Genomic DNA, 72,089 nt, shown 5'->3' on the forward strand with positions numbered 1-72,089 from the left:
TGACACCTCTACCCTTTGGTATGTGAAGTTGGTAGGTGGTATGTGAAGTTAGGCTCATTCCTGTACCTGCTTCCTCATATGTAAGATGGGTAACAATAATTTCATAAGATTCTTGAATGCATAAGTACAAAGTATTATTAAGCTATTTACTTACAGCACAGTATCATAAATAAGTAAACATATATAACATTGATTATACATATATCTACTACAGTTCATCTCCTTTCAGAAGAACCTTGTTTGATACCAATCTGAAAGTAATCCCAAAGCTAAAGTCTTGATTCAGCTACCTATACAATTAGAGTATTCTCTTTCTATTGCCTTCAGACAATCCCTAGAGGTACAGGAGCATTTCTCTGACTTTGTATCTATAACTGTATTATCCAGCTGTGCTTCCCACAAGAGCTCTGGCAACAGCAGATGCCCAGGCCTGTGGGACAAGCCTCCCACCACATCTGTAGAAGCCAATGGAGAAGATCAGCTGTGGCAGGACACATCCTGGAGCAGCTGATTCCACTCCAAAGATGACATCTTTTTATATATCACTTATATAGATGTGAAACTACTATTTTTATTTTAGATTTTGTTTCTACCAGTAGCAAAATAGAATTGCCCAGGTATGTGTATGACTTCCAGAAATTAAATGGAGGGGAAGGTAACCTATTTGCGCAGGCTCCTTGCACCCAGTTGAGGTTTAAACCTGCATCTTCAGGCTGGACATAAGGAAGAATTTCTTTACTGTCTGAGCCCCCAAAGTCTGGAACAGCCTGCCACTGGAGGTTGTTCAAGCGCCTTCATTGAACACCTTCAAGATGAAACTGGATGCTTATCTTGCTGGGATCCTATGACCCCAGCTGACTTCCTACCCTTTGGGCGGGGGGCTGGACTCGATGATCTTCCGAGGTCCCTTCCAGCCCTAATGTCTATGAAATCTCCCTCTTTCTAGCAAAGTACCCTAACCATCAGTCCTCCACCAGGGAGGACTATACCTCAGTTGCTCGAGGCTGCAGGGGGCGGTGAGGAAGGCCAAGGCAGAGATGGAACTGGGACTAGCTACTCGGATAAAGGACAACAAGAAGTCCTTTTTTAAATTCATAGGGGGCAAAAATAAGGTACCGGGTAACGTGGGACCTCTGCAAGACACACTAGGAAATCTGGTTGTTGCACCAGATGACAAGGCTAACCTATTTCACGATTTCTTTGCCTCTATTTTCCTGAGCAGGGACCAGATCAGCCCGTCCACCGGGACCCCCTCAGGCCCCGGGGGAGGTGCACCCAGGCCTAGGGTCAGTGAGGATCTAGTCAGGGAACTTCTGGAGGGACTGGACATATTTAAATTAGCTGGTCCTGATGATCTCCACCCCAGAGTGCTGAGGGAATTAGCAGAGGTCATTGTGGGACCCCTGGCATGGCTTTATGAGCACTCGTGGTGCTCTGGTGTGGTGTCAGAGGACTGGAAAAGGGCCAATGTGGTTCCCATTTTCAAAAAAGGGAGGAAGAAGAACCTGGGGAACTATAGGCCAGTTAGTCTTACCTTGATCCTGGGTAAGCTTTTTGAGAGAATTATCCTGGCACATGTCTGCGAGGGGCCAGCAGGGGAGGTTATGCTTAGGGGCAACCAACATGGGTTCATTAGAGGTAGGTCCTATCAGACCAATCTGGTGGCCTTCTATGGCCAGGTCACAAAATCCTTAGATGCATGGGTAGCAGTAGACGTAGTCTTTCTGGACTTCAGGAAGGCCTTCAACACTCTCTCACCCCATTCTCATTAAAAAACTAGGGGACTGTGGCGTCGACACCTACACAGTCAAATGGGTCGCTAACTGGCTGGAGGGCCGCACCCAGAGAGTGGTGGTAGATGGGTCTTTTTTCACCTGGAGGGATGTGGACAGTGGGGTCCCCCAGGGCTCGGTCCTCGGACCCACGCTGTTCAACATCTTCATCAGTGACTTGGACGAGGGAGTAAAAAGCACCCTATTCAAATTTGCTGATGACACTAAGATATGGGGGGATGTGGGCATGCTAGAAGGGAGGAATAGGCTGCAATTGGACCTAGACAGGTTACAGGGGTGAGCAGATGAGAACAGGATGGGTTTCAACGCTGACAAGTGCAAGGTGCTGCACCTGGGGAGGAAGAACCAGCAGCATACCTACATGCTGGGGAACTCCCTTCTTGTCAGTGCAGAGGCAGAAAAGGATCTTGGAGTCATCATTGATGCCAAAATGAACATGGGCCGACAGTGTGGGGATGTGGTCAGGAAGGCCAACCACACCTTGTCATGCATCCACAGATGCATCTCAAGCAGGTCCAAGGAGATGATCCTCCCCCTCTATGCAGCACTGGTCAGGCCGCAGTTGGAGTACTGCATCCAGTTCTGGGCACCGCACTTCAGGAGGGATGTGGACAGCGTTGAGAGGGTTCAGAGGAGGGCCACTTGCATGATCAAGGAGCAGCAGGGCAGGCCCTACAAGGAGAGGCTACGGGACCTGAACCTGTTCAGCCTCCACAAGAGAAGGCTGAGGGGGGATCTAGTGGCCTGTTACAAACTAGTCAGAGGGGACCAGCAGGCAATGGGAGAGTCCCTGTTACCCCAAACACTATCAGGAGTGACTAGAAATAACAGCCACAAGCTGGCAGAGGGTAGATTTAGACTAGACATCAGGAGACGCTTCTTCACAGTCAGGGTGGCTAGGACCTGGAACCAACTTCCAAGCGAAGTGGTGCTGGCTCCTACCCTGGGGGTCTTTAACAGGAGGTTAGATGAACACCTTGCTGGGGTCGTTTGACCCCAGTACTTTTTCCTGCCATGGCAGGGGGTCGGACTTGATGATCTGCAAAGGTCCCTTCCGACCCTACCAACTATGAAACTATGAGCCAGGAACTACACAAAGGTCCATCATGCCCTGCTCTTGAAGGAGAAGACAGTGGAGCCAGGAAGAGGTAAACAAGCCAGAGAAAAGTTTGCTTAGTGAGTTGGAGTCTGCCTTGGAAAGAAGGAGGCCCTAGATTCTGGCCTCTAGCTCTCAATGGTCCTTCTGCTCCTATCACCAAATATCCATTGGTGGAACCATAAACATAGCAATGGGATTGTTTCTGGCCCATGGGGAGCAGCAGCCAGGATCAGGATCAGAGTCCCCTCTGGGTTGGATGGGGTGGTCCTAGTACCTTCACCCCTTATTCTCTGGGCAACTGCCCAAACTACTTGGGTCATGGGATAAAAAATGGGAAAACTCCATCCTTCCCCTTCTGGAGTGAAACCTTTACATTGTTTCTCAGTGACTAAAACGTTAGGACTTACCTGGAGTTAGACACATACTTGGGCAATTCTATCCCACCCTAGAGCCTAGCTGGACATAGTGCAGCCTTCTAAGCACATTCCCAAAGCAAGGTAAAGCTGAGTATATTTACTCAAAGTATATTTATTCAGGGGGTATAATCCAAACTTTAAATAAAGTGCCAAAATTGCATTTTTCCTTCTATGCAAGTGCCATTCAGGGGCATAAAGATGGAATGGGGTTTAGCTCATGCTCTTCATACACTGTGGAGCAGCTGATGTTATATTCATTAGCAAGAATGCAACCTGTTATTTTAATTTTGTCCTGCTGCTGCCTATTTGCAGACCATGTATTAGCTATTCCTGTTTATTTGACCTGCAGACCTGAATCTCAATTTATGCAAATCTGTAAGTATATGATCTGCAATGTATAGTAAAAGAGATGAAATATTCTATCAATTCATCCCCTGAAGAATTTGAAAAAAAAAACAAAAAACTTTAAATATAAAAAAAACCAAAAAAAAAACAAACAAACAAACTAAAAACACCACCAACAGAAAAAACAAACAAACACAAACTCTCTGCTTGTTTCTTGGTAACCTTGGAAATAGTCTGGCATGCAAAGACATCGTCAAATTATTTTCTAAGGCTGAGCTACGTTTTTATTTAATCTTCCAGTCTCCCAAGAGAGCCGTCACTGCCACCCTGTCCCGTTTGCTTTATTTACTGGACACTCCATTGCAATGACAAGGACTTTCCTAGGCAGATGGAGAAAAAAAAGATGCAGTGCAATGTCCCTTAAAAAAAAATAGACTGAGGAACTCAGGCTTGTAATTCACCTTCTCTGATGGTACCAACTGGTGAGCAGGGAAGACTAAATGAGTCGGCTCCATGATGTGTGAAAAAGGCACTCTTCTGCAGACTACAGTGACTCTGGCCATTTGTACTAGCGAGAGATCTGGCATTTGATGCTCGATCTTTAGTGACAGAGGTTCCAAATGTGTAAGTGTAGTCAGAGCCCAGAGGTATTAGTTAGCATATGGAGTGAGAAATGATAATACACAGAGGCCACCTAAAGAAAGGAAGAAAAATCTGATCAGACCAGAAGCTTGTTCTGCACATTCATGATACACATGGTGCAAATCCTATTTCTCAGAATCCTGCTCCAGCTCAATGTTTTTATATGGCTGGGTTTTCCAGGGGGGAACTGCGGTTATTGAAGACAGCAGCTCATAGTCATTTTTTTTTCTCTATACAATGTTTCTCCCTGAAAAATGCCGATTCATTCAAACTGAACTCTTTTGTGGGAAAAGGACAGCTCTAATGAATTTCCTGCTTCAGGAAACAATAAATAAATATAAATAAAAAAGGAAGAAACAGACTGCTTCAACATTTTCAAACAAAAAAGTTACTTTTTTTTAGTTTGGAACTATACTGTCTCTCAAATTTTAAGTTAATTTGCAGTAAACTATATACAAATAAAAGTTAAAATAGAAATGAATCGTTGGATTCACTCTTTCCTGCCCAGAGCAAGGGAGCTGGACCTGATGATCTCACAAGCTTCTGTGAATCTGTGAACCATATATATATATATAGTGTGTGTGTGTGTGTATACACACACATACAGAGGGAGAGAGAGAGAGAGAGTATATATATCATATTTATATAGATAGAGAGGAAGTATATATAATATATAATATATATAGAGAGAGAGAGAGTGTGTGTGTGTGTGTACACACACACACACACACACACACACACATACATATATATATGAATTCTGTTAATATTTTAGCACAATTTGGATTGGGAAGAGATATTAAAATTATGACTTTTCTGTTGGGGAGGGGAAAAATATTGTCCACCCAGTTCCACTGGGAGTCTCAAGGAATCTCATATCCTCAGCATCACACGATCCAAACCAGAAGACGTTATTTATACAGCTAAAAAGACACAGCTTTTCATGAAGTTTCATGGCTCATGGAACCATCATGAATATGCAAAGGCTTCACTCCCAAAGAAGCACTGCTCCCAGTGATTAATCTTTCTTGATCTCTACAGTAAGTCACCCTGGTGTCATGAGGATTAATTAATCAATGATAGTAAAGTGTTTTGAGGATGAAACATGGTAAGTATTATTAGATGGCTTTAGTATATTTGTTTCATTGCCAGGTCTGACTTTTTCAAATGTTCTTTGTAAATAACATTATTCACTTTGTACTATATTAAGAAAAAACAAAAAAACCCGAGAAGGTGAAATCCTTGCCCTTATAAAAGTCAATGGAGAAAAAGAAGTCATTGCAAAAGGACTGCACCCTTGATGCTTACATTAAAGAATATCTAGTTGCATTATATAGGATCAAAATATCTGAGGGATACAAAATACAGATGCTTCAAGTTATAAGATGTCCTTGAATGGGGTTAAGGAAAAATCTGCCCCAGAGCCATGTTGCTGCCAATTATTCTGATTTTACAGGAACAGTAAACCTGCTGTGGTGGATATGAACCTTGGTCTGTCTACTCTAATATTATATGTTCTACCATGGCCAGTCCCACCAGTTTCAAATGAGGGTATACGCTCCCAGAGAAGGCAGATATATCCCCTTCCCTAGGCCTCATACTGAAATATAAATGCTCACAGACTGTTTTAAAGACAGAAACACATGAAGTAGTCTGTTGCCTATGAAAGCTTATGAACAAGCCTTTCTGAACAAGCTAGTGTCTAAGGCGATGCTTCTCAGTCAGGCTGCTGTGGTAGCCTGGGGTACCTACAGATCCTTTCAAGGCTACCACACAATGTTAGCACTGTCAGATGTGCAAACACGATTCACAGGACAAACCCAGAGGTTTCAAATAGGAAGCCATAGTGTTAAAAACATGCTGACCTTGTTGTGATTTTTTTGAGTTCTTTGCAACAGAAAAAATTGTCTATTTTCTGTAATCAAAAAAACAAGTGAAACCTAAGAGCTGACATTTTTGGAGGGAGGCCTTGAATCTTCTGAAGGATGCCTCAAGCTTAAAGAAGTTGAGAACCACTACTCAAAGAAACTATCCTGCCCAACTTTCTGCCCCACACGTTTACAGTACACCTTACTGTGAGATTTCTGATATTGGTCACTATTGAATATAGATTACTGAACAAGTTGGAGACATTAGTCGAAATCAGTGTGGTCAAAATACTATCTGGTTATTTTAACAGGATCTCTGCAAAGATAATTTTATAGTCTTCATTCATTGAATTAAAAAATACAAAATTAAGACTAAAGGTTATGGTTCAGATATGATGTGTGCTTTTAAAGTTGTATGTTGTGCTGAAGTTTCATCTCCTAGAGGTTGAACCTTTCCACCAGCATCAACTTCTTGGTTGGACATGTCCCTTAATCATTAGTTGACCTTAGTTAGGATTTACAGTTTGTTTTGTGGAGTGGTTTTGATTCAATACTTGCTTTTAACCAGAAACAAGCAACAAGGAAAGATATACAGAATTATTTGATCATTTTCAGAAGAAAAAAAAAATCACTGGAGGTCATATCTATAGAATGACTTTAGTGTGGATTGTATCATTGTCACCTTTTTTGGTTGAGGAAAGAGTTTTCACTATAAATAAATACAAAGCAAAAAGGTCAACCAAACCACTGTGTCCTTCATATGACTGTATTTGTACTGCTGACCTGGTGAATATTTCTTTGGCGTGAAGAGTAGGGACGGTATCATATACCTGGACTAATTAGATGATAAGATTTTCATATTGCGTATCTCCAAGCTGATCTCATGTCAACCCACGGTCAGAACTTTCCTGACAAGCATTGTAGAACCAAAAAAACCCCCAAAAATGACTCTACAAAGATTCAAACTTCTATGCAAAATGAGACCCTAAAGTGAAACAAGCAAACAAACAAACAAACAAAATGGTCATTTAAAGAAGCAGGACAGATGACCAGTTACCTGCCATTTTATATCTTCCCAGAAATAGTGCAAAATTTAGAGAGAAGCAGCTGTACCACAATATAGATTGTCAAGTATTACATTTTTGTTTGGTCTTAACTTGAGCAAAGTTGCTTTTGACTTCAATGAGAATTTTGCCTGAATCAGGACCAAGGAATCCTGTTCTTGTAAGATTTGGTTATACGTCAACAGTGAATGAAAACTATGGACCACATACTATTTTGCTTCTGAGGCCCCTGGCAGATATTCAGTTAAAAGCATGATGGGAGCCAATACATGATTTCAACACAATTATACTTCCAAGACATCCAAATGGTAGACACTTTAGATGCTTAAGTCACTGAAAGCAATCCTATTTCACCCTATGCTGCAACCTGAATTCCTCCAAGAGGTTTAGAGTCTTTATGAATGTCCATCTTAACCTGAAAAGTTCCCTATGTGTCTAGACATGGGCTTGTGTGCATGCTTAGAAGGAATCCAAGGAAGATACTTAGGGACTAAATCCTATTTAACATTTGCATGCCTAAAGGGCACTTAAGTAGCCAGGTAAGTGCAATTTTTGACACTTAACAGAGAGTTTGGGTGCTCAGGAGATTCCACTTATCTGTGGAGGTTCCTGCATGGAATATATATAGTTACCAAGTGTTATGTTTATGCTGGAGCAAGTCCCCAAACTTCAAAACTTTAGTCTCAGAAAACCCATAATAAACAAGTATTGTGAAGAGGGCCCTTTTAATGTGTACTGCTTAAGGTGCTTGCCTAGAGAGAACAAGATCCAAGTCAAGGCCACCTACCATGAGAAGGATATGAGTCTGTATCTCCCTATAGCCGAGTTGGGGTCATCACTTAGCTCACAGTCTTTAAACATGATGCAAACCATATTCCTAGGGCACACCAGTCTTACAGACCCTAGGTCTCTTCCCAAACCCTGAGAGCCCCTAGTCTAGTATGGTAGCAACTGGCCTAGCCGAGTCATCACCTTCTGTCCGACCCCCCAGCTTTTCCTCCATGGGAGCCTTTTGACTTCCTGTGGCCACTAATTATTTCCCTCAGCTGGTCCACTCCTCCTGAGTAGCCTGCACTTAGTGTTACTGCCTGCAGCTGGGATGTAACCTTTGGCTCCAACAGTTTGCTACACTCCCATTTCCAAGCAAAGCATTGCAACCAGTGAGGGATGAGCTTGGCATTGCCTGGGGAATTGTCGAGCACTCGTTTAGGAGCTGGCCCACTGAGCAGCCAGAAGGAGAGATTCATAGATTCATAAATTGTAGAGTTGGAAGGGACCACAATGGATCATCGTGTCTGACCCCCTACCCCTGGCAGGAAAGAGGACCGAGGTCAGATGACCCCAGCCAGATGACTATCTAGCCTCCTCTTGAAGACCTCCAAGCTAGGTGATAGCACCACCTCTCTTGGAAGCCCATTCCAGATCCTCGCCATCCTTACTGTGAAAAATTTCTTCCTATTATCTAACCTAAATCCACTCTCAACTAGTTTACACCCATTATTCCTAGTCACTCCCTGGGGCGCCTTAATAAACAGCGCTTCCCCTATTCCCCGTTGACCTCCCCTAATAAAGAGAGGTGGGTGCTTCTCTGGAAAAGAAGAACTCTTGCCCCCAGTGAGGCAAAAAGTATCCCCTTGTATATTAAACTGAAGAAACCATTTCAGGCAGGAGCCAGAACCAGGGCCCCCTTCCTCCAAAGACAGCATCAAGATACCCTTCTTCTAGTTCCCCCACTTCTGCTCAAGTTTGCTTGGCTTTTGGCCTTTTGGTTTGGGCACTTTGCTGTAATGTGACAGAAGGGTTAGATGCCCAAGAGAAGTCTAAAATCCTCATATCTCTAGGACACAGTTAGAGGACAGTCCTGCTACTTTATGGTGCATTCAGTGTTGCTGTCTGCCAGGTAGTTTCAGGTTTCAGGTAGATTTCTCCCTGTTGAGGCCATGAAGTCCAGTAAGATGGCTAAGATGCCCTTAGATGTCAGAATTAAGATAAGTTGTGACATATTGCAGGCATCTTATGCTGTGCTAATGCTCCTGATGGAGTGAAGGGAGATGTATGCACCTCCCAGACAGAATAAGATCCTCTTCTTAAGGCTTCCCAAGACAAGCGCACTAGACTACCTTTTGAAAGAACAGGAGAGATGTATGTCTTCACTGACTAAATAAGATCGCCCTGAACCTGGTTGTGTTCATTTGAGACCAGTGGCAGCTAAGTACTGCACCTCTCAGAGAAGAGGCAGGTTTTGGAAACATCTGCTTGTGGTGTTTATTCACCAGAGCAGGTGAAAAAAAAAAACAAAAAACTGTTCTGATTCATAGATTCATAGATGTTAGGGTCAGAAGGGACCTCAATAGATCATCAAGTCCGACCCCCTGCATAAGCAGGAAAGAGTGCTGGGTCTAGATGACCCCAGCTAGATACTCGTCTAACCTCCTCTTGAAGACCCCCAGGGTAGGGGAGAGCACCACCTCCCTTGGGAGCCCGTTCCAGACCTTGGCCACTCTAACTGTGAAGAAGTTCTTCCTAATGTCCAGTCTAAATCTGCTCTCTGCTAGCTTGTGGCCATTGTTTCTTGTAACCCCCGGGGGCGCCTTGGTGAATAAATCCTCACCAATTCCCTTCTGTGCCCCCGTGATGAACTTAAAGGCAGCCACAAGGTCGCCTCTCAACCTTCTCTTGCGGAGGCTGAAAAGGTCCAGTTTCTCTAGTCTCTCCTCGTAGGGCTTGGTCTGCAGGCCCTTGACCATAGGAGTTGCCCTTCTCTGGACCCTCTCCAGGTTATCCGCATCCTTCTTGAAGTGTGGCGCCCAGAATTGCACGCAGTACTCCAACTGCGGTCTGACCAACGCCCTATAGAGGGGAAGTATCACCTCCCTGGACCTATTCATCATGCATCTGCTGATGCACGATAAAGTGCCATTGGCTTTTCTGATGGCTTCGTCACATTGCCGGCTCATGTTCATCTTGGAGTCCACTAGGACTCCAAGATCCCTTTCCACTTCCGTGCCACCCAGCAGGTCATTCCCTAGGCTGTAGGTGTGCTGGACATTTTTCCTCCCTAGGTGCAGCACTTTGCATTTCTCCTTGTTGAACTGCATCCTGTTGTTTTCTGCCCACTTGTGCAACCTATCCAGGTCTGCCTGCAGCTGTTCCCTGCCCTCCGGTGTGTCCACTTCTCCCCATAGCTTTGTGTCGTCTGCAAACTTGGACAGAGTACATCTGACTCCCTCGTCCAAGTCGCTGATGAAGACATTAAAGAGTATCGGTCCAAGGACCGAGCCCTGTGGGACCCCACTGCCCACACCCTTCCAGGTTGAGACTGACCCATCCACCACGACTCTTTGGGTGCGACCCTCTAGCCAATTCGCCACCCACCAGACCGTGCAGTCATCCACATCACAGCCTCTTAACTTGTTCACCAGTATGGGGTGGGATACCGTATCGAAGGCCTTCCTGAAGTCTAAGTATACGACATCCACCCCTCCTCCTGTGTCCAGGCGTTTCGTAACCTGGTCATAGAAAGAGACTAGGTTGGTCAGGCATGATCTGCCCGCCACAAACCCATGCTGGTTTCCCCTCAGCATAATTTGCCCTGCCGGGCTCTCACAAATGTGAGCCTTGATAATTTTTTCAAATACTTTACCAAGGATGGAGGTGAGACTGACCGGCCTATAATTGCCTGGGTCCTCCTTCCTCCCCTTTTTGAAAATGGGGACCACGTTAGCCCTTTTCCAGTCTTCTGGGATTTGGCCCGTGCGCCACGAACGTTCGAATATTCCCGCCAGTGGCTCTGCAATGACGTCGGCCAGTGCCTTCAGCACCCTCGGATGGAGCCCATCCAGGCCAGCCGACTTAAAGGCATCCAGTTCTTCCAAGTGACTCTGCACCACCTCAGGATCTACGTATGGAAGTCTGGCGCCTTGCTGCTGCCTCTCTACAACCCCAGTGAGAGACTTGTCGTGCCCCTCGCTTAGGAACACTGAGGCAAAGAACTCGTTGAGGAGTTCAGCCTTGTCCCCCGTCTGTCACCAATTGTTTCTGCCCATTTAGCAGCGGTCCTATTCCTCCCTGGGCCTTCCTTTTACTCCCAATATATCTAAAAAACAATTTCTTGTTGTCCTTTACTTGGGTTGCCATCCTCAGCTCCATGGTAGCCTTGGCCCGCCTAACTGCCTCCCTACAAGCACGAGCAGAGGAGGTATATTCATCTTTAGTGATCTCACCCTGTTTCCACTTTTTATGTGCTCCCCTTTTGGCCCTTAGGCTGCCCTGGATTTCTCTGGTGAGGCTTGTTTTGGTTTTTTTGTTTTTTTTTTAATTAATGGTTCAAAAGGGAAAAGCAAAGAAAGAGCAGTTAAGAAAGAGGTCTGAGGAGTTGGAATAGGGTCAATAATTTCAAAGCAATGGGAAGAAATGTGATTTTGATAGAAAAGAAAGGTCCAAATACTGGTGAAGTGGTTAAATATATTAGTTCTGTCCTCTCTGTGTTTGTTAATGCACTTCACGCTACAGAGCAGAGCTGGAAATCTGGGCCTATCTCAACTCTTTTGTCCCCATTAAAAAGCTGTTACAGTACACCAGGCTATTCTGCAGCGTAAAGCCTTGATACATTTGTTGGTCGTTTTTATTTTTCATTGTGTACAATTCCAGACAAAACTCAAGCAAGGGCCATTTCTTCTGAGCAGCCTATTTTATTGTTTTTACTACCTATTATTTACATAGCACCATAAATGTCCCTGGTGCTTAACAGATGTATAAAAGATGGTCCCTGCGTCAAAGTGCTCAGATGTGCAGGGTAAATCGAAGGTTAGCATGGCGGTCTGGGCAGGACAGTAGAAAAGGGAGGGGGCTCTGTGGGGTTGTTATGCACCCCTGTTCATGCTGGAAGGAGGGAGGGGAGGAAAATGAATGAAGCCTTGCCTTTGCCTATCTTATACACTGACTGGGGCTGCTAAACTGGTGTGTGACAAAATGCACACTGTTCTGAGCAGACACTCAGCTCCATTTCCCTTCTCTTTGGAGCAGCAGGGAAAATGTGGGGGTGATCTTGGCTTTACCGCACAGCCTCATTCCTGAGCTCTACTTTTTACTCTGGGTTCATATCAAGGGAGCAATTGATCCCCATGCAAATTAAATCACTCTGCTATAATTATCTTCCCTGAAAATGTTTCTCACAAGGAGCATAAGAAAGTAAAGTTTATCACAAACAGCGGTAAGCAAAGCCTTCAGATGCCTCTGGCTCCAACATTTCTCCATTCTCTTTTGAAGAGAGTCACCCTTCCAGACTTCCAAGCATGTTTGGAGTGACTTTTTCTGAACTAGACATTAATAATACATTTTATGCATGCATCTACTATCTTGATGCTTTCTGCTGCTGCTCTATGTGACCAAAATTCAAAAGCCTTTTTTTAACATATTGCTTTTCCTTCTGAGGTGTTCTAATAGTTATTGGACTACAGCTTCGTCTTTAATCTGAGGCTAATCCATGTGGTTTTGGATATCATCTCATATAACTTTTTGACCTGGCTTCAGAGTCTTCAGAGAAGATTTAAATACAAGATTTGAGCCTTAAAAAAATATTTTTAAAGAAAATGAGAGTGGACACAGATTCAATGTCCAGTGCTATCTACAAAAGCTTCCTGTCTTCTTTATAAGAATACACACATCTCCAAACACAAATTGAGGGCTATACCCTATATGCTTGGTGTTTTATAAACATTTAGGAAGAAAAAGTCCAAGCCAATACAGAGTTTAGAGTCCAAATAGACAAGGGAGAAAAAAAATGTGGAAAATGGGCTGATGATTTTACATGTGCGAGACTGAGATTGAAAGAAGTTAAGGGTGTGATCCAGAAAGGCTCTTTAAGTGACTAAATGGGATCTATGTTAAATTTAGATGGCCAAAAAAACAAAAGATCCAGAACCCCTACCCCGACTTCAAAGTGTAACGAGGTACCGCAGGTACCATTAGGTACCTCGATTTGTTTGATACCTTCATCCTTATCCTTAAAGTTCTCTAAATAAACCTAAACATAAATGCAGGTTTCCCCATCTGCTCAGAGGAAGCTCCATCTAGCAGAAATTTCAAAATTTTCAGCAGAGGGACTTCTTTGTCAGAAATTAATTGGAATGGAAATTCCCAATCTGCTCTCCCAGAAGCCCTTCAGTCAGCTTTGCATCCATTCACTCAATTAAAAAGAAGTGATGAGATGATGCTCACAGTTCAGTGCTCAGGTGAGTCTCTGATTTCCTTCCTTCATTCACCTAGAAAGTGTTTGTATATGCTAAACAACATGGAAAGGATAGAAGTAGAAGAGATCTAGGGACCTTGTTATACATTAAGGTTAGGCCGCTTCTGGATCTTTTAACATCTGGATTGGCCATACATTAACACCTTTAAGTGGTTTAAAGCACTCATTTTTTGACTTAAAGTCATGCCACTCTAGGACACGATTATATCTAATCTGCCTAATTTTGCTCTTGTTCCATTAAGGTGTGGCCATTCCCTACAGATATTCTGCCCAAGTGCAAGTCCTCCAGCATCCCAGCATACAGTGGCCCTTCCTGAGCCAGGATGAGTGCAGACAGTGAAGCACAATGGGGCGAGGCACGGTGACTTGTTCCCCCACTGCCTGGTGGGAACAGTGAGCCAGTCCTACCTATTTATTGGCATTGCAGCCAATGTCAATAATACAACAGACTCACAAAGAAAGGAACATGAGCCACTAATACGGTGCCGTAGCTGGCAGAGCTAATCAAACATTGGCATGCATCTACTGAGGCATCTCAAGCAAGGCTAAGGATGTCATCCTTCCTCTCTACTCAGCATTGGTGAGACCTCAGCTGGAATACTGCATCCAGTTCTGGGTGGCGCACTTCAGGAAGGATGTGGAGAGGCTCGAGAGAGTCTAAAGGAGGGCCACATGCATGATTAAAAGCATAGAGACCAGGTCATATGAGGAGCGGCTAAAAGACTTGGGTCTGTTTAGCCTGGAGAAGAGAAGACTAAGAGGATTCTTGCTGGCAGCCTATAAATATATTGGGGCATACATCAGGGCCTGGGGAGCATCTGTTCAACAAGACCCCTCAGGGGAGGACAAGAAATAAAGGGCACAAACTGACTGAGGATCGCTTCAGGCTAGACATAAGGAAAAACTTCTTTACAAGTTGAGTGCCCAGGATTTGGAACTTGCTCCCCCCAGAGGTGGTAGTCACCCACCCTGGCAATCTTCAAAAAACATCTTCATGCCCATCTTGCTGGCCATCTAACCCCAGCAGTCTTTCCTACCCAAGTGCAAGGAGGCTGGACCCAGTGATCTGGGAGGTCCCTTCCAGCCCCTAACAACTATGAAACTATGAAACACACACAATGTGAAGACATTGTGGCTGGCAGCACTGACTTCATTTGCAGGAAGAAACATTTCATAAGCTCCTAGTCCTGCCCCCACTCACCAAGGGCATGTGTAGACGAAATGGGGGCCCTAAATTGAAACCATGGGTTTTTGAAAACACCACTTCAATTTAGGGCCCTTTAAACCCTGTGTTGTGCATACACCCTGTTGACTTACCTGCCTCTCTGACAGTGGGGAAGGGAGGGCAAGCTGCTGGTGGCCGGAGTGGTCCCTGGGCTATAGGGTGGGGGGAGGGGGTGCTTCACTCCATGGCAGCGGTATCCCCCCCCGGGGAAGCACCTGGCTTGGATGGTCCCTGGAGGTACCACAGCCACAGAGTAAAGCACTGGGTCCCATGCAGCTCAAGCAAGCAGGCAGGCTTCAGGTCAGGGGAAAAAAAGATCAGGCCCATTGCTTTTCTTGGGTAGAGCCTGCGGTCCTGGGCTGCTGCCAGGCTACTTGTAGGGCTTCCTGCAGAGCCCCTAAGCTGCACAGAGACCGGTGCTTCACTTTGTGGCTGTAGACACAGCAAACTAAAACTCCTCAGAGGAGTTTTATTTTGCTGCACCCCAAGTCACTTAAGGCTCATTATGCCACTGAATTTCCTACAGTGGCTGTAATTAATGCTCAATACACTGCCGAGGCGTGCAAAGACCGACACCATTAAAGCAGTGCAAAAGCATTTAGCCCACTTCAAAGTGTCATGCACACATACCCCTCACTTTGTCTACACATGGCCCAAATTTCTAGTGGCAAGGTCCAGCTGTGCAGGTGAGGGACAGTCACAGCCTCATTAGAGAAGGTGTGACTGCTCCACTGAGGCAACAGACATGAAGCTGATTAACATTTGTTCAGCTTACAGCGTAAAGTTTAACAAGGCCCTAACAAGTTTTTCCTCCAGATACATTCAGTAAAGTAGCTTTGTATTATTATTCTGTAATATATTGCCAGCCAAGAACATTATATAGCTCCTCACCCTTGGATAATAATACAAATACAAAGAGATATAAATACTTTAGTATAGATATATTCAAGTGGAGGCACCGTAGACGGTTAACAGACTTTTATGTTTTTGTTTTTTTTAATTGCCATCTCAAAGGTAGAGTATATTATGAATAATAAAACTGTTGAGTCAATTAGATTACTTCATGCAGTTAATTGTTATGTTGTTTTCATGCCTAAATGGAACTGAAGTCGTGGGCCATCTATTATTGAAAACAAAAATGTATGGCAGCAAAATGAAAGGTACTGTTCCCCACCTCCCACCCGGTGACGTGATAACCAGCAAGAGTGCACAAAACACTGATAAGTAGTTGCTTTGAGAACGTTTGCTTTTCAAATAAACTGTAACTGAACTGTGTCTTTTAAATCAAATGGAAATCTGAAGCAGTCTAGACTCTATGCTGTATATCCTGCATTTTAACTTTATTTTAACTTTGGATGAATTTCTATATTAAATTATTTTAAACTTTCCTTTACAAACAGTATCATACAACCGTTGCTGATTGGTTTTTTCCTTCTCATTTGAGAATCACCATAATAGGTCATAACGTTCTTCTGGGCCAGGTCTATCCTGGTACTGGATGTTTGTGCAGCATCTAGTGCACGGGAGCCAAACTAGGCTGTTTCTTTTAGGGACTACCACAGTGTAAATGTCTAAAAAATAATCATTACTAATTGGTGCTTGTAACATTGATCTCTGATGTTATATTTGTGTTTCAAAGTATATTTCAAAGCACTTCAAACAGCAAGATAAAGAGAGGTTCAATTTTAATATCCTTGTGGGTAAAATGGTTTGTGGGGTTCAATAGTACATCTAACTCCTAATACACAATGCTCTTCTAGCCCATCAGCCTATTTGTTTGTTAAAGCACAAGCCAGAGCTCAGATTTTTCTTAACTTTATATAAAGTTAAATGGCTTGGAGGGTGTGCTGTACAATTTCTCAAGGAATTACATTTACAGCTGAATCCTACTTCCTCTTTATGTGCCTAAGTGGGATTTATCTAGCTGTATAATTGCAATCGTACACTTACACAGTTTGGGTTCGATTTCCAAACTAGTGGAATAGGATTGTTGTGTGTTTGGGGATGTGGCAAATCATGAGGAGAAGGAACCTTCTGCTTTTTAGCCCAATACTCTAGTGGTTAGGGCCCTTGCCCAGGGCAAGCGAGACCCAAGTTCTACACCGCATCGATCCAGAAGAAGTTTCAACCTGCATTTCCTGTTTCCTAGCAAAGTGCTCTAATCTCCAGGCCACAGGCTAGGGATTGTCCAGGGCACTCTATAGCCCTGCTCTTGAAGCTCGCCAACTGCACCTTGCATTTTATTGGTTAAGCAGCAGTGGGATGGGTACTGCCCCCAAAGTCAGAGATTGTATTTTAATAATTTTCTTGACAAAGAGTTATAAGTGTCATGAGCACTTTGAGAGCCATGGTTATGAGCACGGTCCAGGGTGTATAGGAGAGAATAGGGTAATTCATAGACTCACGGTGTTAGCTACAAAGGTCCAACTCAGGATCCTTAAAATTCTGGTTTATTAGGTGGATTGAAACACTGTAATGAAATTGGATCATAAACCTTGGGGCTGGTTCCCCCCCACACACACACACATGCACACACACAGTAGCGAGCTACAGGAGTCAGGTATACCTATCCCACAGGTGCTGGAGTCTGCCATCGATGGCCAGTCGAGGCTTCTTCCAGCGTGGTGTTATCCTCCAGAAGGGGGTTGCCAGCTGGTCCTTCTGGCTGGACAGGTCGAGTGCTGGTCAAGTTGGAGATCAAGAGGGCGCAGATGAGGGTCACTTTTCACTGCTTTTTTTTTTTGTCCTTGGCAGAGTTTGGTGACTCCCCAGTTTTCAGGTTTGCCCAATCCAGGGGTTGTTGACCCTCATGGGACTTCCCCTTCGGTGGCTACTGGATGGCACCTGTCAGCCCCAGGAGTCGTCCGCATGTACGTGCAGGTTTGGGAGTCCATTGATGAATTTTGAATAGGGCTCCGGGAGCGGTTGATCTAGAGATATTCAGCCCAAAAGTTGGTCCCCGACGTTGATTAACTCAGACCAGGGCTTCTAGCCCTTGAACAGTGATGTTTAGAGAATTCCCGGTTGCTACATTGTCTCCTATTGATTTCTTCTGTTGGTTGATCAGCGGTTTTCCTAGGTATTAATTGCTGCCTGCTGCTGTGTTACGCATTCAATCACTGATTCACACACTCTTTCAGGGGCCCGCCCATATAGGGAAGCAGCAGTTTGATTCCTACCCTTGTTAACATTGTTACAATGTATAACTTACTTCTGAAGCTAAACACATTTAGTTAAAAGGTGAGGAGTATAAAATATAAGCTACAACAGTAATGCCATGGCACACAAATAGATAAAAATACCAACATATAAGGGGAGATACAAAATACACACATACAAACTTTAAAACCCAATTCCTTATCTTATACTGAAAGAAAGAGGAAGGAAGAAAAGGTAGAAGAAGAGAAACATATCCAAAGAGGGGAGAGCAAATGCAGGCAAGAGGAAAAGGGGGCTTCTGCTACAATGGGGCACGTCCACATGAGCGTGGACTTTTGGGTCTCCAGGGACAACTAGTGGTGGTGCATTCTGTGCCACCACTAGTTAGTCTCAGGAAATAGCTCCAACATGAAGTAGGAGATGATATATTTACCAGGGCACCGCCTGGAACAACAAGGAATAAAGGCCATAAGCTACTGGAGAGAAGGTTCAGACTGGACATTAGAAAAAAGTTCTTCAGTCAGGGTTGCCAGGATCTGGAATGGACTTCCAAGGGAGGTGGTGCTCACTCCATCCTTGGGGGTCTTCAAGAAGAGACTGCACAGCCACCTGACTGGGCTCACGCAATCCCAGGTTTGGTGACCCTTTTTCTTGCCTGCCAGGGGCAGAGGGTCGGACTAGATGGCCAGCTAAGGTCCCTTCCTACCCTAGAATCTATGAATCTATGAAAATGTCTGTGCCACATCCCTTCTGGCATGCGGCAAGTTACCCCAAGTGGCTGTAGGAGAGGCTGGGGTCAGCACTGGGGTCCTGGGGGCCTCCTGGGGCTGCAGCCACGGTGATCCTGCCATGTGGAGCTTGGCCAGCAGCCAGAGTGTGACTCCAGATGCCCCAGCTCTGGTTTTGAGCAACACATGCTGCCCCCATGTGCGCTGCTCCATTTTTTTTTTTTTGACATGGGTTTTTTGACCCTTGAATATCCAGGGGTCAAGAAAATCCAAACAAACCCACACTGCTACCTTGCAGTGTGGAGAAGAGCTGAACGTGCAGTATGTGGTGCCATAGACGTGTCCACAAAGTCAGTTTCCAAGACAAGAAGGGACAACAATGCTCATTTTGTCTGACTTCCAGTATCCTCATGCCATAGATCATTTTTACCCTTGGGCTAGATTAAAGTATGCCTGGAACCCTGTTAAACGATCAGATGGTTCTGCCCTGTACAGCTACCCATGCATGGTGATCAGGTCACCTTTTGAGGAGACTGAACTCTTTGTGATCTATGTGACAAGATTTGTTGTTCAGTCCCTGAAAGTGCCAGTGTGAGAGCAGGACACTGAGCTAGATGTTCCTGAGACCCGACCAAATATGACATTCCTTATGTTTGTAATATCACACACCCTTCTTGAAGATGGCAGTGGACTTAGTATTTTATCCATGTTCTTAACAGCCCGGAGTCCAAACATCTTCCCTCTGTTCGATATTCCCCTTTTTATATATCCAGGAGTCAGACTTACCCATTTTGGTCACCGTAGTATATTGAGAGCTCATTCTGAAGTGACTGTCCTAAGTCTTACTCTGCATTGCTGCATTCCAAGATAGGATATGATGTAGTGGGACTGAGAAGGGATGTTATCTCATCAGAGGGATTGTGTGAGTACATGTTTCATTTGGGATAGAAAAGGCAAGCTGGAGTGGGGGGAGGCATAGGGGAAGGAATAGATTAATCTATATTATATTTATGTTGTTACGAAGTGATTTTATTTGATCTGGTGGAATTGATGGGCCTGCATGTTTACTTTATGCGATTTCTTTCAGAGACTGTCAAGGGCACAAGGAGAGTATTAGCTGGATTCTATTTTATTATAGCTTGAAAAAAAAATCCAAATAAATAAATAATAGACCTCTTTCATCTTTAATTTCTATTCTTTGGTTATTTGCAGCACTCAGTGACATGATGGATGATATCCCTGCTAGAAAATGGCAATGAAAGCTTGCACTTCTGTTTCTGTTCTGCAGTTGCCTGGATTCCTTGTTACTCTCAAAAGAAAATGTGGACAGGTATTTCTCAACAAAACATTTTCTTGCAGCAAAATGCCGATTCCTTGAATCCCAAACTTCTTTTTTTCAAGGTACAAGTTTGGAAGAAAGTTTCATTCAGCATTTTTTCTCTGGTCCGGAATGGGAAGTTGGGTCAAAACTAGAAAGAAATCCTCTCCTAAATAGGAGATGGTCAAGGAACACATCTGTAATGTGGGAAACCTAAAGTCCTTCCTCAGCTGGATTAAGACTGGGGACTTGACTACGCATCTTTTATGTTCAAAAGAGTATTGTTATCACTGTTCTACACACTTTTTTTTTTTCCTTTGTCCCAGGGAATAATGATTTATCTGTATAAAGTGGGACAATGCCAATAGGAGAGATTCGATTCAATGTACATCCGAACGTGTGGCTTGAGGATGTGGAAGCTCAAGGTTCAAGTCCTCAGTCTGAATACCACCAATCAGAAGTTGAACCCTTGTCTCCTACTTCTCCTATGTGCTGTTTTTTGGCTCTTCTGAGATTGAGCTTCTCAATCTGTTTCTTCTTACGGGGGGGCAAAAAAACCCAAAAAACCTTTCATTCCAATGCAGAATAGGAAAACAGTTTGGCATCTCAGAGTTTGGCCAGACAGGCACATGTTTCCCAATGTGCCCAAGATGCATCAAGGCTTTAAAAACAAACCTTTCAGTCAGCCCCTCTGACACATTTTCAGCACTGACAGCACTGTACTAAGCCTATACAATCCTAAATTTAGCATCTCAACATTCATATGTTTTCCCTTCAGGAAGGTGTCTCTCTGTGCATGCATGATCCTATATGTGGGTGAGAGTCTCTACACGTGGGTGTGCATAGGAGACAGAGAAGGACTGAACTGTTTTACTTTCATTGTAATGCAATTATTCTTGAGTGTATAAAATCAAAACTAAGAATACACGTTGTGCCAACAAAAATATAAATCCATGTGACTGTTGGCAGCAGAGGCCTAATGCTCAGCAACCTGCAAGAGGAAAGATTGTTTAAGCAAAGTAATTTTTCAAGGTTACCAATCTGAGTAAGCAAGTTACGATTGCTTCCTATATGGGTGAATATGAAACTGTCAAAATAATGAAACCTTTTATAGATGGCAAATGATAAAGGCAAAACGATAAAGGGCTAAATCTTGATTGCCTTCCCCAGTTTTTATTATTATTTTTTTTTTCCCCTGGAAAAGTCAGAGAAATGGAAAAGAAGCTGAATGAAATGCAATTCTCTGACTCAGCTAGGGTGAAGAGTGATGGAGACATTAAAATAAAACGTTACTGAACAGTCAGAGTGCAACCAAATTTATTAGCAAGCCCCTTGATGAATGCCGTCATATCTGTGACACGGCTCTGTCTCTGATTTTTTTGTTACGGTGCCTACATGCAAAATGGAAATGACAGAGGAGATTCTGAATATGAAACCCTTGCATTATAATACTAAAGGTGAGGATATAAATGTCATGACAGATGCTTCATAGCAGCTTGAAGGTGCTCTGCAGGAAATAGTGGCGAATATGACTCCTAATGAATCGTTATCTATAATGGCGAAGGTAAAACATGTTGTTATGTGGGTTAAAAAGCTGCTGAGATCAGGCAGATCAATGCCTAGATATTTTCCTTCAACTGTTGTACAGTGTATTATATAGTTTACATCTCTTTGGGAGTTGATGAAATATATGTAGGGCATAAATTTTACTGGAAGAAAAAGAGGAAGTAAAATCAACGGCCCCAAGAGCTAGGAGAAAAACTGTAGCATCCAGTGTGATGGACTTACATTGCATATAGATGTTGAGAAAACTGTCAGGGGGTCCATGATTTGGCCAATTTCTGCCTCAGACATCTCAGATTTCCTCAAAACAGTTTTATTTTTGTCTCTCGCTTGATGATGATGGTGCTGGTTGGGGTGGAGGGGTTGATAGCATTTAAACCAAGTCTTTCTTTTGACTTGCTTTTCAACCTAGAAGCCCTGTATGGTTTCTTTTCCCTTGATAGAAGCAGTTCCTTCTGGTTATGATTGCATAGTCTCTGATGCTTAACCAGCAGGGCTTGTAATGAGAGAGAGTGAACTGCCACCAGGTTAAATTTGATTGTTGCACCTGAAGTATCTGAAATGTTGTTCATAGCTAAAATTAGGTCCTGCTCTCTGCACTATAACTCTCTAGGAATGGGAAATGGGGGTCCACATGTATTCTTTGAATGGTTTACATACTTAATTTGCTCTATCGACAGAAATATTTTTTTTTTCCCCACTCACTGCCAGCCACATGACTGCAGGGATCAGAGCTGACTTTTGTCATATAAATCATTGCCAAAAAGGATTCTGAGGGCTGAATTATGTCTTCAGTTACATTTGGTTTGCCTTTAAATTATCAGCTGTGTTTGGGTGATGACCCAATCAGGGAGAGAGGTGGGGACTATTTTTGCAATCTTTTCCCCCCTTTAATTATCACTCAGGATTTTCTTTTGAATTTCTTTTTAACACAGAGGCACTTGTTCATGGAACGGTCTCCTCACCTTTAGTGGAAAAAAAACCCAGTGAATACACTCATTTCAGTGCTGCCTGTTGATGGTCAGCTGTTCCTTTCTCAGTGACACCTGTCTGATCCCATTTGTTTCCCACAGAGTTCAATACAATGTCTGAGGTCACCGGGGTTGTGCACCAGTCTTTGAGGGCATCTTTGGACATGCATGATCTTTACCACCGGGGATAACATATGAGAAGGGAAGACCTGGACCTGACCTAACCTTGATTCAGTGCAGAAATTGCAAGGACAGTATCTAGGGGGAAAACCAAACCAAACGAAACAAAAAAACCCTATATTTTTACTTGAAAAGAGAGCACAGTAACATGCTGGATTCAAGAGCCTTTCACAGATGGGTATCTGTGGCACAATGTTTAGATTCCCCTCCTCAATCTGAAGCCAGCAGGCGATGATGCTTTTCCTGATCTTATCCCTATCAATTCAAAACTCATCTTTCTCCTTTCATGTGACAACACTTAACTAACAGCAACAACAGTAAACATGTTTAAAGTACACCCCCAGGATGCCTTTGCTATGACCACTACAGTCCCCTTACCATCTAATCCCTCTTTTAAAGTCAAACCTGTTTAGTATATTTTAAAATAGTACAGCAGAATATCTCCTATGTGCCTGAGTTGCAGCAATTCTGAAAATGCAGATGATCAATTAAGTGGCCAGCTTACCTACTGAATGGGATAGGGAAGGTTTATTTCCTTGCCATATGTCAAGAATCAGGAATAGAATATTATTTTAAAAGGATAAGACCTTTACCAAAACAGGGGAAGTTTGGCCATAAACAAGTGGGGGAAGACCCAAATATGTTACAAGATTTTATTTTCACAATTTTTAAATAACATTGAACCTTTCAGTTCAAAATGGATTTCTTGTCTCCTTTAAAGTTTTCTTAAATCTTAAAAGGGAGTGTCAGGTCTAAAAAGAGTTAAACAATACAAATACAGTATAACATCATGAATCTGTCATGCTCGGGACCATGCACCTGCCGGAAATGTGAAAATTCTGGGTTTTTGAAACTGGAGTGGTGCCCGGTCCCGGAGCAGTGGCGGGGAGGGGGGTAGCGGTGTCTGGTCCCAGAGCAGCAGGAGGGGAGGGGGGTAGTGGCATCTGATCCCGGAAAAGCAGCTGCATGTGGAACGGTGGTGCAGGGTGGTGGATGGTGGCAAGAGCCTCCGTGTGCAAGCTTGCCCCTCCGCTGCTCCAGGACTGGCTGCCACTACTCCCAAGCTGGAGTGTAGTTTTAAAAAGTGCCAGATTTTCAATAATTCTGGATTTTTGATATCCAAATTTATGAGGTTATACTGTAATAAGCAAATCCTTTTATTTTCAGTCAAAAAAATATTACAGGTTTACTCATTTAGTTGGCGTGAGCAAAGAAAAAATGTTTCTCCCTGATCCAAAATGTTTTTGTTTGAACTGAAGTTACTACCAAAAACCTTAGCTGGCTTCATACACAATAGCATTTCACTCAAAGAGTTTCACAGAAATCTATCTGGGATTAGGATAAAATACATTCATTTCCTATGCATCTCTTGGCAAATTATTGAGCCTGGTAACTACCCAATGTTTTGTAGAAAGGTAATGACACTTCCTTTCCTATTACTGAGTTGTGAATGTAATACATTTCATAGATCAATGAGATATTTTGATGACTACTTTGTTTTGATGAGGAAAATATGAATATGAGTATCATTAAACAACCACACGAGTGCCCATATTTGTAACACAGCCTTTCCTTCTCTGGGCAAATTCATTTGCCCCCCACCTCCATTGACCAGGTATTTACATGGCACAGAGTGCTATGAGCACCACTGCTGTCTGCTGTTTGGGGTGAATTTTTCATGTGAGCTTTTAAAGTTTGGCTTTTTTTTTTTAAGAGCGACCAGGATGTATGAGTGTCCAGAACTTTTATGCAAGGAGAATAAGTTAAAACTTCAACCTACAGAAACATACCAGCGGAACATATGACTGATTTGCAGTCTGATCCCAGAATAAGCACTTAACTGCAGTTCTCCGAATTGAAAATACCAGCTGCTTCCATTTCCCTGGAAGTTTATGAGATAGAAGGAAACATAAAGGATGCTGCAAAATAGAGTTTAGGTCATTTAAGTGATATAAGCCACAGACACAAATGCAGGGAAGTGATTCTGCGGTGCTTTGGAAGATGTAGTTCATCTCCTTCATAAGTCGCTAAAATTACTGTTTGTTCTTTCCCCTGCTCTCAAAGCAGAGATTCAAGAATCCCTAGCATCCTCACATAAATGCCTCTGAATCACAGTTAGCTACTGACCTTTACCAGTCTGTCTATATACATTTTCAAACCAAGATTTTTGGCAAAACAATCACCAAGCCTTAATCTTAACTAATTACTGTCTTTGTGCTAATTTTGTGCTGAATTACTCGTGAAAGTCTGGTTCTTCTAGTATTTCCTGAAACTGATTCCTCTATTTCAGTAGTTGAGACAAGCCAGGATTGACATTCATTATTATGATTTGTGTGGCACTAACTATGAGTATCCCCAATTCAGATCAAGGCCCCATCCTGCAAGCTGCTATACCTATATATATAAATGGCCAGTCTCTACCCCAAAAAACTTACAGGCTGGAAAAAAGGATGAGGAGAAAGACATCCATTTTCTTCCCATTATAAAGGGTGGGGAACTGAGGCAACTCTAAAACATACAGGGAGTTTTAGGCAAGGAAAGGATTTATTCAGCATCTCTCATCTGGCAACTTCATCTCTTCTATTCATGTAAGGTGTTACATGTCTCTCTTAACAATTGTTGGGAAAATATGTAAATAAGTAAGACCCTCAAATTTTATGAATTAATATAAATAAATATTCAAAATATTTCATGGCTAAATTACCTATACTTTGGGGCATGTTTTTAAATTTATCTCTGGTTTTTTGCTTATAAAGAAATGTCTATATGAGGCTCTCAGGCTACTTTACAGGTACTAATTAAGCAAGCTTTACAGGGCCCATGTGAGGTTGGCAAATACAGTTACAAAGTACAAGGACTGTAAGGTAACCCCCCTCTGTCTTTATACTCTGTGACTGGACTAGTATACTGCTGTTCAGTTTAACCAGGAGGCATGAGAGCTTTTACTTGACTTAATTATGCTTTTGATGTCACTGACAGTTTTTTTCCTTAGTTGGTATAGAAATGTTGGAGTTCCCCCTGGAGGAAGCCTTTTGTTCTGGGATCCTACATATGTACCGGTCCATTGTCCCATTTTAGGTACTAGTGAAGTATATAAGATACAATGTGCTAACTCCCACTATTCCCTCACCCCACCATCCCAAGTGTTGTGCATATCTGTTAATAGAGACTCATTCAAGTTAATTGCCAATCATTCTAGGGACAAACCTGTCAGGCTGTGCTCTCCCCAGCCACTGACCAGCAATACCGCAAAGCCTAGAAGGGCTTTTGACTCCATCGATCAGGGCCACCTCCAATGAGAAACCTATATAGCCAGTATGTTTCTTTGGGAAACTGTAACAGGACTTGGCCCTGTGTATTCAGCCCCTCCTAGCTATAAAATGTCACTGAAATAAGCAAACGCAGTCTGCATTCTCTTCTCACCAACACTTGAGCAATCCATTGAAGGCAATAGCCCCAGAGAAGACTAATTTTATTTTCACAAGTTCCACAACTACTACAAGTTATGCAGTACCTTACTTGACAATACAAAGTACTCTGATGTTGGCATCCAGGATCTTTCCTCCAAGGACTTGACATGAGAATTATTATAGAGTGGTGGTTAGTGACTTGCCAATAACTGTGAAAGAAAAATAGTGAGGTTTATTATTAGACTTTTACTATGCCATCCACAAAATTAATCTATTAAGTACTGCTATCTATCTACCTTGACATCTACAACAGAGCAAAGTTCACCATCGCCTGCAGAATAAGAAATGAGAAAGTGATATGGCATATTAAAACAGTGGAATGTAAGCACAGTGTATTCCTGGGCAATAAATAATCCACTGAATCTATATAGCAGCTTTTCTCACCAAGGATGATTATAAAATAGCTATTACACCCATTTCATATCTGAGAACACCAAGTCATCAGGTGGCCAAATGCTTTGGCCAACATCAGATATTGAATAGTTACCAGATTTATACCTAGAACTCATGAGGGCCAATACCAGCATCACTCCCATTAGCTTCATAGACCATATATAGATTAAACAAGGGGCATGTGTGTACAGCACTTTAAAGCAGTTTAAATGTTTTTGCACCGCTTTAATGCTGTTGGTGTTTGCATGCGTTGGCAGCATATTGCGCAGTAATTCCAGCTGCTGTAGCAAATTCGGCGGCATAATGTGCCTTAAATTACTTGGGGCGCAGCAAACTAAAACTCCTTTGAGTAGTTGTAGTTTGCTGCCCTATAGCCATGGAGCAAAACAGTGGGCTCTGTGCAGCTCAGGGACTCTGCAGGAATCCCATGCAGGCAGCCTGGCAGCAGCCCGGGAAGGCAGACTCTGCCCAAGATCTTTTTTTGTTCCTAGAGCCTGCCTGCCTGCCTGAGCTGTGCGGAGGCCTAGTGCTTCCTTCCTTGGCGGCAGTGCCCCCAGGAACCACCTGAGCTGGATACCTGAGCAACCTGGGTGGGGGCCACCACTGTCATAGAGAGAAGCACCCTCCCCCCCTCCTTCTGTAGCCCAGGGACTGCTCTGCCCACCGGCAGCTTGTCCTCCCCACCATGCAACTGGAGAGGCAGGTAAGTTCGGGTGTGAGCATGACACGGGGGTTAAAGGGTCCTAAATTGAAGTGGTGTTTTTAAAAACTCATTGGGCCCTTTGGAGGCAGCACAGGGGGTGAAGTTAGCGAGACAAGAGAGCCCCAAGGAATCTGCTTCCCCAGGTCTTTTTGGTCTCAGTGCGACTGACACAGTGGTAGGTCTACTCTCTTCATGGACAGAGCAGTGAGTCATTTCTGCCCCTAGTCCTGTAGCCCCTCACCAAGCCTCTGGCGGCAAGTGTCACAGCTGTTCAGGTGAAGGAGAGGCAAGTTTTCACTTTAAGGTGTGATTACTCTACTAAGTCGAACAACACTAAGCTGATTAACATTTTTTCAGCTTACAGCATAAGGTGCAAGAAGGCCCTTTGATTTTTAGTTCCACACTGTTGAGTTAACTGTTTGATCACCTGTATGCAATTTGAACTATGGTTAGGACATCCATGGAAAATGGAATGCTTCATTTAGATGGCAGACATTAATCCATGAAAAGAACAAGTGTTAGATATAGCCTGAACCCGCCAGCCAGTGATATCATGTCCCCGATGTGTTATTTGTTCATCCTGAGCTAAGGTGTTACCCTGAAAGGCAGTGTGCCCAGCCTTGGTTGTGTTACTTATGTTAAAGTTAAAGTTGCACATGCTCTGTAGTGTTCAGAACCAGTAGGTTTGAGGTCTGAACTTTTGAACCATATCCTATTTAAGAATTTTGAGCATGCCAAGTTGGCGCACAAGTGACAAACAATTTCTGGTGCCAAAACTGTGAGAGACATGAGATTCACCTTCAATATGATTGGATGGAGCTTGAAAAATGTACACATATATATCAAGGGAATAATTAACAAATGTACCTGTTGGTTGAAGGAATGATTGGCATAAGCCTTAAGAGTATGATTGCTAGAAAAAATGGTGTGATTAAGGGGCTATAAAACAGCCTGAGCCTAAGGTTCATAGAATCATAGAAAGTTATGGTTGGAAGAGACCTCTGGAGGTCATCTAGTCCAAACCCCTGCATAGAGCAGGACCATCCCCAACTAGATCATCCCAACCAAGGCTTTGTCTAGCCGGGTTGTGAAAGCCTCCAAGGATGGAGATTCCACCACCTCTCTGGGTAACCTGTTCCAGTGTTTTACTGATATCTAACCTCACCTTCCCTTGCTGCAACTTGAAACCTTTCATTCCTCCTTGCTCTTCTGTCTGCCACCACTGAGAACAGTCCAACTCCATCCTCTTTTGAACCCCCCTTCAGGTAGTTGAAGGCTGCTATTAAGTCTCCTCTGTCTCCTCTTCTCCAGACTAAATAAGCTCAGTTACATCAGTCTTTCCTCATAAGTCATGTCCCCTAGACCTCTCGCCATTTTTGTTGCCCTCTGCTGGACTCTCTCCAATTTGTCCAGATCCTTTCTGTAGTGGGGTGCCCATAATTGAACACAGTACTCCAGATGTAGCCTCACCAGTGCTGAATAGAGGGGAATAATCACTTCCCTTGACCAGCTGGCAACACACCTCCCAATGCAGCTCAATATGCTGTTAGCCTTCTTGGCAACAAGGGCACAGTGCTGGCTCATATTCAGCTTATTGTCACTGTAACCCCCAGAGTTACTGCCCAGACAGTCAGTTCCCAGCCTGTACCAGTGCATGGGATTGCTCTGTCCTAAGTGCAGGACTTTGTACTTTTCCTTGTTGAACCTCATGAGATTCCTTTTGGCCCAATCCTCCAATTTGTCTAAGGCACTCTGAATCCTAGCCCTACCCTCCAGCATATGTACTATTCCCCCCAGTTTGGTGTCATTTGCAGACTTGCTGAGGGTGCACTCTATGCCATCATCAGGTCATTGATGAGGATTTTGAACAAAATCAGCCTCAAGACTGACCCCTGGGGTACTCCACTTGATACCGACTGCCAAGTAGACATTGAGCCACTGATTACTATTCTCTGAGCCTGATGCTCCAGCCAGTTTTCTATCCACCTTACAGTCCATTCATCCTCATCCAGCCCATACTTCTTTAGCTTGCCTGTGAAAATGTTGTGGGAGACAGTATCAAAAGCCTTGCTAAAATCAAGGTACAATACATCCACTGGTCTCCCCACATCCACAGAGCCAGTCACCTCATCACAGAAGGCAATCAGGTTGGTCAGACATGACCTAACATTGGTGAATCTATGCTCACTGTTCCTGATAAACTTTTTTTCATCCAAGTGTTTAGAAATTATTCCTTGAGGATAGGTTACATGATTTTTCCAGGGATCCACCCTGTATCCTCTTTTTTCCCTTTCTTAAATATAGGCACTATGTTTGCCCTTTTCCAATCACCTGGAACATCTCTTGATCACAATGAGTTTTCAGAGATGATGACCAGTGGCTCTGCAATCACATCACCCACATTCGGTGCCCAAATGTGCGAGTAGGTAATGGTTGGGGGGTGTGATTGGTGTGTAACTGTTGATGTGCAACTGAGGGTATAGGTTAGTGTGTAATCCATGCCATTCATATGAGCCTAGAGTCTGGATGAAAGTGTTTAGCTGAGTGTATCCCTTTTGGGTGTGGGCAAAGCTTCCCAGAGGATATGGAGTTAATCCCAGACTGGCTAACCACCAGTTGCTGACTGCCACCATCCTTAGGTGGGTAAAGTAACCATCCTTTTTAAAGGAATGGAGCCTCCATGTGAAAGGAATATTCCTAGGATGGAGGAGGAAATTAACTTTTACTGACTCACTATTGTGGCTGAGGGAGCCCCTTAGTCCTTGTAAAAAAAAGCCTATGCCTGCAACCAAAACATTGCTGAAAGTGTGGGCTAAGAGAAGGAGCTTTGTTCTCTATCTTTTTCTTTTCCTCTCCTGTGTTCCTTTGGTTTCTGACCCTTCCCCATTGGTTAATTTTGTATTTGGTGTTGTTCATTGTTGTTGGTTAATTAATCCTGTTATAATGATAGGGCGTGTGTCCACATAATTGGCATTTACCCACTAAAAATGGTCCTGGTTTAATTTTCCTTTCTTAGTTTACAATGATTTATTAAATAACTTGGACGTGATTTACCCCGTAATGGCTTATTATGCTATAATTATTTAAAGGACGCTAGGGGGGACGTCATAACCATTTTACCTTCCTGCCCTTGCAATACTACTTTACTGCTAGGTGGTGTTTTAGGACAAGATTTGATATTGTCTTGTGGTTTTCAGTCTAAGACTGAGTCTATTGTGTTTGTGAAATCCTTTTGCTGCCAAGTTAGAACCAGGCCGTAGGTTTAAGCTTGGTAAGAGTGAGCTCCTCCACCACTTTCATTTGCTGGGTGAGTGGGTTGATTAGCTAATTTGCATATCCCCTGGTAATAAAGGTACTATCTCACTTAGGGGTTTCTGCATTTAAGCACTTTATGGTAGCATTGGATTGATTTGTGAGATGAGATTTGTGTACTACTTTCCAGGATACCATTATCAAAATGGGATGGTAGACACTAAATCAGGGGCAGGCAATTATTTTGAGCGGAGGGCCGCTTACTGAGTTTTGTCAAGCCATTGAGGGCCACATGATAGGCATCCAGGAACAGATACATTTTAATTTTCTAAAAATTTAGGGGCCCCGGGGGCCAGATAGAATAGCCTGGCAGGCCGCATCCAGCCCCCAGGCCACATTTTGCCCACCTCTGCACTAAACGGTGCCACAAAGTGGGCACTAGATTATCACTGCAGGATCCTACAAGGCACAATATCAATACTAGGAATGACATACAACAGGTCACAACACATGTAGCAATTAAATAAAATTAAGTTGAGGATCAAGACTACTTTGCTTCAGTTTTTTTAATATGGAGAATGAGGTAGAATATGGTTTGATGAAAAGAATGATTAAAAACATGAAGGCAAATGGAACATGGGATAAAACGCATCATGGATTTAACAAAGATCAGATACGCCTGACTTACCTGATATCTTCCTTGATTCAGGTAAACTGATTTTCTATATGAGGCAACTGTAGTAGATACAACCTACCTGACTTCAGCAAAGCATACGATATGCTGCTATATGGGAAATAATTAGTTAATTTGGAGGAGATAGAGATTACTATAAGACTTGTCCAGTACTGTCTAAACAGGAGATGATAAAAGGCTATGTTGAAAGGGAAAATACATTGCTGAAAGGAGGATACTAATGGAGTTCTTCAGCAAAAGCAGGCTTGCAAGCAACATTGTTTAACATTTTCATCAGTGACCTTGGGACAAAAAAAAATGTGTAATGAATTTCACTGATGGTACAATTTTGGAAGGCGTTGTCAGTACGGAGAAGGAACAGAATATAATACAAGGAAGAACTGAATGGCCTAGATGCCTCAGGTAATAGAAATGGGATGAAATTTAATAGTGTAAAGTAACAAGGTCATACACTTTGAAAATAATAATAAGAATTTCTGCTAAATTCTGAAACTTCATCAATTGCAAATGGCAGAGGAGGAGAAAGACTTGGTTGTGCATTAGTCACAAAATCACTATGATCCCCCAGTGAATGTGTCTGCAGAAAAAGGTAAATGTACTTCTCATACATATAAGGCTAGGTATTTACAGTGCAGATAGGGAAGTATTTGTGCTATCGTTGATATTTCACTTTGAATATGGTGTATAATTCTAGTCACCCATGTTCAAAAGGCATGGATTCAAGCTTCACTAAGTACATACAAGGACTACTGGGGTGATCAAGTGAATGGAGAGCCTGTCTTTTGAAAAGAAACTGAAAGAGTTAGATTTGTTTAGACCAGCAAAGTGAAGGCTGAGAGGCAATACGGCTACTGTATACACAACCAAAGTGGTAAACACAAAGATGGAAGAACTATTTAACCTAAGGACAATGCAAGCACACAAGCACATATGTATCAACTGGCCATCACTCAACTTAGGCTAGGAGTCAGCTGAAAGTTTTTAACCTTCCAAAGACTTAGGGCCTGATATAGCTTTTTGATTGGAACAGTATGTATCTCTTGTGACCCCTTCTACTCCTACACACCTGACAAACCTACCCAATAACAGTGATCTTAGTAATCACAGTAACTATTGGCAATCTCATGTTTGTTGGACAGTGGTAGGTGTACATGTTACCAAAACATCTGCTGGTCAGTCCTTTAAAATCTGCCCAATTTTAGATCTAGTCGTGTCACGCTATTCTTCAATAACAGTGGTGACTTTAGGGTTTTTTGGGCCTTGGGCAAGAGAGTCATTTGGGGCCCCTTAGACGCTTAATTTTGATGACCTATAAGCAAGTCAGACATATCTTGCAAAATTTTTGGGCCCCCTAAAATGTGGGGCCCTTGGTGATCACCTGGTTTGCCCTCCCCTAAGGCTGCCACTGTCAATACGCTTCACATGATCATAGCAATACTGAGGGTACTGGTGGGCTATAACCAACATTTCTCCCTCATTTTCAGAAAAAAAGTGAAACACACATGCAGAAAAACACAGACAAAAATGAGGCTTTGGGAAATAAATAGGGAAGGAAAAGGAGAAGGAATCTACTGAAGACTTGAGGGCAGGAAGCCAGATGACTATACATTTCCTAACCTAATTCCTGAGCTAGAATAATGAGTATAGCCCCTGAACACCAACAACACACACAGGGGGACTTTCTGTTTCACTTTGTGAGCTTAAATGGCACTTACACAGCTGGCTAAATGGCCTTTTTGGCACTTAAATATAGTTTGCAATTCAGTTACCACTGCAGTGTGGACACATACACATGCACATACATGTTGAAAGCAGACGTAGTAGGCTATGCACTGTTCTGGTATAGTCATATCCAAAGATGAGTCATGGGGAAACTCTGTCCTTTACCTTTAGCTCCAATAGGTGAGGGGTTTGGGCACTTAACCCCATGAAGCAAAATCACCAGGTTCTCTGGCTACCCTCACCCAGACAAGGTCTGAACCTGTGTCTGATTTCCCTGTATAGTGTTCTCACCATACCACAGGTCAGATCTTCTCCACTACTCTTTCTGAAGCTGATCCACTGCATCTTGTAAGTGATTGTTATAAGATAAAATGAATAGAGCAGTGGAGCATGGAAGTTTCTGCCCCATTGGGAGCAAGGATCAAGCGTGAAACCCAGGACCCTCCTCCTTTTTAGAGCAGCATCTATCTCACTGAGCCGCATTCCCTCTATCTTCTTCCTTTTCTTCTGGGCCCATACATCTCCCCCTCTATAGCTGCTTGGACATTCAGCTTTAAAGAGAGGGCTGGAAAAAGAAACACATAAAGACATTCAGCTTCAAAGAGAGGGCTGGAAAAAGAAACACGTAATACCTGGCCTGTGACATGGTCCCTCAGTGACCTTTTACATAAAATCTTAACAGTCCTGAGGGACCATTCTGCAGTTTCCCAGTCCCATAGCAACATAGTCAATGGGGTTTAGCTGTGTTAATGGTTTTCTTTGGATATATATCACCTTAAATGTACACCATAAGATACAGTGCAGGATCCATCTGTATTCATAGCTAGGAAAATCCATTCTTAAAAAACAGAAATTCTTTTCCTTGAGCAAAGCTGTGAATGGAAGCAGCCAGATGGAGTTTACATTTAATCTCACCCTAGGAAATCAACTTGCTATTACTGATTAAAAAAATTTAACAACTCTCTAATAATATTTTTTATAATCATTTCAGAATGAAAATGTGCAACATACCACCCCATAATTGCTTCATGAATATTCATACGTTCCATGTGTTAACTGTTTGGGGTTTTCTCAGATTGCTTTGTATTATGAAATGGTTACTTTGTTACTGCACCAGTTAGTGACTGCAAGACAGCAGGTGTGAATGAGTTTGTGATTTCTTTGGAGCTGGGCAGACATTTTCAATGACAGGTTTTCATGAGGGGGAAAAAAAAATCTGGGGCCTGCAGACTGGCTTGAAATTAGAGACCATAAGGTGAGAGAGTCCTGGCTCTTCATAGGACTCGGACACCAGTTCCCACCTAGGACCCTGAAAGCCCCCAAAGTCTGCATGATTCCTGATGTGGAACCAGGAACCTGTGAGTTCAGCCAGCCTAGCTCTGGGAATCTTTGGGTGTATTTACACATGCAATTAATGCGAAGCAATAAACTCCAGAACTTATTGCTCTGGAGTTTATTGCTCCCATGCATGCTGATTGAATGTGCACCTGGGATCACAGCTCATTGTGCTCGGCTGGAGCAGCCCCAGCTGGCAGGGGGCCTGAGGGATCAGCCTACCAGCCTGGGGCTGCTCCCTCCTAGTTCAACATGCTGCGGAGAGGCTGGCTGGGGCAAGGGGGTGCTTTAGTGCAGGGTAAGCTGGCAGGCAGCCCCTGCACTGAAACTCTCTTATGTCCCAGCCAGCCAGGGCCGTGTCTACATGTGCACTGCTGTAGAGGAAAAAGCTCTGCAGTACATTCATACTAGTATTTATAAGTACTGTCTTTCTGTGGAGTTAATTAGTTTACTCAAGCCTAACAAGGGCACATGCATAGACATGTGACATTTACTGCAGAGCGAATAAGTCTACTCCACAGTAAACATCATATCTAGGCATGCCCTTCGAGGGTCGTTATAGCGCTGAAGTCTTCTAAGGCTCCTTGTATCGTGTCAAGAGTGTCTCTGAGCTTGGGTTTCAAGGGCTTGTCCATCCTGCCTCAGTGCCATGCAAAATGCCACCTCTGAGAAGCAGTCCTCAGCCACTTTCTCTCATTTAACATACAGTATACCCCAGAAACAAGGGAATTTAGCTACTTTAGAGTGATTCTAAGGCCAGGTAAAGAAGCATGTGTGAGACAGAGAGGCTGCAAGGAGAATTGGTGTGCATATCCAGGGACTCTCTATTCTGTCACGTTGCCTCATTAATTGGACTCATAATATTTTATGAGTCTGGGGATTTGGCCTGCTGGCGGGACTAGGTGCGGCATGCCCTCCATGTTGGTGTCCCAGGTTATGGAGCCAGGTCTCCTGGTCCTGCTTTGCAGCTTGAATCCAGAGCTGATTTGCTTCACTAAGAAAGCAGGGTAGGGAACCTGCTTATACAAAGATAAAGGTATTTGGTTTGGGCTACTGCTACAAGACCTATTGGAGTCAATAGAAACCAGTCCTATTGGCATGGGATAAAGCCTTTTACTGGCAGAGGAGTGTGAATACCCACCTACCCCCACAAGAACAACTTGGCATTACAGTCTGGGGTAGGAGAGTGTTTTATCTGTGCTCTCTGTTAATTCTAAGTGCCCTGAGCCTTTTGCTATTGAGAATTTTTAGCACATGCATATGCACATGCTTCATTTCTGTTAAAAATATTTTCAGGTCACCTTTACAATCACTGGAAGAACTGATCTTTTCTTTTTTCTTTTTTTTTAGCAGTGTTCCATCTATCACATTGTTCATTTTAGGGCTGGCAGAGAGGTGGGAGCTGAGGTGTCAGACACAGAAAATGAGAGACAGAACAAAGAGAAATAGGCCCCTAAAGAAAAGAAAGAGAAGTTCTGAAAGCAGGAGTCGAAAGAAAGAGAGAGATAAGGGACCCTAAAATAGAGATAAATCAACAGAGAATCAAGTCCCTTGAAACAGAAGGGGGGAAAAGTGCCTTAAAGAGAGAGAGGTGAGGACAAAAAATGCATCATCAGCTGTGCCAGCCCTGAAAGATCTGTCCATCAAAAAAAAGGAGCAAAAAGTGTTCAAGCATTTTAATAGCATATTGCTATTCCTGCTGCAAGATGGAAACTTATCTGTGTCATTAAGATTTTACTAAACATATATATTAAATGTATCTTTTAACACAGGTCCCAGAAAGAACAATTACTGTCATCCATCTCATCACACCCAGGCATCCCTGCCCATCTAGGAGAAAAGCCAGGAGGAAATCAATGTGAGAGACAGATTGGTCTAATGCAGTGGTGCTCAACCTTTCTGCCATGTGGGGGTGCATCAGTGGCATGGGACTGGTTGGTAGGTCAGATCTCCCACAGGGTTGGTGCGTGTGTTTTATTGTTTGAAAGTCTGGTCACTTGAGTTGTAAGTGCATTTAACACATGCTAAGTATAAAGGGAAATATGGCCCTGGGTCACCAAATAATTAGGTTAGACACAGTGAAAGAGGGACTGATCCTGTAGCTCAGGGCTTAAGGCAGTGATTCTTGACCATGGTGCTATGGCAACTTGGGGTGCCATGGGAGCCTTTCAAGGGTGCCCTTGGATGTCACATACTATTAGAACGGTTACATTTACAAACATAATTCACAGGATAAACCAAGAGATGTCACATAGGAATCCATAGTGTTAAAAGTATTCTGACCTGTTGGGGGCTTTCTGAATTCTTTACAACAGCAGAACTACTCCATTATTTTTCAGAAGTCCAAAAGTGAGTGAAAACTAAGAGCTGGCATTTTCTGAGTTTCCTTGAATCTACTGAGGGGTGCCTGGAGGCTAAATTTTTGGAAACCACTGGCTTAAGATAGAGGTGAGATATAGTCAACCTGTCTTAAAGTCCCTGCTTTAATGAATGTGTAATTACTAGCAAATTGCCCATCAAGAATGATGGGGGAAGAGGAGCCGGCAGGGACAGAGCCCCGTGTCCAGCCCCGTCCTGTTCCGCTCCCCCTCCCCGCTTCAGGTCCAACCCTCCTCCCCCCCCTCCCCCCCCCCCTTTGGGACCAACCCTACCCCCCTTCCCCCTTGTTCGGGTCCGTCCCCACTTCACCCCCCCTCCCTTCATATCCAACCCTTCCCCCATCTCAATTCAGGTCCAAACCCACTCCCCCCTCCCTTTCCCCTTCCCCCCTCTTCAGATCTAACATTGCTCCACCCCAGGTCCAACCCTTCCCCCCCAGTTAGCATCTGACCCCACTCTACCCCCTCCCCCCTTCAGGTCCTACCCTGCCCCTCATTCTCAGTTCAGGTCTGACCCTGCTCCACCCGCCCCCTGTTTGGGTCCAACCCCTCACTCCTTCCTGTTCAGATCCTCCCTCTGGTCCAGGTCCAACCCTCTCCTCCTCCCCCCATTTGGGTCTGATGCCAGCCCACCCCCTCCACCTGGTTTGGGTCCAACCCTGGTCTACCCCCTCCTCTCCTTTGGGTACAACCCTCCCCCCCCGTCAGTTCAGATCCAATCCCATTCCCCTCCCTTCCCTGTTCTCCACCCATCCCTTTGATTCTGACCCTGCTCCACCCCCCTCGAGCCCATTTGGATCCAATCCCCCACAATTCAGGTCTGACACCAACCCATTCCCTTCCCCATGTTTGGGTCCGGCCCCCTCCGCCTCTGCCTCCACCTCCGCCTCCCCCGCCCCTCAGTTGAGGTCTGCCCTCCCCCAGTTTGGGTCCGACCCTGCTCCCCTTCCTCCCTGCCCCCAGTCTTCAGTCCAACCCCATACAATGGAGGGGCTCCCACTTTTCCTCAGCTGGTCCTGTTGCTTATAAAGTGCTCATGCCATTTTTATTTTTTGCCTCTATGGAGATGGGGTGGAGGGAGCCACTGCACCAGGGCTGAAGGAGGAGGAGCCGACAGAGGGGCTTCTACTTTCCTTCAGCTGACTCCTTCATTTGTAAAGTGCACGTGACATTGTTTTTGGTTTTTTTTTGCTTCTGTGGAGGTGGGGCAGAGGGAGCCACCACACCAGAGGCTGCAAGAGGAGGTGGCACTGGTGGGCAGGCTCCTGTTGTAACTCAGTTGGCCCTACCCCCAGCTGCCTGGCCCACACAGCCACAGCCAGGTAGTGCATGAGCCATTGGGCAAAATCATTATGAACAGACAGAAATACAGACAGACAGACAGACACACAGGCTAAGCCTTTTATTATATTAAAATTTATTCAACATAAAGCAGTCCCAGAAAGGTGATTGAAAATATGTAGGGATCTACTTATCTCACGATTTCATGATTTTTGCGGAAACCATGATAAAATGTGGTTTCTGCGATTGCTGTGAAAAATGGCATTCCCCACAATTTTTCACGGAGCTGCTGGTGGTGGGGAAATTACTAAAAATAAAATGCTGGCTTTCCAGTGGGAGCCAGACACCGTGACCCAGCCCCGCAGCCCACCCGTGTGGGGAGGAGCTGCCAGCATGAATGTTCCACAGCTGATTGGTAGGGGGCAGAGCCACATGAAGAGCAGCCCTCTCTGCCAATCATCAGGGAGGGGCGGGGTTGCACAAAAGCCAGCCCTTTTGGCTAATCAGTGGTGAAGGGTGGGTCTGCTGGGGGGTCTGCATTTTTCCCTCGCCTGAGCTTCATTTAAGTAAATCCCTAAAAATATGGGCCCCAGTTCTCCTTTGGGTAGGAACTGTGCTGGCTTTGTCCACTGTTGGCCCTCCATGTTAGCCCTCCTTCTGCTGGGCCTGAGAGGTATTGGGATGCTAATGTGCACACAATCTTGAGCCTTTCTGAGGAGAAATATTTTGTCCTATGTTGAGAATCAAGAGCAAGAGCTCCAGAGACTTCTTCAGCTGTGGATGGTATGGGCATTTGTTGGTGGAAACGTTGTCTCTGAGGGAACTTAAGCATCTATGGGCTTAGTTTTGTGAATGCCAGTAACACCTAAAGGGTGAACTTAACTGTTGTAAAAGGGCAGATATGTACCTTTGAGGAGCTGGTCCTTATTTTTTTTTGTTCATCTATGTCCCTAAGTTTTTATGTATTGTACAGTGTCTAGTTTAGTGGGCTTCTGTTATTGGCTGGGAGCTTCCAGACAGCACTGAGATATTAATGATGCTGATCAAGGAACGATCCATAACATGGGTAACTGCACTAAAATATGGTTCCAGACAACCCCAAAATCATATCTGAACTAGGTCTACCAAAATAATAATCAGGACATCTTTAGCACCACACATCTAATAAAGAAGCCATGCATCTGAAAAGACCTATTTATATGCGACCTCAGAGGTAATTGTACCTATTAAGGTATCTAAGATGGTTAAAAGAGGCCAGACACGAATATCCCAGAAACAAACACACAAGGAAAGAAATACACATGGCTTTTAATTGTGGAGATCAGACATTTCAGATGTGTGCCACATCAGGTGTGATACACCATGTGTCATCATTAGCATGAGGAGGTATGATCTAAGCTCAGTCCTCACCTGGCATCGTTTGGCCCTAATTGGTTGTTGCAGAGATTGGTCTGAGACAGAAAGGGTAAATCTGGATCACAGCTTTCTCAGAATTCAAACAGGTTCAGGTAAGTGATGATTTGACCTTACCAACCCCAAAGTGACAGAGGAAAGACGAAACCATCCCATATCCTTGTGTTATAATAGTATAATGATGATCTTAAAATGTGGTCCTATAAATCTGCTCCTTTACCTTTTATTAAATTTACCAAATATTAATAGGGAATTTTCACCTTCTGTTCTCAAAATTGCTGCAGTGCAGATACATTGATTTAGGAAACTTCTTAACTGCTTTCTCTATTATATTTTACTACTGTGGTGAATGGGATTTATTTAATCACATACTGAGTTTAAAAGGTTTGAGTATTGATAAAATCTATGAAGACAGGTGCACAGTAAATTTTGTGGGTTTTTTTAACAGAATTACTTCAGAGAATAAAGCATGAGGAAAGGTCCCACACTAGCCCACACATCCCCTAATTGATTTAACCCTTTAACTTTCCTTACTATGCCTCCATCACATGGGTATGAGGACAGAAACTACCCTTCCCTAAAATCTTTTACCGTAATTTCCACCTTCTGCACCTTCCAGTTATTGAAGCTATTGAGTTAGCATTTCTGGGACTCTCTAATTAAGTGCTCCCATTCAGGGAATTCTTCCACGAGAAACAATAAATTCACACAGTATCAAACCCTGTATCAAACCACAGACCAGCAGGGGCCAATCTTTCCCACAGGTGTTCTACAAATTAGCCTTGCACCCTTCCCATGCAGCCCTCTGATCCCCTTTCCCTGCCTGATCTGCTTTCTTCTTCCTTGATCTGCTGCTTTTCTTTCTGCTTCCTGCCCTATCTGGCACTGCGCTGCCTGTCCTCCCCCGCAATCTGTCATACGCCACACACAGAGGCTGTCTGCGTTCCTTCTGCCACCTGTGCCACAGGTTGGCACCACCTGCCCCGGACTTTGACGTTCTTTCTGAGCCAAAACGCCCACCCTTTTATAATACCCTTTGCCAATGCAAACAGAAGACCCCTACAGATCATGGCAATGCATTGAGAAAGAATCTGGTTATCCTAAGATTAGAACCAGGTTAGGAAGAGTCCAACTTCAGTGGGTCTTTTTTTTTTCCTGAAAAAAAAAATGGAGGATTTGGACAGAGCCAAAATAAATGGCATGCTGTTTATTCTTGCCCCTTGTAGGAAAGTTCCTTTATTTTTCTACCAAACGTTGAGTTGAATGGGCCTCTTTGTAGCTAGAAATTAGCAGGGAGAGCAGTGGATCCTTGATTAAGTGGAAATTTCAGATTTGCTTCTTTTATTTGATTTTGCCGTGCCCCATTTCAAAACAAAAGTGCCACAGTCATCTCAAGGGAAGCAGCTCTGCTGTTTCTCAGTTGTTCATAAACATGAGCTCTCGCTTTATTTTTCTTGTTACAGAAGCATCTGGTCAGAAAAGGCTGTGAATGAAGTCAAACACACACACACACACACACACACACACACACAAAAAGACTCTAAATGAATGTAGATGCAAATCATATTTAACAACCAGCAGGCACTGCCATTTTAAACAAGGCAGTGTTAGAAGCAAGATAGCACCTATTTGAGCTGAAAGAAATATTGAAGTATGTACAACCTGATGCTTTGCTTAGTAATGCAGGGCTACAAGCAAGAAAATGAAACCACAGCAGCAGTTCATGGTCAAGGAGCTTGTAGAGAGGCAGCAGCAGCCTATGTCATCACTGCAGTAGCCCCTGCACACGGAGGTATGTGTTTGCTTTACTGCCCCCAACCCTCTGCCCTTCAGACCACCAAAATTGTAAAGTATGCCTCTGCTTATTAAAAACAATAAATAACAGGTTAGCTTACACTGGGCACATCTAAATGTGCCATTATGGTGCATGAATAAACTGGGAATCCCCCCGGTGCACCGTTTACACATGTGCCTGGACCACATCACATTGAGCCCGTCAGAGAAGCTTCAGTTGGCAGGGGACCCAGGGGGCTCAGCCAAGTGCTGCTCAATGTGTTGCAGAGGGGCTGGCCAGGGCATGAGGGTGCTTCAGTATGGGGTTACCCAGCAGGCATCCCCCCGCACTGAAGCACCGTCATGCTCCAGCCTGCCGGGTAAGTACCTACACATTTGTTGCTGTGTATGAGAACTCCACAGCCGGATACAACTTGTATTTACAAGTACTACCCTTCTGCAGAATTAATTAGTTTCCTGTGCCCTAATAGGTCTGTACATGTAGACATTGAGATTTTTACTGCAGAGATAATTAGTCAGCTCCATAGTAAATGTCTCATGTATATGTTCCCCCTCTGGAGAAGAGAAAAAAAAGACAGACAGGGCAGTGTCTTTTACTTTATAGAGCAGCAACACAAGCTACTTACAAAATGAAGCAGAGACTGCTTTTCATCCTGGAGAAGATCAGTGGTGTTTACTAGTAGCTTGGCAGAACACAGCATCTAATTATCAATTAATGGGGGTAAAAGGTTATGTGGACCTATGGAAAAAACAAACAAACAAACAAAAAACACTCTACCTCAAGGTAAGAGGGGCTACAAAACACCTCAGTCACCTAAAGTGGGATTTCAATAAAGTTTAGGCACCTAAATTCAAGAGTGCAGTCCTCAAACCTCCATCTAACTCTCTGCAAGATTGAAATAATCTATGACGTCCCCATCAGACTGGTGGTCCATCTGCTGGAAGTATGAGAAGGTCGCAGACCTCTTCCAATTGGCACTAGACAAATTTATCAAAGCTCCTGTCACCAGGTGCCTTGGCTCCTGATACTCAGCTCTCATCATTGCATTTATCAGAACTCTCTACTATTTGTGTCAGGGGCCACTGGTGAGTATCAGGACTTGCTATACAGGTGGTCCTCAACTTACAGTGTTTCAAGTTACAATGTTTCGCTCTTACAATGTTTATAAATTGGCACCCAGTTTCGACTTTACAACTCTTGATCTGATGCGACGCCACATCAGTGAACAAGTTCACTGCATTGCCCATCTCCCTGGAGAACATCTATCCAAACTTCCTTGGACGCTTTCTTTCAGAAAGCAGACAAGACTCCAGAAAAACCTGCAGCCAAGACTCCTGAGAAGACTCCAGCCAAGAACCCTTCAAGAAGTCCAGCAAAGTCACCTCAAAGAAGTTCTTCCAAATCAATCTGATTGCTATTTACACTATCAATGCATTAATGTAGCTATATTATTCATCTATAATTGATTAAGTGCAAAATTCTGGGTTATTTTTGGTGAAAATAGGATATCAGGCCTTGGTTCAGGAACCAATCCCCCTTTTATAACATTGTTTCACATGGGAAAACTGGTTCTGAGTTACGTTTCGACAGGCAGGTGATCCAGGCTGACCTGGACAGGCTCAGCAAGCAGGCGGACGAGAATCTGATGGTGTTCAACACCGATAAATGCAAGGTTCTCCACCTTGGGAAGAAAAACCCACAGCATCCTTGTAGGCTTGGCAGTGCTATGTTGGCTAGCACTATGGAAGAAAGAGACTTGGGGGTCATCATTGACCACAAGATGAACATGAGCCTGCAGTGCAATGCTGCGGCTAGTAAAGTGACCAAAACGCTGGCTTGCATCCATAGATGCTTCTCAAGCAAATCCCGGGACATCATTCTCCCCTTGTACTCGGCCTTAGTGAGGCCGCAGCTGGAGTACTGCGTCCAGTTTTGGGCTCCACAATTCAAAAAGGATGTGGAGAAGCTTGAGAGAGTCCAGAGAAGAGCCACACGCGTGATCAGAGGTCAGGGAAGCAGACCCTACGATGACAGGCTGAGAGCCCTGGGGCTTTTTAGCCTGGAAAAGCGCAGGCTCAGGGGTGATCTGATGGCCACATACAAGTTTATCAGGGGTGACCACCAGTATCTGGGGGAATGTTTGTTCACCAGAGCACCCCAAGGGATGACGACTAGGTCGAATGGTCATAAACTACTACAAGACTGTTTCAGGTTGGACATAAGGAAGAATTTCTTTACTGTCCGAGCCCCCAAGGTCTGGAACAGCCTGCCACTGGAAGTGGTTCAAGCGTCTACGTTGAACACCTTCAAGAGCAAACTGGATGCTTATCTTGCTTGGATCCTATGACCCCAGCTGACTTCCGGCCTTTGGGCAGGGGGCGGGACTCAATGATCTTCCGAGGTCCCATCTGGCCCTAAAGTCTATGAAATCTATGAAATCTTAAGACACAGTTTTCAGAAACTGAAGACTGCCTAGAAATAGAAATAGAAATGCATGTACGCTTTCATTACACAATCTCATTGCTTAAGTGAATGCTTCGTATGGTCCACAAACCTATTGTGTAGAGCTGATCAGAACTTTATTTCCCCTGCACAAATATTTAGCTTTCCATGTAAAATCAAATATTTCACCCAAAACATTTCAGAGGTTTCTCTGTATGAAAAGCTAACATTTTCCATGGGGATGGGGAAACAAACTAACAATTTCAATCCAACCGCACTCCAGTTTAGATGGGTGCATCTACACAAGCTTCTATGATGGCTTTGTTACTGCATTGTCATTTAGTACTTTTTGGAAGTATTAAATGATGGAGCAGTAACAGCCTGTACTGTGCCGTGCTAGTGGCGCACAGTTATTTTTAGCCGTTGCATCACTGTAGCAATATGCTATAATGAGTTAGCATGTTGCTATGGTGACATAGCTGCAGCATCATGGTTTGTGCCTGCTAACCTATGTCACTGTAGCATGTTGCTACAGCAATGTAGCATCACATGTAGATGTGCCCATGGTGCCCTAATGCTGAGTTTAGTTCTGTTCTATCTTCATAAAAGACAATTATATCCACTCAGAATTTTTTTGTCTACAGTTTTAATGATCAGTCAGTGGCACTGTCATATACATGAACATTAGAAAGGGGAAGAAATGGAGCAGGTTTCAAAACATTGTAAGTGATATGACTTTTGTCAAGTTTTCTCCCAGCATGTTGATGAAGAAAATGTCTGTGATTATGAACAAGAATACCCTTCTTAAGGAGACTACAGCAGCTATATTTGCAAATGCTGATGTATGCTCTTGACTAAGAGACTCTTCTGCTTAACCACACTAGCTTAGGTGCAAATGAAAGTTTCTTCTTGAAACCCAAAGCTGGCACTACCTGCCTGATTTCCTTGACAGGCCCTACACAGAGCAGTGAGAAGATTCACTTCAGTACAGGCCAAAAATATTTAGGTCCAGAAACAAATAAAACAAAATAACACAAGACATTTGTTTTTTGGTTGTTTTTTTTTTTTTTTATTTGATCAACCTAATGAGAGGCAAGACAATCTTTCTACTAAGAGATATTCCAGTATGGTTTTCAATCAAGCTTTGCAGATTGAAAATGGTTCATATGCTTTGGAAAAGATTTGTACGAGTATTACATTTTTGAAAGCTTATCAGAAATGAGCCTTTGAGTTTGAGTTCTGCTCTTTGCTGCTAATTAAGATGACACAAGGCCAAGACTTTAGCTCCACTGCCTCAGCACTCTTAAGCAGTGTGAGGTGAGGTTCACAGGGGTCTACACCTCAATTATACATGACCTGATCCTATAACACTTCATGTGAGACAACTTGGAAATCCAAAATCATATCATGAGACTGGACTTTTTCAAAGAGATTAAACATTACACAGGCATAGCTAGGGGTCAAGTGAAACCAGCAGAACTGTTCTTCCTCTGGTCTCATTGGTATGTAATGCCTATATGTTGTAGGAATGAGGACCAAATTCATGGCAATCTATTTGCAAAATCTTCAACAGGGCATGTAAAAAGAGCTGCATACAGCAAATAGTTAAAGGGTTTGTTCTTTCCTTACTAAAAGAGTAATCTAGTAATTGTGCAGGACAGAAGAATGTGGTATCTCAGAAGGTCCCAGGAATCTGGACTGGCATGGCTCATACAGCAGAAAGGGAAAGGGAAAAATTCAGTAGAGAAATGGAGGTGTAAGCATCTTACTGGTCTCAAAGGTAGAGGGGACATGGGGGGGGGCACATGCCCCCCCCATCTGGGCTGTCCTCGCCACTGACACTCCTGGTGGCTTCTGCAGTTCCTCGCCAGCTCTGTCCCTGCCACTGATGTCACTGGCGGCTTCTGTGGGTGCTTGCCAGCCCCGTCCCCGCTGCTGCTGCCAGCTTCTGTAGGTGCCCCCCCCCCGGTCACCCCTGACTCAAGAGGCACCAGTCGCCCATGCCAGAATGAGACAGATTTAGTCTCAAACCTTCACTTGGGGAAGAGATATAATAACGTCTTGGATAAGACTTGTTTACAGCACTTTATACCAGTAGTTCAATGCAGGATTGCAGCAGGTTGAGATGAACCTGGAAAAAAAATAACATCGGAAAAACCTGAGGCAAAGAAGCAAAGAAAAAGAAAAGCATATGTCTCCTCCTTGGTGTACCTGGATACCTACTGGGAAAGGGAAATGAGCAGAAGAATCATTACCATTATTTGTTCATCATTATCACTGATTAGTTGGGATATCAATGTCTGTATGCATGTTTTAGTCCTGTGGTTTTAATGATGAAAAACAGCTGCAGAATATGGCTGAATTTCATCACAGACTCCTGGAAAAGATCAACCTCTGGCAGAGGGAAAAGCTGCTTCCAATAGAAACCAGAAAAGGCACTCGTTAAGGATAATGTTGATTCTGAATGTGCTTTTACTTTTTCTTTCCTCCCCATCATCTGCTGCCTGGTGGTTCTAAATTGATCTCCAACAGTTTTCTCCATGTTAATGTTATATCAGAGCTCAGATGTGAGCTACAAGACACAGGAACGTTATCAGGGACACTTCCCAGCTCATAAAGCAGAAACTTATGCCAACTAAGAAATGGGAAATAAAGGTAATAGGTTGAAGCTTTGCCTCTTTGTATTCTGTTATTAAGATAAACATTTCCCTTATAAACATTTCAACAGAATATGAATTCAGTGCACTGAAAATCAAACATTATGAGCTGAATACCATAAGGAAAATGCATTGGAAGAACCAGAATAGAACAGGTAGGGAAGTATAGCTTTTGATTCAGAAAACACTAACCACTGTCAAAGAAGGATGGTCCTCAGTGCCCTTTTGAGTTTGATTGGGGGGGGGGGGGGGGTCATGTACTTTCAGTATTACCTTAAACAGGTCACTTTGGCCAAGATATATATCTATGTACTTCTCTTTGAAATCAGTAAGCAGAAGGAACTTAAATATCTGCAAAAAACAAACAAACCCATGCCCTTTGTTTCTCTGTGCCTTAGTTCCTCTTCTATAAAATGAGAAGAATAGTACTTCCTTGCCTCATAAGGTTGTACTAAGGATAAATTCATTGAAGGTACTGAGATGCTCAGAAGTCAGGGTACTGGGGGGAAATAAATCAGTGGAATGGTTTGTTAACCTTAAAACACACACAATGAATACAAATATTTTTGCAACTCTATGGAGTATCCCACCTACAAATATCTAAGTAGCTCATGTTATAGTCTCAATTTATATCAAGTATCCTAGTGATGTTGAATGTCATGTACTGTAATGTTGTAAAGTGAACTGCAATGCTCAGAAGCCTCCAGGGGACAGAAGGCTTGAACTGCAATATACACTACAACTCCCAGAAGGTGGCAGAGGGCTGGAGAAAGCAGAAAGAGCAGTGTTAGAGTGTGGGTCACAGTGGCAGAAAGAGAGGCATGGGGTCAGAGAGTTGGAAGGAGTGAAGGAGCTAGGACTGTGAGCTTCAGCACCACGGCTCATATGTGGAGCCCAGACAGATGGCAGTTATACATTTTATAGGGCCAGAGACTGGTTTGGCACCCTCTGGAGTTGTGGGAGTGTTTAAGGTTCCCAAGTGTATATATCACAGTGTTTCTACTGGTTACCTGTTCTTGGGTGACTGCACCAATGTCACTGTTTACTCCCTGTCACCCAGACCGAGTGTAGGTATCTTAATGTTAATGTTCATTTACTTCTGTCTGGCCTCCTCTCCATAGCCCGTTGGCTTGTGACCCTAATCACAAGCATGCCCTATATAAAAGTGGGAATTTCCCCTGCCCAGTTCCTGGGGTTGTGGGATTTGGTACACAAGCTAATCAAAATTAATCAAGTCCTCCAGTGCTTTAGCTTAGAAAGAAGTGTTACTATTGAGCACAGGCCTAAAACAACATTTCAAAGCATAACACCCCCCTCTGTATCAGACTTTGTAATCTTCAAGCTGAACTTGAGGTTTATGTCCATGTGTATGCCCATTTTACAGATGGCTGCACTGAAACACAAAAGGGTTCCAAGTCCCTACACTTAAACAGTCATTGAACAACAGGCATCAGCAGTCCTGGGAACAGAGATGGGAACTCAGTCACTCTTTTTTCAGGTGTGCAACCCAAGCAATGCTTGCAGTCTAGGGATGTGGGTTTGAATGACTTAAGGCTAAGGAAGAAATTCAACCCAATTGAACTCAACTTTCTTTAACGAGCGCTTGTAGCACTATGCTATTGAATGAACATGGGGAATAGGAGAGGAAGTGACTCCTCTTCCAGGATTCCTTCCTGTGCATCCCCAGCCTGAGACAGCTCTCCCTGCAGCCCTGAAATGATGTGTCACTATGTTCCAGGAAAGGGTAGGGAATTAGATAAACCTTTCTTTCCATTGTTCCCTGATGGCTAAATTAAGCATCTTCCTATTGGGCTTGTTGGCTGGTGTGAATCCCATTATGAAGTACCAAACTCTCCCCATGCCATATGAATATGTGAACTGTGACCTCAGGTGATTAACTCAGGGCTGTGGTTTGCACTTCAGGAGCCAGCACCTAACAGTTAGGCATTGTGGCACTCCACTCAGAAGGACAATGCTTAACTTCCTTTGTAGATTTGTCATTTGTAGATGTGCTCCAAGAAGTGGGGGGGTGTTTTAATTAGCACAGCTCTAATTAAACATTCCTTGAGCGTTATGTGTATCAGCATCCCCACACTTGAAAGTGGCAGCGGGGTGCTTTGAATTAAAGCTCATCAAACCAGCTTTAGTTTAAAGCGCCCCACTGCCATTTTGCAGCAGTGGGATGCTGATACCCACAATGCTGGAGTCTGCTGGAGCATGGGAATTACCATGCTCCAGCAGACTCGATTAATAGAGTCTGCTCTCATGCTCTGTAATTACAGCGCATTGAAGCAGCCTCCCTGAACGTGTATAGGAGCCCCAGGAGCCCCAGCTCATAGTTCTGTAGGGTAAGAACTAGTTCCCAAAACAGGGATTGAAATCCAGTCAAATAAATGAAATTTCTTTTCTTTCAAAAGTAAAATAACTAGTGTTGGAGGACGGGAAAAACCACACTGGGAAAATTAAAGGAATACTACAGTAGTTCTCAATGAGCAACTTTGAGCTTCTAGATAATCCACAGAGCCTTGGAAATAATGAGACCATCAGTTTTCTTCAAAAAATATTACTTCAGATTCTCAAACTGCTGACTAGTTATCCAGCAATTGAAAGAGAGTTCATTGCTCTCTCAGGGAAGGATGTGGGGCTAGAGATGAAATGGAGATGAATCCCAAAATGTAGTCTTTCAAATGCCTCATTTCTGAAGCTACAATAACTACCTTAAAACAGCAGAGACCTTTAAATCCATTAGCGCTCTCGCTGTATCAACATATATACATTTTTTTTTCTTCTGAGCATCTCTGCACAGTTCGTAGTTTCAGTTCTAGTTAATTTATGTATGCATAATTATTCTAGAACAGATAAAATTGTGTGTGTGTGTATATATGTGTGTGTGTATACATACGCACACACGTACAAATTCCTTAAATGTATTTTTTTCTGCAAAGCAAAAATGTTCCTAACACATTCAGCTACTCTACTGCATGATATTTCACCTAAAGGCAAAATGCACCTGAAGATGTGATTACATCTGAGGAAGCAGAAGTTTTTTCTGGCCATGAAAAGTAAGACAGACATGAAAAGAGAGCTCACTTTTTAGTCCCCAGATGAGAGCACTGACATGTAGATAATGACCACTGATCTGAATTGATCAATACTCATTCCGTCATTTATGTATTGCTTTCTTCACTTTTGCTTCTCTTCCCCCACCACTGTTTTATCAATTATTCCTTGAGTCTGATTCCTCAATTGACTGATTTATATATTTTAAAAACAGACAGAACCATTTTGATTAGCTAGTCTGGTCTCCATGAAGCAGACCCAGGAACAACACCTACTCTTTTCTGTTCTTGCATCAGCTCCAGAACTTCTATTTGAACTAACGTCTGATGAAAGGTAATTCAAGGTACTGTCTAATTCAGAGAATGCTGCAAGGTCTCTAAGCTTTCTTAGATGCCGGGGATGGATAATGTCCCTCCTACTAGGCTGTTTTGAGAGTGGAGTCTTGCTGGAGTGTTTCCCCAAATTCACTGCTGTGTTTGGTGGTTTATTACTTTTTAAATTATGTCCAAGGTTCACAGCTTAACAGATAATGGCCTTCCACAGCAATATCAAGATCATTTTTTTCCTACTTATAGAGAAACCAAAGTAAAGGAAGCAGGTGCAGAGATTTTAGAGTCGTTGTCCCACTGACCCTAAGAGTAGTGAATTAATGTATCTGAATGGGACCACAGCCAGCCCATACATCTGTTAGATTCTTACCCCTTCCTCACCTGAAGACTCAATTACAAAGGAAAAAAGACAGGAAAAATGTACTGACAAGTAAGGCAGAATCCTATTTCAGTTCCTTTGCCTGAGTGACATGTCTGCAGCATGTAACTGCCATTTTTGGCACTTACTTGCTGTTTTGGCTGCCTTTTGGCACAGAAGTGCCATCTGTACCTGCATGCATATCTATCAGAAGGAAGATGGAGAAGAAAAACTCTCATGTTTTTGCCAAAGATCTTAGCAATTAGAGCACTTACCCAGGAAGCAAGAAACCTACGTTTTCAACCACCCACCATCAACCTAGAGTAGATCAGAATCTACAACTTTTGCTCTCCAACGTAGGGTGCATCTACACATGACATTAGTGCACAGCAATAAACTATGGAGCTAATCCCTCTTCAGTTTATTCCTCCCAGAAAGCTCCCAGGTACTTCGTTTACACGTGCACCTGGACCACACCACACTGAGCCAGGTCACAGCAGCCCTGGCTGGCAGCAGGTCTGGGGGGTAAGTCTGCCAGCCTAAGGCTGCTCCAACCAGGCTCAGTATTCTGTGGAGGGGCTGGCTGGGGCATGAGGGTGCTTCAGCATGGGGCTAGCTGGCAGGCAGCTCCTTCACTGAAGCACCCTTATGCCCCGGCCAGCTTGGTCAGCATCTACACGATTGCTGCTGCACACAACAAAACTCTGCAGCAGGGTAGGAATTATATTTACAAGCTCTACCCTGCTGTGGAGCATATTAATTTAATATGCCCTAATAGGGGTCCACATGTAGACACTGAGTTGTTTACTGCACAGTTAATCTGCTCTGCAGTGAACATCTCATGTAGATGCACCCAGAATGTGCTAATCACCAGGCCATAGGCTTCTCTTGAAGTTGACTGCCTGAACAACAAAGAGAGGGAGCTAGGTGGGATCAGGATGATACAAATAGGTCAGAAGACCTTTCATAGATTTCATAGACATTAGGGCTGGAAGGGACCATGTAAGATCATCAAGTCCAGCCCCCTTGTCTCAGGGGCAGGAAGTCAGCTGGGGTCACAGGATCCCAGCAAGATAAATCTCCAATTGACACTTAAAAGGAGCCAGAGTAGGTGCTTGCACCACCTGTGGTGGCAGTCTGTTGCAGGCCTTGGGGGCTCGGGCTGTAAAGAAGTTCTTCCTTATGTCCATCCTGAAACGGTCATGGAGGAGTTTGTGACTGTTTGACCTTGTCATCCCATGGGGTGCTCTGGTGAACAGGCGTTCCCCCAGATCCTGATGTACACCCCTTATCTACTTATGGTCAGCCACCAGGTCCCCCTGAGCTTGTGCTTTACCAGGCTGAAGAGTCCCATAGCTCTCAGCCTCTCATCATAAGTCCTGTTTTTCTGCCCTCTGATCATGCTCATGGCTCCCCTCTGGACTCTCTCTAGCTTCTCCACTTCCTTTTTAAATTGTGGAGCCCAGAACTGGATGCAGTACTCAAGCTGTGGCCTCACCAAGGCCGAGTACAGCAGGAGTATAACATCCTGGGATTTGCTAGAGAAGCACCTATGGATGCAAGCCAGAGTTTTGCTCACTCTGACAGCTGCAACATCACATTGGTGGCTCTCATTCATCTTGTGGTCAATCATGACCCCCAAATCCCTTTTAGCCATGGTGCTAGCAAATGTAGTACTACTGAGCCTATAAGCGTGCTGCAGGTTTTTCTTCCCAAGGTGGAGTACCTTGTGTTTTTTTGGTGTTGAAGGCCATCAGGTTTTCATCTGCCCATTTTCTGAGCCTGTCAAAGTCAGCCTGAATCACCATCCTGTCCTCAGGTGTGGATGCTTTACCCCAAAGTTTGGTGTCATCAGCAAACTTGGCCCGTTCACTTCTGATACCAATGTCCACATCATTAATGAAGATGTTGATAAGAATAGGCCCAAGGACGGAGCCTTGGGGGACCCCACTGGTTACGTCACATCACAATGATTGACTTCCATCAACTACCACTCTCTGGGTCTGACCTCAGAGCCAATTCTCCAGCCAATTCTCCAGACAGCGATCTGTGATGTAGCCGAGGCCATAGTTGGCCAGTTCTTCTATGAGATGAGCATGGGATACCAGATCAAAAGCTTTTATTAAAATCAAGTTATATGACATCAATCTCTTCTTCCTTGTCCTTTGGTTTAATGCAATGAGTTTGCCTTCAAAGGGAAGGCCCGCTGCAATACTAATATTGCTGGGTGCCTGGGGCATAGGGGCACTGGTGACTTCCAGTTACCGCCATACCACCAATAGTAGCCATTTGTTTTTGTCCCCACACAAGTAAGCACCCAGGACAGTTGTTCTGGTAACCCTACCCTAGTTACATTGTTTGGAAAGTCCAGGGTCTAACCCAGGCCCTTGTTTCTAGTATGGCTGCCCTCTCAGTGTGTCCAGTTCAAGAGAAATGACCTTCTGGAAACGCAGGCAACCTTTAAGGTGCAGCCTCCTTTCCAATATGGAAGTAACTCAAGGGATTAATTCTTCTTTTTGGACCTTTTATTCTTGAATGTGCAAGTTCATAAGTCGTTCTCTTCATCATCCAAGAACACTAAGCTTTTTGTTTCACAGTTTACCTTGTGGCTTTTCATATTCATCATCCACATCAATCTCAATCACTTTAAATATCTATTTAAAATCTATATGGTGAAGACAAAGGATAACAATTGGTACTTCACTTGGCTGTTGGAGTTTATTTCACTCTCTCCTCTCCACCACATCCCAAAGTCATGTATTTTCCAGAGATTATTAAAAGTAAGGTTTGCATATCACAGTTAGTGAGGGCTATTAGAGGGCTCGCAGACTATTTAAACAGATATTACCCTAGTTGTATACCCTTGAAATGCGCAGTTCATCCTTATAAATACAGAAACTATGGCCAATGTACAGAAATGATATATAAAGAACAGAAGTGTGTATTATTAAGAATCCTATGTCTAGCGCCAGTTAGGGTCATTACTAATTCTGGATGTATAATGAATGAGCATCACTGAATCTCAACACTGAAAAGTGGTTTTATGTGGGGTGGAGTGTTTCATAGAAAATACCAAAGAAAAAAAGCTAAAGATAAAAAAGTCGAATTCTGTATCCAATTACAATGAATTAAAATCTTTAGTAGATAGTATGCAATTGTTGAAGAGATCCAAGACTGGAATACAATCCAGTTTCCTATCTCATTTAGACCCATGGGATGCTAGAGGAAGAGAGTTCAGAACCTAGCCCTCTAGATCTGAACCATTAACCCAACTTGTGTCACTCTAAAATGTTTTAGGATAGCAGTCTATCTAACTAGAAGAACAGTGTGCTACTGGTTAGGTATAGTAGTAAAACTGCATGATGACCACAGTTACTCCTGGTTACATAAATGGAAGTAGAATGTATAAGATTATAATATTATCATAATTTGTCTCCAAGGTTATAACCACCAAGAGACCCTCTACAAATTCAAGGAATATTAAAGGCACCTTTCTTCACCAAGGAACTGAAGCACATAAAGTTCATAGGCAGAAATCTATTTAGGTATCATAGCTGTGAATTCACAACCGAATACCTACATGCCATGTGCAAAGCCCTGTGGTTGGAGTGCACGACCCACTGAAAAACCCTTCTGATTGACAGATGGAGTGTGTGTATGCATGCATGGGACTGTGGGAGTGAGAGTGGGACTGGGTCTGTGCGTGCAAGTGATGCTGTGTGGTATGACAGAGCAATTGAAGGAGGCAGTCTGGTGTATTGTGGTGGCGATAGACTGAGCGAGACGGGGTGAGCGGGTTATGGAGAGTCACCATGCCAGTCCCAGTTGCTTATGCAGAACCATTGGTCTCCACCGTTGAGGATCCTTTGTCTCCTGGTGAGAGCAGTTAGGGTTGACTCCCTGGATTTTCTTTTCCCTCCGGGTGTGCTGGTCACTTAAGTTAGTGGCCCTCTGCTCTCCTTGGTGAGTATTGCCCATCCCCTCCTTTTCCCCTCGTGGCTCTGTGTTCTCTCAGCTTCACCACCAAGCGGCTATCTGAGGTGCAGATGGTGCTTGTGTAACCAGAAAAGACAACACCATGAGCTTAGTAAAGTCTCCACTCTCCTTTAATAAAGTTTTACAGTCTACCATTGTCCAGGTCTAGTTTAAGCCCAACTGGAACTTTTACAGTTGTGAAAAGAGAGATTCGTACTATTATATAAGAGTAATTAGATGGATAAAGGTATTATTATCATTAGTGTAGGTTTCAATAGTGTAGGTTTAAATAGGATTGTTAGGATTAGTGGTGGTGGTGGTTAGGAGCTATTAGTTAAATGAGGGATTGTGCTTGTGATTTATTACTTACCTGTTGTCTGTTTTCCTATTTACTACTTAAACAACTGTTTAATTTGTTAAACCTTATACATTTGAGTGAGTGTCCTTATTAGTCATAGTGTAATTAATTGCTGGCTTAACTGGGAGGTGACTAGATATGCCCTGGTTAATACATTAGCCGGCCTGGGGCCAAAAACCACCTCTGTTGGAGACTGGACATAGAAGCATAGAAGCCACTTATTAAGCATGTAATTAGTTGCTAATTAAGTCCAGGTCCAACATCATGCATTTACCATTTTGGGTGGAGCCCTTTGACCAGTTTGCAGGAAATGTCAGCTGTGGCCAGGATGAGTAAAAGACCTGCCATTCACAAGAAGACACAGCCCTTACTCCCAGCTGATTCAGGCACATTGCATGCTATGATGTATTTGAATGAGCTACTAACTACAGTACAGACTTTATTCCTTATTTGGTACATGAAAGCCAGTGACTATGACTAGAAATCATGAATGCCTCCTCAGAGAAGACAGTATCCCTCCCTCTCTAAAAACTTTGGGCATTCAGGGTTTAGGCTAGGTCAGGACGCAAAGGTAGTCCGTTAGCAATAACGGGTAACCCCATATGGCTCCAGGGCTCACATTTCCTTAGATTCTCTGCAGCCCCCAATGCTGTCAGTCACAAGATGATTCGGTTGACCCATTTACATTGATACAGTGGGGATGGATAGTTCACCTCTTGGATGACTGCATTCCTCTTATGTGAACCAGACTGGAGTTATCTAAGGATCCACACTATACTTCCTCTTAAAGTATATTAAGAAAATGCTTCATAGCTTACTAAATATAGCATCCTTGATCTAAGAGGTTTAGAAGTAGGTCTAAATATGCAGGGTTTGGATTCAGATCACTATAGTGATAGGTGCTACTCTGTTTTAAATCTGAAGCTGTATTTTTATTTAATGTCTATTTTAGTATTATCTTTGTTGTAACCCATTTCTAAATAATGTACAGTCACCCTAGACTTAATGAATAATCACAGCATGGAAAAGCCAAGGTATGCTGAAAGGTTTATGATAAATAGCATGCTATAAATCTCAGAAGTTGTGAAATGTTTCCTTCCGCTCATCATGCAGTACTAATGCAACAAGCTGAATGGTGCTGATAATCATGAAACTTCTGTAATGTGCTATGAGATAAGTAAAATAAGTTAAACAAATTCCAACAAATTCTTTTCATGTAGCATTAGCATATTCTGCCCTGTGGACCTCATTCTTACCTATTAGAGAACTTGTCTGAGATGAGACAAAAGAACTTTTCTGTTCTACTCCCATGCTGAGTGGAATTCATTATTAAATTTAATGCTGGGTTAATCTGATTTGAGAAGAAAATAAAGATATAGAGGATTCTTTTATAAGCACAGCACTTTTCTAAGTTAAAGTTACATTAGATGATGTTTGTGAGAAACTGGTAACCATGAAAGAGAAGTTTTCTTGGCAACCCCCCACAGCAAAGTGGGAAACAGCGAGAAAGAGAAGGTTCATTTAAACTAACAGGTGATTGGATCAAAATATCCAAACTATCATGTTAAGTGCAGCTTGCCAAGCTGGATAAATAGCCATATTCAGTTCTGTATATGTATCAGAGGAGGCTGTCCTGGTCTTCTTGGTCTAAATTTCCCTTCTCCATACTGCTGCTTCATCTGTCTGCTGCCTTCTGTCTCAAAGGTGGGTTAAGTGATCATCTGAGGCTTATAGGCCTTAATACTGCAGTCTTTACTCAGACCGTTTGTTTCTGGAGAATGTTGAAACCCTTCTTTTTGGTTGTATAGATTATGGATCATAGGAAAGGAGAGCTAGAAGGGTCCTCACAAGGTCATCTGTTCAACCTCTTGCTCAAGGCAAGATTATCCCTGACTAAATGATCCCAGCCAAGTACCTGTCCAACCTGATCTTGAAAACTTCCAAGGGTAGAGATACCATGACTTCTCTAGGTAGCCTGTTCCAATGCTTCACAGTGAGAAAATTCCCCCTAATCTCCAAATGTCCCCTGCTGTAGCTTAAGTCTATTGCTCCCATTCCTGTCCACTATGGCCTTAGAGAAAAGCCCATCTCCAGCCTCTCTATAATCACCCTTTAGGTAATTGAAGACTGTTATCAAGTTTCCCCCTTCAGCCTTCTCTTCTCCAGACTAAATAACCCTAGCTTCTTCAGCCTTTCCTCAAAAATCATGCTGTCCATGCCTCAAAACATTTGTGTTGCTCTGCACTGGACTCTTTCTAGTCTGTCCATGTCCTTCTTGAAGTAGGGGCCCAAAACTGGACACAGTACTCTAGGCAAAGCCACACCAGTGCTGAATAAAAAGGAAGAATCACTTCCTTTGACTTGCAAGTGATGCTCCCGTTAAAGCAACCCAGGATGCTGTTTGCCTTTTTTGCAACAAGAACACACTATCAGCTGACATTCAGCTTATGCTCTATTGTAACCCCCAAGTCCATCTCTGCAGTCATCATTGGCAATCCTTCAATTTGAGGATGATCTCTAACATGGCTCATTGATGGGTGACTTAAGAGTCTAATCCTTGAGTGACAGATCTGTTGGCAGAAATTGCATATATTTCCACAGGGAACAGTAGGCTGTAGGCTGGCATTTCTCTCCTTTTTCTTCCTCTGCTCTATCTTCTCGGATTCAAGGTCAAGATGCTTTACCTCAAAACAAGCTGCTGCTTGGCTGAGGTTGTGGTTTTACTAAAGTTGGTTAGCGACCAAATCCTCTTGGCTCAATGTTGGCATCCATTTTCTTGATTTATGCCTTCAATATGTCCTTGAAGGACTTCCTCTGGCCACCTCAAGATCTCAGGCTACAACTCTGCAGTACTGGAGCCTACCCAGTCATTGTATTTGTGGATCCAATTATTCTGTTCCAAGTGCAGTACTTTCCCCTTTTCCTTGTTGGATTTCATCTGGTTGACTGCAGAGAATTTCTTCCATCTATCCAGGTCACTTGATCACATCATACAGATCTATTCACTTGATTGTATCATACAGATCACTAATAAAGATGTTGAACAATAGCGGACTCAGGACAGACCCCTGGGGAATCCCACTTGATATCTCCTCCTGACTAAACATTGAGCCATTGATGACTACTCACTGGGTACATTTACACAAGACAATAACTGCACAGTAGCCCAATAACACTGTGCAAAAATGTGCCAGGCAAAACCATACTAATACGCTACTGTGCAGTAATATTCGGCTACTGCACAGTAAGCATCACTAAATAGCCATGTGCTGGTGCCACTGTACAGTAGTACAAGTTACTGTGCATTGATTTAGTACTTGGTTAACCAAGTACAGGCAACCCCCGCTTAGCGCTCTTAATTGGTTCCTGAAAAACTGAACGTTAAGTGAAACTGAAAGTATTTGATGATCCAAGATGGCGACCACAACTGTTTTTAATGACCCAAGACGGTGACCATGAGCGTTATAATGAAACTCATTGAGCGCTAAGTGAAATCAGGTATTAATTTCAAATGAGTGTTATAGCAAAATAGTGCAAAGTGAAACAGTGTTAAGCGGGGGTTGCCTGTACTTATCTCATTGTGTAGAAAGTACAGTGCATCAATGAATGTGTAGATGCATCCACTGAGCACAATGGTGCAACCGGCTATGTATCCACTTTACAGCACTTTCTTTTAATTTATCTTATCCTTAACCTGTTAGTGAGAATGTCATAGGAGACAGTGTCAGAAGTATATCACATCCACTTCTCCCTCACAATGGATGGATCAAAGCTGAAAATCTTAGAATCTTTCAAGAAGGAGAATGCAAAATCCTGAACAACAAATTGTAATTGTCCCAGTAGTTTGTTTTCTAACCAGAAGTAAGAAAGGTCCCATATCTATGCTCTACTGGATGCTTGTCCCAGGATAGCAGCAATCATACAAGAATCTTACAAGAACTTCTGACATCTGGGAGACAACACTAAGACCAGTCTGTGAGGCGTCAGTACTCCCAAGCCTGAATTCAAGGTCTAGCTACAATTCAACTGCAAAACCAAATCCTGAATTTCATCTAAATACAGCTACATTTTAATCTACATCTGAAGGAAGCCTCTCGTTTGCCTATAAATATAATGTACTCTTGCTTTCTTCATCCAAAGCCTGTTACTGTTACATCATCCCAGGGTGATGAAGATTTATTTATTTTTTTTAATAAAAAAAATTAGTTGTTACTTCAGTTTTTGGTTGAGGAGGGTTTTAAAGACAGATAGGGAGCTTAAAAAATAAGAGGAAACACAGAACTGGCTCCGAAGTCCATACTTGGAACTAAAAACAGATATCAAAACTGGCTAGATATTTCCGACAATATTACAAAAGGTCAGTTTTTCAAACATTAAAATTGTTCCTCAAAGCCTTTGGGATTATTCATTGTATTGTTATTAAACATAACAATCAATACAAGTAAACCGTTTGCTCTTTAAAAAGAAAACTGCATTTACTTTTCTAGGCACAATACTTGGTGGGGGGGAGAAAAACATATATTATCATGTAAACAGTGAGGAATCTATTTAAAAATAACTCCTTTAATTAAAATTGACATTTTGCTGACTCCTGCTTCCACTGGTTGCCATCTTGCTAAAATCAGAAATGTGTTCACAGAACTGCCAACCCCCTGTGCAGAGCAAATAGTTAGAATAAATTATTACTTCACAGGGAGCTGTGGAAATGAATTGGAAATTTGGACTCCTACCCAAAATAAAAATATATAGGAGCAGGTTTTAGACATTGCTGGTTACCAGGACCTGGACAGAAGAGACAAGCATCATATGCTTGTTATCTGGAATATCAGAGATATCGAACCCTACTCTAGGCAGAGCCAAAGGGTGCAACTTACTCTACATGCCAAGAATAGCATGTTGGTAGCTCTTTGCAGCGCATAATGAGGAACTAAGCACAATATGACAGAATTCATGAATCCAAGGAAAGGAATATGTGAGCTTAGTAGCAGAGCAAAAATATTGGACTGCAAAAGAGCAGATTTCAACTGGCTCATACAAATAATAGGTAAGGCCCCATGAGTAGACAGACTGAAGGATAAAATGGCCCAGGAAGGCTTGCAGTTTTTAAAGGACATAGTACCAGAAGCTCAACAAGAAGTTATTCCAATGCAATTAAAGCATAAGAAGAACAGCAGAGGCACATGTGGCTACACAAGGATACCTCATATTCAAAACAAGAACATATAGGCAATGGACTGAGGAGTAAGTCACTCAGATTTTATGGTTTCAATATTTTGGAGCTCCTAAAGTTCTCATCAGCTTTTATATAGAGGTATCTCTTTCATGGAGATCTCCTGCAACACTTATATGTACAACCATTGTCTACAACTGTGTGCGCAAAGGTCATTCCAGGATTCAAAATCAAACCCAGGCGTATACATTTTTTTATACTGAGTATGTACCCCAAAGAGCAAAAGCAGTAGGTAAACCATCTGCTAGGACAGCATTTCTCAACCCAAAAGTGGGTCTCAAGAATATATAAAAGGGTTGCGAACAAACTAAAAATGGATCAACAAACTTTAAAAATGGATTCCCCTTTAAAGGAGAAAAACGTGGGAAATCATTGTGTTCCCCTTGCAGGCTGTCAAAGGTCCAGTCTGCAAGGAGCTGCTTGGGACCTCCCATTCCACCCCACACACACCTGCTTCTGCCCCACCCACTTGGGCCTAGGGGCCGGGGGCACTGGGTTGGGACTGGCCATTGATGTTTTACAAATGAGTCCTTGCATAAAAAAGATTGAGAACCACTGTACTAATAAGACTGTGTAGAAATGCCTCAGGTCCAATGAAGTCTTTATTCATAGAATCACATGTTGAATGGGTTTATAAGAATATCTTCTTATTTTTTTTTCACCAGTATGTCTTCACATAGTTACATATATGCAGGATCAAAACTTCAGCTAAAACTCAAAAGTTATTGGTTCATGTTCCACTAAGGAGAAAAAAAGTCAAAGAGATTAATTCTTATGAAAAATTAAAGACAGCTCAATACTACACTATACATAGGTTGCATGCTTTTTTGGGCCTACCTTTCTGGGGAGTTCAACTGTGTCTAATCCACAAAAAGTTCTCTTTTAAAAAGAAAAAGATTTGTTTGTGACCTATGTGGTTTGAGATAGGATTGGACTGAGTCACCCTTCAGACATGAGTTTTGCTTACGGAGAAACAAAGTCAGACATGAGCAAGTTCTGTAAATCCAAAAAGTAGTACAAGACATTTAGGCTTTTCTCTGATTTGAATTATTCATGACAATAAGGATGCTTGGCACTAATTATGGCACTAATCTTTAATCAGAGTTCTTCATCAATAATGAATTGAACTGCATATGCCATGCATGAATAAGTAGCATTCCCATGCAACAGATAGAGAAACTGAGGTGAGATTTGTACTCAAGTGAAATGATAATAGAAAGGAAGAAAACCCAGGATTCCAATATCCCAGGATAATGCACTGACCACTAAATATAATTCTTTCTTTTTTAGTTGTCTTTAAAAAGAAGTCCAAGAAACCATGCCCCTCACTTAACTGAGCCTGGGGTCTTGTTCCTTCCTGTGTTTCCTCTGATGCTATTCATTGATCAGAAAGCAGGGAAGAGTCAGTTATTAGACTTTGCGTGCAAGAGTGTCTGGAAGGACAGTCCCACTCTTTCATGTACAGTCTGCTGCAGTACTGGATTGGGGGGGAGGAGGGGGAAGCAGGGCACCAGCCCTGGGTGCCAATTCAGAGGGAATGCTGAACTGGCAACCCCCAGGAAGTCCATGGCACTGCTGCCATGGGAACAGTAGCTAGCCTTGTTTGGGGAGCTCATGGTGAGGCATCAACATCTCGCACAGCATCCACCACTGCTGCCATCCCAATGCGAGGGGTAAGCACTTGTCTCCCTGCCTGTCCCATGCCAAGGACCAAAATTTGAAGTTATACTTCTGGTCTCTTGTTCACTGGCATGGCATGGCATCGGATCAAGCGTTGTTAGTCAAAACTGGCATTGTAAAGTTGAAACAGGGTGTCAATTTATAAACATTGTAAGTGCAAAACGTTGTAACTCAACACGTTGGAAGTCGAGGACTGCCTGTACACTGGACTTTCAACCAATTTCTCAATTACTGTGTGTATTACCATTGCTAGTGAGGACTTGCTTTCACATGGTTACTGTCTACTTTCTGCTGAGCAGCATGCCGGTATCTCTTTGAATTGCTCATTTACCTCATTTTTGCCAGCTGATGGCTGAAGCTTTTTTTTTTTTTTTTTGACCTCCTGGGCCTGATTTAGTTAGTTATGCATCTGTGATTTAGTTCATCTACAAAGGTGCCAATCAACCCTGCCTTCTGCCCAACTTCATACTAACATGGTTAACTACCTGTCTCTGCTCCTGGGCCTAGTCTTCATCCCATTTTTTTCCAGATGTGTCAATTCTCTGTCTCTGCTTCACAGCTTTCCTATTTTTGTTTCCAAGACAAGCTCATATTTCTCATTACATCTTATACTCTATGTACCATTGTAGCTTGGTCTGGTATCTTGTTCCATGGTTTGGTGAGGCTGTTGATGGGTGGACCCAGACATGCCACCTATGTTTGGTGGCCTTAGACCTTGGCTCCCTTGTGGTAGGAAGGTGCCTTCTTAGTTTGGTCTTCTTTTATCTGTCTCTCATCCGTCTGTTTGGTTACACTGGACTAGATAAGCCTCAAAAGAAACAGGATTTTGGTTCTTCAGTCAGTCCCTGTGCTGGCCTGTTTCTAGGATGGTGATATGTAATGGTCCAAAATTGCCAAAGAGGGACCCTTTCCTTTCCCTTTACTATTAGTCTCCTAGTTCTCTTGACAACTGACTCTGTATTTCTATTGTTTCCTGGTACTCAAGGAAAGACAGGTTTCAGTTAAATTCTATTTCATGCACTCTCTCTCCCTCTCCCTCTCTCTCTCTATATATTATGAAGTGTACTATAGCTCATTTTCTGAACACAGCTTGGTGAATATGCCATAACTGGCAAAATGCACCTTCAGTTTTATGATCACTATCTTTGCCTGAGTGTCTTCCAGGTGAGCCTGGTACTTGCAATTGGGGTAGTCATCTTCTCTAATTATGTATTTACTGTCATTTCAAGTCTGTTAAACTTTTTTTTTTTTTTTTTCCCCAGGGTCCTATTGGGAATTCATGAGGCTACAGAGTTTTCTGTTGTTGATCTCTCTGCTCTTTTCATACCTTGAAGTGTTCCATATCCACTAGGCAGACGAAGCTCTTTGGACAAATGTGATATCTTTTATTGGACCAAGTAAATAGTTGTAAAAATGGTTCTTCGCAAGCTTTTAGGCACAAGCACCCTTACTCAGCCATATGGAGAGTCTCAAGGGAGATGTTCAGTGTCTTCCTATACCTGGAGAAGGATGTTTGTGTCTGAAAGTATGGAAAGAACCAGTTTCCCAACTATTTAGTTGGTCTAATAAAAGCTATCACATTTACTCAAAGAACCTAGTCCTTAGACCAATGTGACTACAACCAACACCCCCATATCCACTTGAGCATTAATGCCTGGCCAGTAGACATATTTCCTGGCTTCTTTCTCAGGGACTGTTTGCAACTCTTGTCATGTATCTGTTTCACGATGTCAGTCCTTAAGTCTCCTGTTGTAACAATTTGGTCTCCTTTACCTGAAGTCCCACTTTGTACACACAGCTCAACCATCACATGGCACTTAGTCCTTGCAATCAGGTCAGCAGAAAGGTTTACATTGCTTTCTTGGCTGAAGCTTTACTTGGTGCTCTGCTATTTGGAGTCCCCCAGGAGAAATATGAAGACATTTTGCATAGAGTATAATTACTGCTCTACATCATAAAGCATTCTGGAAATTATTTCCTGCTCAGTGCTTCCTTCATCAGAAGTGACTTTCTTGGACTGAGTGCCACCTGCCTATCATGGTACTGGATTCTTCATAAAATCTATTATTTTCACCTGAATTCCTCATAAGCTGTGGATTCCTTATAATCTTTCTAACAGCCTGTGATCAAACTGCATGTATGCTTTATCCTCAAAGGTGAACGGTGGGGTATATTCCATTTCAAAGAGCACAGCTGGTAGTTCCTTTTTTATTCCCTTTTTGTTAGCCTGTGGTGGCCAAGAAGTAAAACAACTTCCTATGGCTATGAAGACACGAGTGAAAGTTTCTTTTCCAAACTCCTGCTGAAAGTTGGCCCTATTTGGTTCAGCTGAACACTGATCACTGAACATTTTGGCCAGGGAATCAAAAGTAGCCAGACTTTATGCTCACCACGTCTCTGTAGTTTGCTCTAGGCTATAAAAACTTGTCTCATCAACATGCCTTACTCATACCAGCCCAATGGGCTTTTTTGGCTCAGTCAGACCTTTAGCTTGTCTTCCTATTTCTGTCTCCTTTAGGACTCTTCTAGCAAATGCTATAGGCACTGTCACTGCATCAGTTTGGGTTAAAAGCCTTCTTGAATCACCACACTGTAGCTCTCACTGCCCAGCAGGATTGCAGCACTTTAGGGATGGTACCTTACTTATGACATATTTTACATTTTTAATAGCCTATTCTTGAGTTTCTGACCCTTTCCATATTTTAGCATTTTGCATTAAGTTTCTGAAGGGTTTACAGTCTTCTAATCCACGTGGCAGAATTTGGAGAGGCAGAGTGCTCTCCTGCTAAACTGCTGAGTTGAGTTAGGGAAATTTCTTAATTGCTCTCCGTTGCCAGGGTCTGGCTGGTAGCCCATCAGAAGTGAAGTATGTCCAGTGAAGAGAAACACAATTCCTTTTACCTTCAACCTGCCCAACTTGAGCCTAATACTCCACTCCTACTCCTATTTAGGAGTTGTTTCAACTTGGCATCATGCTCCCTCACCACCTTTTCCTTGTCATCTCCTTCTCATACAATAATATATTAATATTGTTGCCCCAGCATATCTCTAATGTCCGGTTCAATTAATAGTGAAATGCCTCTGGAGTGAGTCTGATAACCAGAAGCCTTCCTATCCAACCATAGCTGCCAAAATGCATGGCAAAAGTTGTCAGGAGACTAGATGGTTTAGCTCACTTAATCTGCCAGAACCCATTTTTTGTCATTATAAAGAGTGGACACTTGCCCTGAATAAATCAGCTAGTATGTCCTTAGGCACTGATAACATGCAATGACAGCTTTTCAATGATCTGTTCCATGGTTTGTGGTTACTGCACATCCTCAGTTTCCCTGATGATTTCCCTGCACTTTAGACTTAACCATCCTGTATTCATTTCAGTGGATGCACTAATGCCTTTTCTTTGAAGGCTTGCCAATAATATTTTCACAAGCTCTACCAATACAAATGGAGCGCTGTGTATTGGTAGTCTCAGAGAGAGCACATGGGGTTTATTTCTAACTGCAGCTTACTCTTGCATATAGGTCTACTTTGCTTGTGTTTGCTTTTGGTATGGGAACTTTCCAAGCATGTCCTTCTCCCTTGTTCCTGCTAACATGCACCAAACCTTGAAATAAGGGGTGAAGGGACTCTGGGGGAGTCCCATATAGCAGCTTATAAGTGTACCAGAGGGTGAAGTCTCAAGAACAGTTGCAGGGAGATGTCCTTAGGAAGGCCACATCACGGCATCTTGGAATTTGGCATCTCTGAATCTGCTGAGGTCATAAAATACATGTCCTCTTCACTAGGGCTGCCTATATACAAGGTTGGGTGGGCAGGGCATTGATGTGTTTTAATTAGAGCGGTCCTGGAGAGTCATTCTAATTAAAACAGCTCACCATCATGTGTATAACCCCCTTCCCCCACCCCCGCCATTTCAAAACGGTCATGGAAGAGGGGGGAGCTTAATGCACAAGGCACAGAAGTGTTGCTAGAGGGTTGTAATTAGAATGTGAATGAGTATGTCTATAGCCAGCCTAGAGGGCTTGTCACCCTTAAGTACTTTTGTGTTTTTTGTAGCTGTAGCTGGGACTGGGACAAGGTGGTTCGATCTCCAGTGTGCTTGGAGCATTGCTAAGCATTGTTATGTCTGCCTTTCCTGTGGGTTTGCACACTTTGCATACTCAGCCATGATGTCTACATTCTGGGCCTGTCTGCCTCTGTCCTACTTGCTGCACCACACCACTTCAGTTTGAGATTATCCACTTGTTCTGCATTAATTACTGTTATTATTTGTGTCTTTTTCCTGAACAGTTCAGCTGCCCATACTATCTGCATGTACTCCTTAGGTTTTGATCTGCTTCTCCTGTCATCTGGAATACCAAGGCCCACAAACAATCTTTCTTTTAATTAGAGGAACTTTAATTTCCCTGAAGTTGTGTGGTTTTTATCTCTGTAATAAAAGTTTCTATTCCCTCTTCTGCTTTTTGGTTTGAGTAAGGAAAGAAGAAGCACAGTCAAAGTACTCATCAGTACCTATATCAACTGTTCAAGTGTTTTGACCTTATTCCTGACAACCGTATCCTATTCATTCCTTGGATTTTTTCCCAGTGACATCGTAGAAAAGCTTTATTTTCTCTCCTTTCTATCCCACAATGACCTCAGTTTTTTGCTTGTACTGTTTTCATATTTGTGCAAGGGTTTTAATTAAGAAATCCCAGTTGTTTCTTCCATACTGCCTGTGTACTTTGTTTCTAGATGCTGTTTTACCATATTTATTTGAAAAGAAGACAAGTCTGATTATAACCCCCCAATTACTCCCCCCCCACACCCCAAATAATTAGATTCTATATATGGAGAAATTAAATTTGTTGCAATTTTCCAGGTAAAGAATCCAATTAGTGGAGGCTTGCTTTGAATTTGCCCCCCTCCCACTGCTACAGCAGGGAAAATAAATGTACCTTACTGTTGGACCCCGCTCCCCCTTAGCACATGGATGAGAGGAGCAAACTTGGAAACAATAACCTTGTAATGAAACATGGCAGTAGCAATTTGCATATAGAATACAGGCCCAAAGATATCACTGACCTTATACACTTCATCCTCACACACAACAATTTCACTTTTAATAATCAACACTTCCTCCAGATGATGGGAACAGCTATGGGCACTAAAATGGCCCCACAGTATGCCAACCTTTTTATGAGCCACCTGGAAGAAGACTTCCTCAAGAACTGCACCGTCAAACCCTTGCTATATTTAAGATACATCGATGACATCTTCATCATTTGGACTGAGAACCTGCAATCTCGGATTGAGTTCCATCAGAAATTCAACAATCGCCATCCCTCCATCCGACTTTCTCTAGAATACTCCAGCACCAACATCTCCTTTTTAGACACAATGATAAGTATCCAGAAGGGTAAAATACAGACCACAGTATACAAGAAACCCACAGACCAACATACATATCTGCACAGAACCAGCAATCACCCTAAACACACCAAAAAAGCTGTGATATACAGCCAAGCCCTCAGATACCACCGCATTTGCACTGAAAAGAACACCCGGGATTGCCACCTCACCAATCTTAAAAAGGCTTTCACCTAACAAGGACACTCCTCCAGAGAGGTAGATCGCACGTTTGAAAGAGCCACCTGGATACCACATGAAGCACTGCTGCAGTACAGAAGAAAAACACCCACAAATTGCACACTGCTGGTTATGACATATCACCCCTCCCTTGAACCTGTACGGAAAATCTTCAAAAAATTGCAACCCATACTAGACAGAGACCCTATTCTTAACAAGATCTTCCCAGAGCCACCCATCCTAGCCTTCAGACAAGCACTGAACCTCACCAACCTCATCACCAGAAGCAAACTTCCTCATGCCCAGAACACCCCAAAAGGATCCAGACCGTGCCAGGACAAGAAATGCAAAACCTGCCCCCACATCTCCACCACCCCCACTATCACTACAGCCCACAACAGAGCTATCAGCATCCCAGCATCTTACAGCTGCACCTCCAGAAATGTGATATACCTCATCCAATGCACCAAATGTCCTGATGGAAGATATGTAGGAGAGACCAAACAACAACTGCACACCAGAATGAACGCACACCAGAAATCCATCAAAGACAGAAACATCCAATTATCGGTGGGGGCACATTTCTCACGGGAGGGCCACTCTCTCTCCAATCTCTCAGTCCTGATCCTCAAGGGAAACTTACACAACACTTCCCAGAGACAAGCCTATGAGCTCCATTTCATCAACCTCCTGAATACTAGAGATCAGGGACTAAACATAGACATTGGATTTTTGATACATTATAATCTTCCTGGCAACTGACTCCCCAGCACAGCCCAGCCCAGCCCCTGGCTTCTTCACTTGTCATCCCATCCAGGAAGAGCACACACCAACTGCTGAAACCTCCTTAGCCTGACAAAGGGTTTTTGAACCCGAAAGCTTGCTTAATAACTGTTCTCCAACTATTTGGGTTGGTCTAATAAAAGATATCAAATTCAGCCAAGGAACCCTTGTCTGCCATATAATACCTATACACTTAGTTCATCCAGAATTGATGCATGTTACCTTTTTTTGAAACTCCTGCAAGTTTTAGCACCAGTATTCCATAAACACACTTTAGAGCAGGATTCTTGGCACCTGCTGATGTAGTACAAACTATGTTTTGTTGTGTTTTTATTATTTCCAAATATTTCCAAATTCCATTTAGCTCTTTCTTCCTTCCCCCTCCTCTTTGTTAAAAAACACAGTTAAGTGTTTCCTGTTCCTGGAAATACAAACTCTTCTCTGACTTACTCTCTCATTTCTGCAATTAGGCGCAGTATATTAGTGTACTCTGCCAAAGGATAGTTCTATCAGACACAGATACTATCCTACACCGCAGTAAATTAATGTGCTTAAATGCACATGTAGACAGTAACATTGGGATTAGAATACACTGGCTCAAATTGAGCTGGAATATACACAGTCACATTCACTGCATTCACCCACAATGGGAAAGACTGACATAGGACATATTATAGAGAAGAAACATGGGGGAAAAGACTTCCCAGATGTATTTTTGTTTATAATGGTCAAGTATTGAAGCCTGTATTGTAATTAGGCTATATCTGTGCTCCATCTCAGGGGAACACGAATAACATATATAATATCATGGGCAAAATCACATCTTTTTGCAGCCTCACCTTTCCCTCTAGGGTTAGCTTCTGCCCACTCTAGAGTCCCAGCTTTTGCTTGACCCTCACAGTAGTTTTATGCTATACCTCCTTTCCTTTACGCTCTGCATCAAAATGTATTCCCAGTATCTGTATCCCTTCTTTTACTGCTGTGACCCCTATCCCCAATAGGTCCCCCATCTCTTTGTATACTGTATAAGTACTCTTTGCAGGATTGAGTTTTGCTCCCACCACTTTCTTGTAAAGCTGGACGTACCTTATCACTTCCAGATGGACCATTGGTCCCTACATTCCACATTTATGTATGCAATGAACTTAGTCTGCTTTCTGCTTCCTCTCAATATTTGGATTCCTACATGTGTTGGCATCAGTCTGTATTCGCTCTACAACAGTTCTATATTGAGCATATGGTATAGGCACAAATTAAAGTTAAGTGCCCCTCTTTACCACATTTCTTGCACAGCTTTGGCTGGCCATAGTGAAACATGAACCCACTGTTCACACCTAGGACTGCTGCTCATGGAAGAAGTCTCAGTCCTTGCATAGCAAGACGTGAGCCCACCAAAGTGTGGTCCAGATTCTTTCAGGGTCCTGTACCTTTTTGATCTTGCCTACCTTTTCACGGTACCTGATGAGCCAGCTCTTTATGTGTTCTTCCTTCATTGCCTGGTTAAACATCTTCACAATCACTACACATTCCTGGATCCCCTCTGGCTCTCCAAAGCCAAAGAACTGAATCCCTGGGTCCTTTCTCTTCTTTTTGTACATCTGCTAGAAATTTTTAAACATCTGGTGGTTACAGAACATGACCACCCAAACCAGACTTCCAGGCAAGGCCACCAGCCGGACCAGATCTCTAGAGTTAACCTTCAAGATGTTCTGCAGCACCAGCTGCCTGAAATCCAGTTGGAACATGTCACTTCCAAAGGTCTGGTCTGGTATTCAGGGAGGATCCAAACACTTACCAGGAGCCTTCTTCTTTCTACCATGGTCCTGTCTCAGCTGCTTCTCTTCTACTTTTTCTGTGTAAGTGCTCTGTCCAGGTGATCCATCTTCACACCATCCACTCCATTCTTTCCAGTCCCTTCCTCAGCCTTTCTGGCCTTGACCTAGGCAGATAAAACTGCACTTGATCTTAACCAAATAGACTATTCATGACACTAATGCAAATATACATGATAGTAGTCCAAAGCCAAAGACTTGTGATTTACCACATAGTTCATTGGGCTGGGCCCCACTAGTCAACAGCATTTCAAGCCATGGTGACCTCACAGCTCAACACTGCTCAGTATATGTGTGTACTCCAGATACTGCCCTACTACCCACCAAAGATCAATGTGCTACTTAGATCCCACACATGATTGGAACTGAGGGTTCTTGTCATGAGTCCTGGGATTCTCCAAACATTTATATGCACATGAGGTGCAGGGCATGCTGGTCTGGTTTCACCTCATGGAAAGCAGGGCCAAACCAATGATATGCACCAAGCTGAGAGAGGGGGCAACAGAGGGATACTGGGTGAACTGTTTGGGACTCTGTTTCATGATGTTTACCAGGGATTTAAGGCTGGGGAAGAAACAGGAATCATTGGAAATAGGAAAGAAAAGCACAGCTTAGCTGTGGGAGTGAAGAAGAAGTAAAAATGTATGCAATGCAGTAGCTCAGCATGACTTGAAAAAGAGTCAGCAGGGAGCAGATCTGAGCTTAATGGGAACTACCATATGTCTTATTCAGATGGGCTGCACGAACCTATCCTTGTAATAGGTTCCCATCAGCATAGAGATGTCATGGTTTTATGAGGCTCTAAAATAAATTTGATCTGCAAAAATTATAGAGTAAATTTGATCTGCACAATGAGACCCCAGAGACCTGAATCACCATAAGGGGCAAGAGGTGGTAAGGGCAAAAGAGAGCTTGTTGACCGTGGACTTATCTGATGACAGCTGCCAGGCAGTGTGGGAGCAAAGACCTGCAGAAGGAGCACAGGGATTTAAACTGACTGGTATCCTATCAGGCACTCCCTGTGAGGCCATGGAAAAACAGAAAGGGGCAGAGAGGCCCACCAAACTGCCCAAGACAAACCTGCCAGATCTCCCAGAGGGGCCCCTAGCATGGCTTTATGAGCACTCGTGGTGCTCTGGCCAGGTGCCAGAAGACTGAAAGAAGGCCAATGTGGTCCCCATTTTCAAAAAAGGGAGAAGGGAGGATCCAGGCAACTGTAGGCCCATTAGTCTTATTTTAATCCTCGGGAAGCTCTTTGAGAAAATTATCCAGGAACACATCTGCGAGGGGCCAGCAGGGGGGAGCATGCTCTAGGGCAACCAGCATGGGTTCATTAGGGGCAGGTCCTATCAGACCAACCTGATTGCCTTCTACGATCAGGTCACAAAATCATTGGATGCACGTGTCGGGGTGGATGTAGTCTTTCTGGACTTCAGGAAGGCCTTCGACACTTGTCTCCCATCCCATTCTCATTAAAAAGCTAGGTGACTGTAGCATTGATGCCTACACGGTCAGATGGGTTGCAAATCGGCTAAGGGGCCGCACCCAGAGAGTGGCGGTGGACAGGTCATATTCGACCTGGAGGGTTGTGGGCAGTGGGGTCCCCCAGGGCTCGGTCCTTGGGCCCGCACCGATCAATTTCTTTATTAGCAACTTGGATGACGGGGTGAAAAGCACCCTGTTCAAATTAGCTGACAACACCAAGTTCTGGGGTGAGGTGGGCACGCTAGAATCGAGGAACAGGATACAGCTGGACCTCGACAGGTTACAGGGGTTGGTGAATGTGAATAGGATCGGATTCAATACAGACAAGTTCAGGGTACTGCACTTAGGGAACCAGCAGCATACCTATAGGCTGGGGAACTCCCTTCTTGAAAGCACAGTGGCAGAAAGAGATCTTGGAGTCATTATCAATTCCAAAAATAACATGGGCCACCAATGTGAGGATGCAGTCAGTAAGGCTAACTTTACCTTATCATGTATCCACAGATGCATCACGAGCAGGTCCAAGGAGGTGATCCTCCCCCTCTACGCGACAATGGTCAAGCCACAGCTAGAGTACTGTGTCCAGTTCTGGGTGCCGCACTTCAGGAGGGATGTGAACAGCATTGAGAGGGTCCAGAGGAGGGCCACTCACATGATCCAGGGACAGCAGGGCAGGCCCTACAAGGAGAGGCTACAGGACCTGAACCTGTTTAGCCTCCACAAGAGAAGGCTGAGAGGAGATCTAGTGGCTGTCTATAAACTTACCAGGGGGGACCAGAGGGGAATGGGTGAGACCCTGTCCCCCCCGAGCACCTCCTGGAGTAACAAAGAAGAACGGCCATAAGTTGTTTGAGAGTAGGTTCAGACCAGACACCAGGAGGCACTACGTCACAGTCAGGGTGGCCAGGATCTGGAACCAACTTCCAAGGGAAGTGGTGCAGACTCCTACCTTAGGGGTCTTTAAAAGGAGGCCTGATAACTATCTAGCTGGTGTCATATGAGCTTAAACTTACTAGGGGTCATATGAGCCCAGTATTCATTCCTGCCCATGGCAGGGGGTCAGACTTGATCCGACCCCCTGCTCAGGTCCCCTCTGACCTTACATCTATGAATCTATGAATCTATGAAAGCAGAAACAATCAACCACCTCCTCTGGATCTGCCCATACACCAGGGAGGCGTGGAGGAAAGTAATCATACTCCTCCTGATAATGACAGGGGCTAAGACTCTGACCAGAGAGGCAGTGTTGTTCAGTCATTTGGCCAAACAGCAAAG

This window comes from Alligator mississippiensis, chromosome 2, assembly GCF_030867095.1.
Source record: "Alligator mississippiensis isolate rAllMis1 chromosome 2, rAllMis1, whole genome shotgun sequence".
NCBI classification, from domain to species: Eukaryota; Metazoa; Chordata; order Crocodylia; family Alligatoridae; genus Alligator; species Alligator mississippiensis.